Source organism: Arabidopsis lyrata (genome assembly GCF_000004255.2).
Source record: "Arabidopsis lyrata subsp. lyrata unplaced genomic scaffold ARALYscaffold_4, whole genome shotgun sequence".
Classification (NCBI taxonomy): Eukaryota; Viridiplantae; Streptophyta; class Magnoliopsida; order Brassicales; family Brassicaceae; genus Arabidopsis; species Arabidopsis lyrata.
This window is the reverse complement of record NW_003302552.1, coordinates 13,876,365-13,942,440: the sequence shown is the minus strand read 5'-3', so window position 1 is coordinate 13,942,440 and position 66,076 is coordinate 13,876,365. Positions and strand designations below refer to the sequence as shown.

General features: G+C 33.0%; 10 protein-coding genes across 11 annotated transcripts; 4 read left to right on the top strand and 6 right to left on the bottom strand.

Moving 5' to 3' along the window:
* Window positions 1-6,885: 6,885 nt before the first annotated feature.
* On the bottom strand, window positions 6,886-8,932 carry LOC9315314 (ran-binding protein 1 homolog b). The gene is made up of 4 exons (XM_002879201.2): window positions 8,537-8,932; window positions 8,259-8,410; window positions 8,034-8,159; window positions 6,886-7,478 (listed from the first exon to the last, which is right to left on the bottom strand). The coding sequence occupies exons 1-4, from the start codon at window positions 8,695-8,697 to the stop codon at window positions 7,255-7,257; spliced, it is 663 nt and encodes a 220-aa protein (XP_002879247.1). The 5' UTR covers window positions 8,698-8,932; the 3' UTR covers window positions 6,886-7,254.
* A 167-nt stretch (window positions 8,933-9,099) lies between these two features.
* Window positions 9,100-11,554, bottom strand: LOC9315313 (protein transport protein SEC13 homolog B). The gene is made up of 2 exons (XM_002879200.2): window positions 11,335-11,554; window positions 9,100-10,266 (listed from the first exon to the last, which is right to left on the bottom strand). The coding sequence occupies exon 2, from the start codon at window positions 10,245-10,247 to the stop codon at window positions 9,339-9,341; it is 909 nt and encodes a 302-aa protein (XP_002879246.1). The 5' UTR covers window positions 10,248-10,266; window positions 11,335-11,554; the 3' UTR covers window positions 9,100-9,338.
* Window positions 11,555-15,068: 3,514 nt separating this feature from the next.
* LOC9317150 (mitogen-activated protein kinase kinase kinase A) lies at window positions 15,069-16,579 on the bottom strand. Its single transcript, XM_021029389.1, has one exon. The coding sequence runs from the start codon at window positions 16,494-16,496 to the stop codon at window positions 15,084-15,086; it is 1,413 nt and encodes a 470-aa protein (XP_020885048.1). The 5' UTR covers window positions 16,497-16,579; the 3' UTR covers window positions 15,069-15,083.
* Window positions 16,580-21,862: 5,283 nt separating this feature from the next.
* LOC9315311 (probable protein phosphatase 2C 25) lies at window positions 21,863-23,629 on the bottom strand. Its single transcript, XM_002879198.2, has 2 exons — window positions 23,049-23,629; window positions 21,863-22,758 (listed from the first exon to the last, which is right to left on the bottom strand). The coding sequence occupies exons 1-2, from the start codon at window positions 23,553-23,555 to the stop codon at window positions 22,072-22,074; spliced, it is 1,194 nt and encodes a 397-aa protein (XP_002879244.1). The 5' UTR covers window positions 23,556-23,629; the 3' UTR covers window positions 21,863-22,071.
* A 2,771-nt stretch (window positions 23,630-26,400) lies between these two features.
* Window positions 26,401-30,120, bottom strand: LOC9317149 (protein trichome birefringence-like 45). Its single transcript, XM_002879197.2, has 5 exons — window positions 29,651-30,120; window positions 28,830-29,001; window positions 28,057-28,238; window positions 27,767-27,925; window positions 26,401-26,864 (listed from the first exon to the last, which is right to left on the bottom strand). Exons 1-5 carry the CDS (start codon window positions 29,974-29,976, stop codon window positions 26,516-26,518), a joined length of 1,188 nt encoding a protein of 395 aa, XP_002879243.1. The 5' UTR covers window positions 29,977-30,120; the 3' UTR covers window positions 26,401-26,515.
* Window positions 30,121-30,809: 689 nt separating this feature from the next.
* On the top strand, window positions 30,810-31,809 carry LOC9315310 (PHD finger-like domain-containing protein 5B). The gene is made up of 2 exons (XM_002881035.2): window positions 30,810-30,914; window positions 31,328-31,809. The coding sequence occupies exon 2, from the start codon at window positions 31,350-31,352 to the stop codon at window positions 31,680-31,682; it is 333 nt and encodes a 110-aa protein (XP_002881081.1). The 5' UTR covers window positions 30,810-30,914; window positions 31,328-31,349; the 3' UTR covers window positions 31,683-31,809.
* A 3,051-nt stretch (window positions 31,810-34,860) lies between these two features.
* Window positions 34,861-37,807, top strand: LOC9317147 (protein PSY3). The gene is made up of 2 exons (XM_021027120.1): window positions 34,861-34,985; window positions 37,573-37,807. Exons 1-2 carry the CDS (start codon window positions 34,892-34,894, stop codon window positions 37,689-37,691), a joined length of 213 nt encoding a protein of 70 aa, XP_020882779.1. The 5' UTR covers window positions 34,861-34,891; the 3' UTR covers window positions 37,692-37,807.
* A 1,096-nt stretch (window positions 37,808-38,903) lies between these two features.
* On the top strand, window positions 38,904-41,573 carry LOC9317146 (internal alternative NAD(P)H-ubiquinone oxidoreductase A2, mitochondrial). 2 transcript variants are annotated; one of them, XM_002881033.2, is made up of 8 exons: window positions 38,907-39,465; window positions 39,759-39,972; window positions 40,056-40,216; window positions 40,299-40,364; window positions 40,459-40,622; window positions 40,712-40,826; window positions 40,901-41,080; window positions 41,157-41,573. In XM_002881033.2, the coding sequence occupies exons 1-8, from the start codon at window positions 39,004-39,006 to the stop codon at window positions 41,307-41,309; spliced, it is 1,515 nt and encodes a 504-aa protein (XP_002881079.1). In that variant the 5' UTR covers window positions 38,907-39,003; the 3' UTR covers window positions 41,310-41,573. The 2 variants fall into 2 exon arrangements, with proteins under 2 accessions (XP_020885102.1, XP_002881079.1); XM_021029443.1 differs by lacking the exon at window positions 41,157-41,573 and having other exon boundaries at window positions 38,904-39,465; window positions 40,905-41,040.
* An 8,994-nt stretch (window positions 41,574-50,567) lies between these two features.
* LOC9315309 (acyl-lipid omega-3 desaturase (cytochrome b5), endoplasmic reticulum) lies at window positions 50,568-54,252 on the top strand. Its single transcript, XM_021028891.1, has 8 exons — window positions 50,568-51,094; window positions 51,745-51,834; window positions 52,406-52,472; window positions 53,000-53,092; window positions 53,176-53,361; window positions 53,453-53,533; window positions 53,613-53,750; window positions 53,847-54,252. Exons 1-8 carry the CDS (start codon window positions 50,787-50,789, stop codon window positions 54,042-54,044), a joined length of 1,161 nt encoding a protein of 386 aa, XP_020884550.1. The 5' UTR covers window positions 50,568-50,786; the 3' UTR covers window positions 54,045-54,252.
* Window positions 54,253-57,090: 2,838 nt separating this feature from the next.
* LOC9317145 (protein SMAX1-LIKE 7) lies at window positions 57,091-60,794 on the bottom strand. Its single transcript, XM_021028339.1, has 3 exons — window positions 59,310-60,794; window positions 58,978-59,218; window positions 57,091-58,889 (listed from the first exon to the last, which is right to left on the bottom strand). The coding sequence occupies exons 1-3, from the start codon at window positions 60,485-60,487 to the stop codon at window positions 57,285-57,287; spliced, it is 3,024 nt and encodes a 1,007-aa protein (XP_020883998.1). The 5' UTR covers window positions 60,488-60,794; the 3' UTR covers window positions 57,091-57,284.
* Between the last annotated feature and the right edge of the window lie 5,282 nt (window positions 60,795-66,076).

Here is a 66,076-nt window from a genome sequence, read left to right as displayed (position 1 = left end):
GGGGTATTTAAAAATGGACATCCAAAAGGGGCATTTTTGAAAAGGGGTATTGAAAAAGGGGCATTTTTGTGAGTCTCCCATATATATATAGTTTAAAACTTAAATAATATCGATTTGAATAGTCAAATAGATGAGAAGAAGGAAAGCGATAGATTTGAGATTTTGGCCCAACTCTTTTATGTTTAGAGATAACTTATCTATCACTTCACTGCATTCTTTAATCAAACTAATAGTTTATCATTCTTTTTCAAAAAAAAAAAAAACTAATAGTTTATCATCGTCGTATTGATATTTGCATATATAGTACATGCGAAAATTAGTTTAAATTATGTTAAGAGCTCTTATAAAGCTAAGCACTTATTAAAGATATAAAATGTTCAAATATTTATGTTTCTTCATATTATAAATTAGAATATGTTAATTCAGACGTTTAAAAAATAAGAATATTTGAATATGTTAAATTGGAATTGATGTTGTGTGGCTTTATTTAGCTACTTTACTCTTTGCTTTTACCGTAATGGCATCGATGCCTCGAGATACAATACAACCATTTGTGCAGTAGATCTTGGGACCATTATGATAAGAACCAAACAAATGAATATATATTTTTTCTTTATATGAAAATTTCACTGAAGTTACAATTAATTAAAGATATCTTTATCAATACTTTAATGGTAACACCAATAATTCTTTTCTTTCGGGTTCCTCATCCAGCTGACAATAATGTCTGCTCAAAATACATAAAATTTTGAAAAAAAAATTTGTATAGACAAGTGAAGATATTATCGGCATCTTGCCATTATTTGCATACCACGTACTCAACAAAATATTTCCACAATAAACATATATATATATAAGCAAAAGTATTGTTTTAAATAAGCAGAGTTTGATATCCGAGGATGGTTAAATAAAAGAGAATAGTAATCTTGCTTTTCTTCTAACATTTTTCTCATCAAAATTCAACACGCACACATAAAGTGTTTGGATTGTTTAGTAAGAAAATCTCACGATATGTTCGTGTGAAATCAGAAAGCAGACCTAACTCTGTCTTAACTCTCACAAATGCAGCTTGTTTTTCAAGGTTAAAGCCTTAAACGTGTGGTTAAACATGTATTAACAACCAATTTGAATGATGAACCTAATTAAGCCACGTCCCTCTTTGATTAGATCAATATTAATTACCTTTCAATTTTCATTTACCCTTAGTTTTAATTTGTTTCAAGAACAATCAAAAAGCAAAACAGATTTGATTTTTTCTCATCCGAAGAATATTATAATTTATAAGTCAGAGTTTTGACTGATAATTAGCGCATGTCTCTTATTACGTGATGTATTTTATTATAAGGGCTTTTGCAAAAATGCCCCTTTTTCAATGCCACTTTTCAAAAATGTCTCTTCTTTAAAATCTTATAAAAAATGCTCTTAAAAATATAAAATTTACCCAAATATGTTATTAAAACATACACAAACTACATTTCTATGTATCTAAAATCTTATAAATACTTTATAAATACCTTATAAATGTATTTTAAAAACCTTTAAAATATCTTGTAAAACCTTTGAAAAACCTTAAAAATCCTTTAAAATAACTTGTAAAACCTTTAAAAACACCTTATAAAATCTTATAAATACTTGGATCGAGTCTTCAAGTAGTAGTTACAATCCATAAGTACCTTATAAACCTAATAAAACTTTGTAAAAAATTTAGATTTATAAAGGTGCATTTTTGAAAATGGACATCTAAAAGAGGCATTTTTGAAAAGGGGCACACCAAAAAGGACATTTTTAACCATTTTCTTTTATTATAATACAGAAAAGTCGTGGAAACATATGCTCAGAAAGATTTTTCCTCGACAATAAATTTTAAGAACGTCACGTAATGTCAAACTAGTAGAAAATTTTTACGATACGTGTTTGTGTGTTAAAAACGATGTTTCTTTTATTGGAGCATGAATCGTGTTGTTAAACTATGCAAAGTATTTTAATCCGGAAAATAAGTAGAGAAAAGATAGTTTATCTATCAAATGATCAAGTTGTTAGATAACGAAACCCGCATAAATAAAATGAAGGAAAAAACTTGTGAAAAACTATATTGTCACGCACGCACGCTACATGCATAAATTATAAATGTGTTGATGTTAAACAAAATTCATGAATGTGTCAATTGTCATGTATGTAGCTGCTCCTTATAAATTGCAATTGTTAATTAAACATTGTTTGTTACTCATGCAACGACAATACTTAATACCTTCATTCTTTGGTTTGAAATTGTTGTTTACTTTTTTTACACATTCAAAACCTTTAATGTTTTACGTAAAAAATATTCCCGCAGTTACTTCTTTAATTCGTTTCTTTTTAAGTTTAATGTTTGATGTCATTATTTTGTTTCACAAAAACAAGTTAATTTTCAATATGAAATTAATGTTTACTGTTCCATTTTACACATACCATGCAAATTAATAATTTTAATTAATAAAAGGGGTATCAAAAAATAATATACAGAAAAGTGTTTCAAAAATAAGGAAGCGTTTCTTAAATCGTGAGTTGTATGAATGTTTCCTGTTTTAGAAGGGTTCTTTTAAGCGTTTTCCTACAAATATTTGTAGTAGTTTTAGATAACAAAGTTTCTCGTAGGTATCTTTTGGTACTACATAATATTTATACAAACGACAGTCTAATATATTTAGATTTTAAGATTACATATTTAATTTTAGATATTTGTTATTGTATAAGAGTATCACCAAAAAAAAAAAACTGAAAAAAAAAAATACTGCATGAAATAAAAGTTCTGATTTTGAAATTAATAAGTTTAGATTTAGTGGTTTGGGTTACATTATTATTTTAATTAGTATAGATTTAAAAGTGGTCGTGTGCTTGTGTAAGTTGACTAGAGAAAAAATAATTAAATGTAAGATGAATGAGGAGAAAAGTGGGAGGCCCATTTGGGGATCCACCAAACTTCCTCATTAAATGAATTTGCCATTTTCTCATTTATCAATTATCTCATTTTCTTTAATCTATATATACATTTTTGGATAACTTTTAGCAAATAAATCCTGGAGTTGGAATGTATTTACGAATGAATGCCATTGGCATTAATTATTTAAATTTGAAAAATATTAATTAAAGATATTACCAACACGATTTCGAGAATCATAAATTCATATCTTCCTTAATTTTCTGAGTCATTAATGTGATAATCTTTAGGAAATATTTCTCTGTAAAAAAAAAAATCCACATTAATGAAGGCATTAAAATCGACACTAACAATTAAATTATTTAGATATTCAATTATTTTAAGATTCTTATATCTTATTTGATATTTTTTTTTTATATCTCATTCTTTAATTACTGCGTTTAGAATTTATTGGTTGTTACCTATTTTTTGGTGAAATTTATTGGTTGTTACTTAATAAGTAATTATGGTGCGTTTATTTTAGTTAATATCTAATTTAAAGGATTTGTTTTCTTTTATTATTAATAAACGAATAACATGTATAGAAATAAAAGATTTTTCTTGCGACTCCATAATAAAAATATTAAACTCTTATTTTCTACATTTCTTACACATAATATCCTCTTATTCAATAACAAAAAATATATATTGCATATTTTTAAAAATATTTATAATATTTAAATTATATAAAAAGTTTGTAATATTAATATTATTTCAACTCTATACAAATTTAATTTATATGTATATATATCTTATGGGAACCATTTAAAAGAAATTTTTAAATTGACTTGAATTATATAGCTTTTAAATAAAAGTATTATTAAAAAGAAAAATAACTAAATGATGTTTAATTTCACAGGACGGGTAATATGATGGGACGGGTTTGGGTTGATATTTATAAAAGATAGTATACCACGGGTGAAATCCTAAAATTAACAATCAAAATAATCTATCAAACAAATTACATTTTAATTTTTTTTAAGAAAATATAGCCCCGCGATGTACCGCGGGTTAAAATCTAGTTTCTAATTATTTTCCCCATATTATTTTGAATATGTCTATTTCAATTGTCTTATTTGTTGTTATTAGTAGCCTATATAATAATAGATGGTTTGGTCCATCTCCGATTTTGATAGGTACTGAATTTGATACCGAGACATCAATGTTTTATAATAATTTGAAATTCAATTTTTAATAAAAAGGCATAAGTAAAAAAATAAAATTATATTAATAAAGACGAAAGACAAAAATCTAAAAAAAATTTACTGTGCCACAGGCCCACAGCCGACAGGAGGCCTAATGCATGGCCAATTGATAGAGCGTGGCCAATACTGATAGAATTATATAGCCCGAGGATGTTAATTTTTTTTAAAAATAACTACTATATATATATTCGACATAACCCTAACTTTATATTTAATGAAACTAATCAATCTCTTTTTTTTTTTAACTAATCAATCTCTTGTATCTTTACTAAAAAAAAATAATCAATATCTTGTATCTATTAATGCTTAGATTGATTAGAAATAAATATATTAGATATTTTTTGGTATTACTATAGCAGTATTATCTATGAAAATGTTAGGGAGATATATATAAATCACTTCTTCCTCTCCAAAATTGTGTAAACAAAGACATTGCCCATAAAAACAGTAGTAACATTTGCATCAACGCAAGATTAAAACCGAGGACAAGAATTTTAACCATACCATCTAACCAATCCATTTTCATCTTTCAGTACCCACCCACATGGGTAATTGGTTTAGAGAGTGTGATTTGTGAATGTTATGTAATCTAGTCGTAGCTAGTTTTATCAAGTTGATAAATAAGTGTGTGATATATCGATTCCCTTATTGAGTTTACACGTAGCTACTGTAGTATTCACATCGCGAGAGAGAGAAAGCGAATAGTAGTAATTCAGTACGTTTTTTTGTCATGCATGTAGATGTAAAATGTTTGTGAATGATTCATGCGAAGTCAAAGTGTACATTTTGCTACTGTCGTATTCGCATAGCTGGTACAAACAAACGTCAATAATTCAGATTTCACATCAAAGAAACGTAAAGGACATATGCATGCACACGGTTGGGAATAATTTAAGACCATGTAAGTATTATAATATCAGACACTCGTCCCTCTAAAAGCCTCAACAACCAAATCTTTTGAGTGTCTTGTCATCTTGTAGGGTCCATCCGTACCATATTTTTAAAATATATCTCAAAGTACATTGCATGTAAAAGTGGATCGGAATAATACAACCCAAAACAAACGAAAGGCTGGCAGCTGGCTACTGGAAAATAGAAACAAATGGGCAAGAAATTAGAAAGAAGAAACACAAGAAAAAAAAGAAACACAAGAAAAAGTAAGATTGCGAGAGTAAAAAGGAATATGAAATTATTAAATTTTGTAAAGTAAAGTAGACAGGAAAGAAAAAGCAGCAACGCGTCCCTTTGATTGATCGTGTTGAAAGTTGTAAGTATGATGTTTTTTTGGTTTAAAAAGTTGTGTATGGTGTTTCGATGAAGTTTCTAGCTATAGCTAGGTCTTATAACTTAATTAATGCACATGCATGGATCTTGTAAACTTCATTAGGAAGGTTCTTTGAACTCCTTAACAATTACTAGATTTGAGCTTAATACAGAAAGTTTAGACAAACAAGGTAGTGACTCAATTGGTTTCTTTTAAAAGTAAATACCCAAGTATTGTTTCTAGTCATTGATAAATCGAAGTAACTATTACACATTTGAAATACAAAATATCGTACATAAAGAATCTCCAAAGAATTATGTTTCTTTAGTTCTTTTAAAACTAATCGCCTAGGCTCCGATTAGGCAATTAGATGTATATATATGATATTTTATCTATTGACAAAGGTACTATATTATAAATTTATAATATAGGGTTTACGTTTTACTTTTAAGTATTGGACGTGTCATATTTACTTAGAGAACGCAGAAAATAAACCTTTGTGAATTCTTTTTTTTTTTTTTTGGGTAAACACACCTGATCTCATAAAAACAGCCATCAACAGTTCAACACTGGCCATTATTCTATAGCCTAATTCAAGAACTTAAAAGAGAATTCAAGAACACAAGATAAGAAATAACTCTTCTTTATTTCTTTAGAAAATCTCTCAAAACTAAAGCTTTCTCTCAAATCTCTTCTCTCAAATTCTTAATGTTTGCCACAACTCAACAAACATATTTATAGGATTAGATGACTCCTAAACCTACTAGGATTAGAACCTAGATAACTCCTAGACCTAATCACAAAGCCCAATAACTCAACCGACTTGTATCTTGGGCTTCAAGTAACCGACAAGCTTAATGCAACACTAATGTGTTTTATATCTATTGTAATTTTTTTTTTTTTTTTAATACAAGGTTTGTTCACTGAATCGTGTTGATCGTCTATATGTTAGTGCTGATTGTTTTGGTAAATACTACTAATTTTTTTAACTCGAATCTTTGTAATCGCATTGACAAATCAGTCTTTACTCTTGATGACTCAATATCACTTTTCATATGTACTATCAAGTGATTTGTGAGTATATCATATATGATATTTTTCCCCAAATGTGAGGGATGTCCTACAAGTGTGACAAAGTCACCATCATGAATTAATTAATGGGTTCTTAATTTCGGGATCCAGTTTAGTGAAAATCCAAGAAAACCAAGTGGGTCCGGTCAACTATTGTGACACATGACCCAACCTGAATCGTAATTTGTCCATTTGTAATACAACGAATTACGAAAGACCACCAGAGAGAGAGAGAGAGAGAGACTTGATCAACAATATATCGAAGGCTCTGCATAGAGTCTTATCCAAATCAGTAGAACATAAACTGAACTGCAATGGTCGCTTAATTTAATTCCAACTTTACCCATTTTATTTACTAGCCAATAATTTTGGAAACCTAGAATTCTGAGTGATGCAAAGTAAGACGACTTGTTTTGAAATAAAAAAAAACACACGAATCATCCACTCTGCATACAAATTTTTGTAAAATCAAAATGGAACCACCTCTTGACTCCACACTGTTTTCAACAAAATCATAAGATAACTCAAAATATACTCTTTTTCCAGATAATGAAAAAACCCAAACAACCCCGAAAATCAATCTCGCAATATGCAAATGTCACCTGTGACACTTTTGTGACACTAACATATAGACTCTAAACACGACTCAAAACATGTATCAATTTAAAATAAAAGCCAAGTCTTCCTTCGATGGATTTAAAACACATCATCATGCTATCGATTACCTGGCCGTATGTGTGTGTATCCATGCATGCATCTTAAGTTGAGGTAACAGACTCCTCTGTTTTCTTTTCGTCAACAGCTTCACTCTTCTTGTTTTCCTCCTTTTCCTCTGCTTTCTCCGCTGGTTTCTCCTCGGTTTTCTTCTCTTCCACTGTTAACTTCTCAAGAAGACTAGCGGTATCAGAGGCGTCTTTGCTCTCTTCTTTCTCTTCTTCAGATTCAGCTACTTCTTTGAACTTTTGCATAAAAGCTTTGCAGTCTGATCATGTAAACAAGACTTGATTATTTATGCAACTCTTCTATGACTAACATTTTATCAACAGAAAAAGTGTTACAAAAACACAAAACACTTTCCAATACTACACACAGCAGATCATACACTTGAAGCTGTATAGTTAACTTCTCTAGTCTGATTGCCACCATTAAATGGTTATATCATCAAGCAAACTCTTCAGCTTTCTGATTACTATGAGGTGCATATGAAATCTACCAGAGAAACTAAACCAAATATGTGAATTGGCCAAAGACACTATATCAAAAACTTCCAAAACATACTGTCAAACGGCGATATCACTAAGTTCAAGATCCTCCAATGATCTAAGCCATAAATTGACAGTATCTATGCAAAAACAGTATGCAGAAAGAAAATGAAGCAAGCATGTAATCATAACGTTGAAGCTAGCTACTATAAAGTATGACACAATGACCATAATCACATAAGAACGAGACAGGTCAGTGATACTATAAGCAATAATCAGGTAATGAGATCCAATCAACTGAGCAAAAAAATACAAAATATAAGATTCACACTCACTCTCAACTGAAGCAAAACGGATACAGAATAGCTCATCTTTCAATTCTCCATCGGAGAAATCACGAGCGTGCCAAACACAAGACTTATCATTCCCAGCATGTTCCTGAACACTCATACCCGATCCAACTGCATAAAATTCCAAAAGGAAACGATCAAAAATGAGTGAAAAGAGACTACTACAAACACAGATCCAGAACCATAAAACCAAACGTAGACGAATCATACCAAGATGATTAGCACAGATCTTCAAAGTTTTCGATTGCCTCATAACAAGACGAATCTTCCCAGAAACTCTATGTTTTAAGAACTTAACAGTACCAGCACCTCTCTCCTTCCACTGACTTCCATCTTTATCGAATCGATACAACTTCGATTTCCTACAGATTTCGCCAAAACAACAATCAAGCTCCTAATCGAAAACTAAAACCCTAGAACTTGAGGAACTACTACGGAAAACGATCAGATCCAGTACGATTTAGATCATACGATAGGGAGATACATACAGATCGAGGATGGTGTCTTCGTCTTCTTCACCGGTGGTGACGGCGACTTCTTCAAGCCTGACGATTGGAGCAACCTGAGCACCGGTGTCTTCATCTTCGTTGGCTCCAGTCTCTTCTTCGTCTCTGTGCTCACGCTCTGGCTCGTTGCTAATGCTCGCCATCGTATCAAAATCAAATCAAGCTTTTGCTCTGAGTTAGTTTCAGTTGTTGGATTTGTAGTGTGTAGAAGAGATTCAAGGGAGAGATTTTTGGGAGTGTTTTTGTAGAAAGCAAATGAGATTTTTTTATACGAGACGCCGAGAGAGACGGTGCTTATCATCTTTGATATAGAACTAAATGGGTCTAGGGCCTAGGCCCACGTTTACCCTGTACGCTTTCTAATGGGCCCTTTTGGGCCTATTTATATATTTCTTTTTTGGTCAACAAGGCCTTTTATTATCACAAGAACATCGAATCAAATACAGACAACACGTATCTAATGTTATGCAATAAGATCGATGAAAGACTCGTGTTATATGTCAAAGTTCTTTAAAACTAAAATCTTTACCATACAGAAAGAAGAAAATCAAATGAAGAGACAAACTATATATCATGAAGATCTCGGTTTCTCGAATTTTAAAATGGTCTCTATGAAAAGAAAAAGAAAAAGAAAAAAAATCCAAAAGTGAATTTTAAGAAAACCAATTCAACATTCCCTCAAAAAGACCCACCAAACCGGACTAAGAAAAGATTAAAGAAAAAAGTGTTTAATTGAGTTCCTTAAAGGTAAGAGCAGAGAGATAGATAGCAAAGCATCAAAAACCTAAGGCTCCACAGCAGTAACTTGTTCCCACTCTCCATCAACAGCCTCTTTCCACACCGTCACGTTGTTGTTTCCATCGGACACAGCCAACAAGTTACCGGTCAACGACCACGAGACCCGCCACACGGGAGTCATAAAGTCCTTGAGAACCTTACCTTCCCATTGCTCACCTTCTTTTCCCACTGTCCATATGATAACTTTCCCATCTTGAGAACCACTAGCTATGGTGGACTTGGGGAGGCCCAAATTTGGTGCCCAAGCCACATCACGGACCCAATCAGTGTGCTTTTGAAGAGCTGGAAAGCAATCCATCTTCCACGACCCGTTTGAGAGCTTCCACACTTTCACGGTATTATCACATCCACCAGAAGCTAGCTTGTAAACCGGATCGAGCAGACCAGAGCTCACAAGAGCACCAGGCGCTGTGGCTGGGGCCCATGAGACTGAAGTGACTCCAACGGGATGCGCTTGGTCAATCCTTGTTGTGTCCCAGCCACCATCAGCACGGCTTGTCAAAACCGAAATGTTGCCATCAGATGACCCGCAAGCCAAGGATAGTCCGAGATCATGAGGAGCCCATGCAATGGAGTTGACTGAAGATTTGTGGTCTGTGAAGACATGAGCTTGGGTCCATTGGTTCTGGTTGGCTTCTTCCCAGAGTATGACTTGACCATCATATGAACATGAAGCTAGCATTGATCCAAATTTAGGGTGTGCCCACGCGACCTCCCAGACTGGACCACGGTGCCCAGTTAATGTAGCTAGTGGCTGCGATCCACCGTTGTTGCTAACGCCAGTTATCTTGATGGTGCAGTCAGATGAGGCAGTTGCAATTCGCTTTCCATAGTAATCCATTTGGACATCATGGACAATGTCCTCATGACCCGTTTCAATCTTCTGGCCTGGCATGTTTCCAAAATGAGTGTCCCTGCAAATAGAAGTAAAATTGCAAAACTATAGAATGAGAACATCTGTGTGGAACAACACACACATCAAAATAGCCTGTAAAACACAGCTCATGGAAAAAAAGCAGAGATCATTAACTACAGGTTCACAAATATCTCACTGCAAATAGTTGAAACAATGTAAAAGCTCATATGCTATATGTCACAACATCTTCGATACTCATACATCACACGTATGTATAGGATACAATCACACCAAAAGCAAGATCAATTATAATTAAAAAAAAAAAAACCGCATCTGCCACAGGAAAACTCAACTAAGTGACTCTCCGCTAGTTCCACCAGGAAACTATATAAACAATTAGACATAAGCTACGCAATGCAAGCTGAAAAGGAACACATGAAACGAATTTGTTGATCAGTAGTGAGTAATTCACATGTCTTCCAATGGATTTCAATCTCAGTGAAGTACATCTTTCTTATTTTCACTTTGCTTGCTCAAACAATGAGCAGAATATCTCACCAGACAAATGTAAGCACATTATATATAAAATAAAGAAAAGATCTAACACGAATAGAAGAACGAAGATTTAGTCGAGACGGATCACCATGTAACAGTCAATTCTGAGAGATCAAATTAAACCTCAAGCAACAATCACCACAGATAATCAAACATTGCAGTGGCAAATCACACATGAATCCACGAGTAACAGAGATTCAATATCGAAATTCGAGTCGATGCAGATCCTAAGGGAAGAAACTATCTAATCGAAACGATTCAAATACAAAAATCGAAGCTACGGTTTCGAATCCGAAGCGAAATGTACATAAAGGAGACTTCTGTATAACGCGATTCAAAAATCGAGAGCTAATTATGGAAACGCGATTCAAAAATCGAGAGCTAATTATGGAAACGCGATTCAATTATACGAATCACGAGATCGGAATCACAATACAAAACAGATCAAACGAAGGAAGTTCCCGATCAATTACTCTGCGAGAACCCTAGCTTAGATTTGTCGATACAGCTAAAAAACAGAGAAGAGGAAGATCAAACTGCACAGAAAAATCTCAGGGAAGAGATAACGAACCTGAAAGCACGACGGATCGAGTGAGAGACGATGCAATGTGAGTCGAAGAAGAAGAAGATCGCCGGAGAAGGAAACGCTAAGAGAAAGCAATCGGGAGTTTTTATTTTTTTCTGTTTCTAGAGTTTTTGTATATGCTGGTTTAAAATAAAATTAGATCTGGCTCAAAGTTGTCTAAACCCGAGTTCACATACTAAACCGGGTGGGTCAAATTGAAAACCGGAGGGAGATGAGAGATCTATAAGTTCAGATCCATCATGACTCATGAGCCATGGCTAGTGGCTACTGCAATATGGGCTTTATGGGCCTACTATATTTTCTCAAACAATATGTTGAATTTTTGTATGTTTTTATCAAATTTTAGAAATTCAAAGTAAAAAAAAAAATGTTAAAAGTTTCTTTGTTCGCTACCTATAATACCAATTCATTGATTATTTAACAAACATATTTTAAAATTTTATAAGGAGCCTCAATCCAGTCTTATTAGTAATACATGCAGGTTACTAGAAAAAACTATCGATTTTCTTTTTCGATCAAGAGTTCATTCATATCTGAAGTTCTATTGAGTGCATTTTGAATCCTTTTTCATTTTTGTTTTATATTTCTAATTGGATGTTGATTTGTAGTGAGATAAGTTGAATAAGGAAATGCGACAAGTAATAAGATGAAATTTTTTACTCAAGTACTAGATTTTAACCCGCGGTATACCGCGGGATGATTTAATTTTAAAGTTAGTATAAAAATATTTTGTAAATTGTATCTACTTATAACATATTTATTTATATTATAGTTTACAATTGTTATTAAGTAACGGTATACCACGAGTCCACGAGATAATTATTAATAAACTGAGGATTTAACCCGTATTAAAGCGGTATATAAATATTGATTCAAATTCGTCCGCCATATAAATCATTTCCGAAATATAACCCGTTCCGTAATTTCTTAACCCGTCATGTGATTTGTATTAAAAAAATAAGGATTAAATCCGTATTGAAGCGGCGGATTAATGATATTTTAATCTTTTTATTATTGTTGATTCAAAAACCCGTCCCGCCAAACCCATCCCGCCAAAAAACTCATTTATTTTATTAATGTTCTTATTTATGATATGATTCTGAATCATTGTCTAAATATTTTAATCGATGTAGAACGTTGAACACACATTTTCGTCAATTGGATAATATATGTCCGTTTTTAAAATTTCGAATCACAGTATATGCAGAAAAAAAATTGATTTTTTTTTTTACTTTATGTATGATGATTCAAAACAGTTAAAAACAAATCAAACAAAGATGATAGGAGAATCATAATTATAAATCTTAATCAAATCTTCTAAAAATCTAAATTATTAAATATGGAATATCCGGTGTATGAGTTGGGTTAAATATAACCCGACCCAACAGATTTTTTGTGAAGGAATTTTTAAAATGGGTCGGATATCCGATATACCCGAAAGCTTTTTTACCCATCCGTCACAAAAAGTGCTGCGATTATACTAGTATAGATTTGGGTCATAACATAATTCATTTCCTCAATCGATTCATTCATATTATTTGTTCTTAAGTTGGATGCGTTAAAGTCTTAAAGACATTGGTATACTAGTGTATCAAAACAAATGTAGACACGCTTGTCATTTTACTTGTATACAGGGTGTAGAATATGTTTAGTTTTTTTTTTTTTTAATGTGTGTGAGTTATTTTATTCTTTGTATAAAAAAATCAGGTTAATATTAGATAGTAAATTAAAATTTAATTTCATATGATTTTATATAATTGTAAATTTAAATTTGGAGTATGTATTAACTAAACGAAACTTCTCTTTATTTTTAAAAAGAACTAATTGGGTTCAATCGTAAAAGTGAACGTGAACCCTTTTATTCAACCCCTATTTTCTAATCAATCAGAATTTGATATATAATAACAATAACCAAAATAAAAAATTAATAAGTTATATATCGGTTTAAATTTATAAGTGAAGATTAGAGTTCAAATTTTACAATTAAGCAAAGTTAAATGTCAGGTTTGGGTTTATATGAAGAATTTGGATTTACATTTTACAATTAAACGAGGTTATATATCGGTTTGGATTTATAAGAAACGATTAGGTTTATATTTTATAATTAAACGTGGTTATATATATGTCGGTTTGGGTTTATAGAAGAGGATAAAGATTTAGATTTTATAGCTAAAAGAGATTATATGTCGGTTTGGGTTTATAAAAAAGTGGTTAGCGTTTAGATTTTGCAATTAAATGTAGTTAAATGATTGTTTCGATTTTATAAAAGATTGATTAGGGATTTGATTTTAAAATTAAATATTTTTAATTTTATTTTTTGTGTTAGGTGTTAGGTTATCATTGGTTAAAAAAATAGGGAGTGAATAAAAAGGTTCACCCCTAAAAGTTCTCATTTGATATTTGAGAAAATATTTGAATTAAATTTCTATGTTAGAATTTGAATATAAAATAAATGAACAAAACATATTATACCAAATTCAATATAATTCGCTATCTTTGAGGGTTGGTTTTTTCGGTTATATTCGCAAATAACAGGAATAAATTTGATTGATCACAGCACTACAGATTTAAATGTGTGTCTCTCATGGCTCACTTGGTACGGAGACTCCAATAGAAATGTTATTGTGTTATTGGTTGTATAGACTATGTAGATTAGAGCAGATGAACTAAAATTCAGACTGCTGCTTATGAAAGATTGTAAGTTTCAAGTTCTGTTCCTTTTACTCATTTATTTATTCGTTTATTTGAAAATTGCATGGTAAAGATCTCAAATAGCCTCAATTCAGTTAAAAATAAAAACGATATATTTTTTTCGAAAAAAAATCAACAAAAATGCAAAATAACAAACCAGCATAATTTCTAACCAACTGCAAATTCCTTGATTTAACCATCTAGCAGATCTCGCAAACTCATCCCAAACATATATGCGCATTATTGGTTCTCTTTAATCTTTATTAGTAGATGATCTTCTTCAACTACAAAGCCTTTTCAAATTTACATGTCTCTTTTTGATATATGGATACGGGATACCAATAAATCGTAAAAGAGGAAAAAGGTTGCTCGGCCACACTAGCTATCTAGGTACTGGCTAAGTTGGCCAAGTATTGAACTTTCTTAAAAACATAAAGTACGTAATTAGGTGACAATAAAGATGATTGTCATAAAATCGTAAAAATATACATACGGAATAACCAAGTGAATCAATCATACTATCACAATTATCCATTGAAAAAAGTGTTGCAAAAAAAACAAAGAAAAAGTTTAGAAGAAGAGATAAGCGATGAAGAGTGGAATATTCTTTAATTTAAACGTATATTATCTATGTTGATACTTTTTTCTAAATTGAAAAACTTATGGAGTTGTGGTAAGCCAACTCAATGTTGCCCACCACTTCATCGTCATCTTCCATTTTCTCTTCCTTATTACCATATATATTGTCTGCCTTTTTAAACATTGAACAAAGTTTTATAGTTCACATCGACTATTTGACCTAACAATATTATCCAACGCCGACAAAAAAACTTAAGGAGAGGCTGACAATTTCACGTTGACCCTAACCATATATACTTTATTAGCCTAACTATACTTAATTACATGGTCTTAGTTCCTCTCTAACGAACTTCAATATTTTACTCTATAACATATGGTCCAAGAAAAGCTACCAAACCAAAAATTGGGTGTGTTAAATGAGAGTTATCAACAAAAAAGAGGTAACAATTGAGAGTTAAGGACACTCACGTAAAAGAGTTTTTATGATGATAGAAAGACCGATCCGAATCACATGCAATACCAAACAAAAAGTTAAGGCTGAGAATGAAAGATGTAGATTTCGCAAATTTATTCTTCTTATTATTATTTTGATAATGATAATGATAATGATAATGATAACAACAACAACAATAACAATAACAATATAGAATACGAATAATAATACTACTGGTGTAAAACGTGGCATATATCTGAATATTCTCTACCACCAATACAATTACTTCACACGTCATTGCCGACGCCAAATCCGTCGCCGACTCTTCATTTTCCGGCTGTCTTACGAAATCATCGCTCGACGACTCCGATGATGTGTTAAATCCCAATTCTACCCTTGTTGAAACAGGAACTTCCTTTATTACCCATGACTCTTCGTAAGTGTCTCTAACCTCAGTCCAACCATTAGATTCCCAATTTGCCCCTTCAGTCATCGCTAATTTACTTATCCTTGCCATTGCTGAAACCAAAGATTCTGGTCTCCACTCGTTGCTCTCTTCTTCTTCGTCGAACTCCGAGTTGACCCAGTCAAGAACGCAACGCGGAGACGACTCGGTCAAGAACGAGTCATGATGATCTTGAAACAGAAACGGATGCTGCAAAAGCTGATCACAACTCCACCGCTGACTCCGATCACGTTTCAAGCATTTCTCTAAAAAATCTCTCCCGAGTTCCGATAACCCCGCCGGAATAAAAGGCAACTCGTTAGAAAACCCGATCCGACTCAGCGAGTCGAAACCGTGATCTTCCCAGCCTGGTTTTCCGGTGAGCATCTCTATGACCGTACATCCTAAAGACCACACGTCACTCTCCGGTCCTTGGTACTCACGTCTAATCACCTCCGGAGCCATCCAAAGCGGACTTCCACGTGGCGAAACCTGAACCGTCGATTTCTCAAACACAACCGCCGATCCAAAATCCGCCAGCTTAACGGAGCTACTACCGTTAAACACAAGAACGTTCTTAGATTTAACGTCGCAGTGAACAATTCCGTTAGCATGAACGTGACTCAAAGCAGAGACAAGACACCACACGTAACGCCGGAGAAGCGTTTCGTTAACAATTCCACCGTTTGCCACGTCACCTTCCGGTGAATACTCTAAATGAAGATTACGAAACGACGTCGTTCCTTCTTTAGACACGTCATCACCGAGAAACCTCACTATGTATGGATGAGACTTCATCGACCGGAGAATAACGATTTCATTCTCTAACGACTCGGCTTGAGAAGGAAGACACGTGGCGAGATCTATAGACTTCACGGCGAAAACTCCACCGTCGATTTTACTCAAAGCTTTGCTAACGGAACCAAAACAACCTCGTCCAATACAAGAACCACGAATCCAAGAAGAAGAAGTGTTTGTGATAATGTTCTGTTTCTCCATTTTTTTTTTCTTAACTAACTTTTCGTGTGTAAATTTCCAAGGACACACGACGATATTTATACCGTGTGATGAACTGTCAAATGTGAACGAGAAATAAAGTTGGAATTTTAATTAATTATCCGACGTGGATGTTTCTTTTCTACTTGTCTTTCTGGATTTTGAAATCGTGAAGCCATAAAGACTTCCCACTTGGGGAAATTCAAAACAGTATTAAGTAGTATTAACTTCTTAATTAAATTAGCGTTTAACTTTTTTTTTAATTAGACAAATGGATAATTAGGAAGAAAGGTTTTGATACTTTGATGATGTCAGTAACGACACTTGGAGAAGTTCTTGGGATGTTGTAAGAAAGAAAACTTGAGTACTTTAACTTTTATCCTTATCAACAAAGAATTCAAGTTGCGATTTGATTAGGTCTCGTTGAAAAGGATAAAAATGGATAAGTCAACGGTTTCATAAATTGGTTCGTTTAACTTCAACAAAGAAAACGGTTTGTGTTATAATTTTACTGTTAAGGACATTAAGTTAGGACCGACAAGTGCTGAGAGATCTGCCCGACGAGTCGTGCTGTCGTGGGAACGGTAAACTAACAAAACGTGTCGATTGATTTTCGGACCTTTGTTTGTTCGGTTGACTTTTGTTGTTGTTGTGCGTTATAGTTTTTTTTTTTCTTTTTCTTTGTTGACTCTCGTGTTATAGGAAATCAGAGACATGGAATATTCGGTTGTAATCTACGAATGAAGTATTATTATTCTTGTAAATTGTAATCGTGATAACAAATTACGTAATAGCCAATCATATGAAGAGATTTGGGCTATAATTATTTTTTGCCAGTATTTAGACTACGTTCAATGAATATAATTTATTAATCTAATCCAATCAATCATTCTCCTAAACTTTGTGATCTTCCTACTTTCCACATCTTGTAGATTTTTTTAAAAAAAATCGTAAACATTATGTTATTTTGCATTTCTGAAAAACATTACCAAAGCAAACATGCCTAAGTATTGTATCTCGAAAAGCATGCGTGTATATTAACATCCAAAGCCGGTCATGAACCCAAACTGGAAAAGTTTGAGTTTGCGGTTCGCCGATAGAATTTTACAATGTATATGTACAGTAGTGTTAGAGATCTCGAGTTGTGTATAAATGTGAGGAGTTGGAATTCTTTTTTTTCCTATTTTAGTTTAAAAGTTCTTAACAGAATCTTACTAATTGATGATGGCCATAAATTTATTTTTTCTTTTTTTTTTGTTTGCTTTCGGTCTTCAAATTTCCAGGGCCGACCCTTGTTATATAGTATATAACATCTCACACTAGTGTTCCGTCAAAAGGTGTTGAACGCTATTGAAACAATATTAGACGCTCTTAATAATATGCATCGTCCAACTAACTTTTAGTGCATAAAAAGTGTCAACAATCGATGTCGACGAGGGTGCATCGGTGTATGTACACGAAGCACGGGCAGGACCTTATAAAAATTAACGAACCAAACAAATATTGGAAGCGAGTAAGTAACGTGTAGCGACTGAGTTAGTTGTCCAAAAGGGGGTTGAGAGAGAGGTTTATCACTTGGGCACCTAAAAAACTAGAGATCTTTGGAGGGGTCTACTTTGGAAGCTTACGTGTCACTAACTTGTTGGTCCACGTTCTCCAACAGAGAACCAAAGACTCCAGTTGTCCGAACTCACTAATGTTTTGCTAGAAGATCGCACCATTGACGTGCACTCACCACCTCCACCTCTACTTTTAAATAATATTGTTTTTCTTGTCTTTGTTGGGTAATAAAACAGATAATTTACTCAACGTGATCCTTGAGGATATGCAAAAAAGAAAAGAAAAATGTAGTTTTAATTTTGAAATGCTTATTCCCCAATAATGTTGACCAACAAATAAAGTTCATCAATATCATATTCAAATACTCGTAAGTTAACTAATTCATGAGTTGACACAAAACACAAGTTACTAATTAATTAATTTATTAAGAATTTAAAAATACTTTTGCTGCGTCGATACACTTGCCATCTAAATACCTATGGAATTTACTTAATAAAAAAACGTCGCTTTATGAAAAAAAAAATCCGCCGCAGCTTACCTATGGAGTATAAAGGTAGATATATATTAATGTTACAAAATTTTATTTTATTTGTTTGCTTCTGGGAAGATCTCTGCCCTTCCGTGAACGTGAAGTACTATATTAACGGTCTACCACTTGTATGGATATCCTTTAGATTAGAGTCCAAAAAATAAGATATTATTTATAAGATTTAATGGACCCATACCATATTACCAAGTTACAGATCGAAACAATCCACTTGTAAAACATATTAGACATTGCAAGTGCAACATGTCATTCATTGGTACTAAACTTTAATGTTCTTTTCTAATCGAAATTGACTTCTATATATGTATAATTACTCAGAAAGAGAGAAAAAATCTACACAAAATAAAAGCAAAGGTAATCAAGAAACTGTGTTTGACATTAAGGCGCGTGGTTTTAAAGACTTTATAAAAATATATTTTGAATAATGGAAAGAGAGTCATTTGATTTAAGATTATGTGATTTGCTTTAAAATAATATTTTTGAGGTACTAATTAAGGATCAAAACATAGTAGAGACATAAGTTGCTGTTTATGTTGATAAGTGTCGTGAGAGAAGAAGACAACGACGAAGCAGAAAAAACTCGATATTAAGGTGGCCGACAATACAACATGGTTATGTTATTGCAACTCCGAAGAAAGCTCTAACAACATCATCATCTTTAGCTTTCTTTTATAGGATTGATTCAAGATCATGCACACTTGATCTTCGTATCACCAAGATAATGATCTAAATGGTTAGTAAAAGTGGCAGCAATACAAATCGAGTAATATCTGCATGTTCGAAGTATTATAAGCACAGTTGAGGCGGTATATATGGGTTGTCAAAATGTTATGTGAACGGTTTCTCCCGGCTAGTTTCAGGCCGAAGGAGATTATGGGTCAAAGATTCAGAATTTCGTTGTTAACAAAAATGTTATGTGAATTTTATTGCAGTTTAAAAGTTAAAATGCAAAATTATATTTTAACTAAACTTTTATCATGTAACATATTAATATTTGAAATTTTGTGTCGTCTTTTTTTTTTTTTTTTGTGCAACTTCTGAAAGGGATGCAACAGTTTTGTGTCGTCTTTAACAATTTGAATTATATATCTATATTTTTTAGAAAAAGTTGTAAGCAAATTTGTGAAGTTTTGATCGATTTAAATGCTATAACACTTCTGTAATTTCATCAGTCAATTAAACCATGTTTTTTATTCCAAAACCTCAGCAAAATTACGCTCTCATTTAATACTTGTACTGCATATTACTACAACATATTACTTTGGTGAGGTTGTTACTCGACTTGTAGTTGTAAGAGAGTTAAAGAATCTCAAGTCTCTGAGAGACTCTGACAGAGATAAAGGGTTTGGAAGACACCATGTTAAATAGAGGATTCGACTTAAAACTTTTTTGGGATTTCAAATCGTCGATTAGAGGTATAAACATACCTCTCGATGAAAATTTTATAACAAATGCATATTCCATTAAGACAAAAGACCAATGCTTAGAATCAAATAATGCCAGTGAATTGTTTGCACGTATCTACGATTCACTTCCATTTCATGAAATCCTGAATTCTTTTTTGTTGCCTAACATTAATTTCTGAATTACATTGCTAAACAAATTACAAAAAAAAAAGTAAATGACTTGAACTATAGTTTAATAAATTAAGAAAACGAGGGACCACACGCAAAAACACCGATTCTAAATTTTAAAGAATAGTAAATGCCAACCAATGGCCAGTTGTAGTGGACGAACTCTGTCTTAATTACATCGTGAATATTTAATTGCATGCGAGTGTGATTTATATTATTGATATTGTCTTTGCGTATTTAGTTAATGATTATGGGTTTGTTAACAAGTCTAATTCAACAACTTCTTTTCAAGCCTTATTCCTCTTGAAAACAATATAATTATTTTTTGCTCAAAAGATAAAATAGACATTGACTTGCAAAATAAAATAAAATAAACATTGACTTGTAAATTGTAATGAGATGAAAAATAAAGGTAAAAACCATGATTTTCACATGGAAATAAAAATACAGGTAAAGTTAGGTTTTAGCGATTAACTCAATGTCGATATTGTAGGTCATGGTGTTATTTGTTAGGCTTTCAACATTTGTGATGAATTTGAATGTTGGAAGCAATGTTACATTGAATTGGTAGAACACATGATGTGTGTGGGACTGAAATGCTAAATTGCCGGAGATTTGGTTTGGTAAAGTTAAATAAGAAGTTTAGAAGGAAAGAATTAGAGTCGGAAAAAAAAAAACAACAAAGGAGAAAAAGCCGAACAACGTGCCGTTTTCGGGGTCCATTGAAAGACAAAAAACAACAACGTGTTCTCCGCCTACAACACAAAAACATGTGTTTGTAATTCACGTGTTGTTTTTACGTTCTTTCTTTGACCATTGTCTTCTTCCTCTTTTCACAAACTCAATCCTTTGTTTTTATTTTCTTATCCTTTTATCGACTTTATCCATGTCGGTAATCGTATCACCGCACAGATTTGTTTTTGCTTATTTTCTTATAGGTATATAAAATTTATGTTTTCAATCTATGTGGCATTTCACAATTTGTATATCATTTCACTTTTATTGATATGTAATGCATAGAAAATTTAAGGGGGTTAAACTATGTCAACATTGTTAGGGTATCTGTCTACCATAGACCAGATTTCTTAAGTGATTTGTATTAGTCTCAATGTCTAACAAGACTGACTGTAAAAAAATGTGAAAATGAATTAGATTTAACGGGATTTTAACTAGTAGACAAAATCAGAACATATCTTAGAGATACAAGACAAAAAATAATTAAACTACATGTGAGCAAACAATATATTTTGGGCTATTCGGGTTTGTGTCCGGCCCAATGTTTTATGTCAGAGTGGAATTTGGTTCTTCATTTTAAGAAAACTCTCTTTATGGTATAACTTATTTTCTCGATCAAATTCTCTTGTACCTTAGTTCCCCCTTCGAAACAATAGTGGCAGAGTGATTCTTTGACCAGGATCACATGTCATGTCGATTTCACGTTGCATCTCAAAATGGACTCATATATATATGTTGGAGTTGTGGATTGAAATTAATCAAATTAAGGAGTTTCTTATTCTTATTCAATGACTTCAAAAGTTTTTGTTCAATAGTGTTTAACACACTGCATCAAATCGCACATCTAGACCACTATCTTGCTCTAAATTTCGGACACGAGTCGATCTCTTCCAAGCTCATTTCGTTAGCATCAACAAGCACAATCACTTTGTGTTGAAATATATAACAAGATAAAATAAGAACTGATTATTAGATTAATTTCGACAAATGCTCGAATCATACAAGTAATCATAAGCCACATTTAAGTTTAGCTTTTTTTCACTAAGTTAGAAAGAATAAATAAATTAATGAATCAAAGTTAAAAAAAGAACTAAATCACAGAAAACCTCCAAAGTTCTAACGTTATCATATATCTAAAATCTTCTAAGATGCCACTCCTCTTCTATATGAACTGGCGTAAAGGGATCAACATCACACTGATATCATCCGACGAGCCTCGTGAAGCCGAGAGATCGACAAGCTTCTTACATGCTGCTAACAACAATGGCTTCTCAGTTCCTAAGCAGAAGGGACGAGCAATATCTACTGCTTCTTGGTTACTCACCTTATCCCATAAACCATCTGATGCCAAGATCAAGAACTCATGGTCCTGTTCAATTCTCGAGATCTTTGTCTCTGGTTCAGCTATAACCCATTGCTTAAGTTGAGCATCTCCAATCCCTCTCGACACAGCTAAAGATCCCTGGATTCTCCAAACACCGTGAAACGTATCAACATATCCTCCCGTGGTTTCAATTCTTTTCCTTTCGTCGTCTCTAGACGGACGGTGATCAGAAGATAGAGCCTTAGCCACACCTCCTACACTCATAACAGCGCGACAGTCACCGGCATTAGACACAACAAGGTTCCCTTCGCTAACCATAGCTGTGACACAGCACGAACCACCCTTAACATCTTTCTCATTAAGAAACGCTGCGTCTGTTGTCAAGTAACCGTGTTTCACCGCGTCAGCTATCTCAGACTCGTCTCTTAAACCAACTACCTCTTCTACAATGTTCTTATCTAAGTTCTTAGCCGCAAACTCAGCCGCTTTAACTCCTCCATGACCATCATAGACTCCAAATATCGCCTGCAAATTAACACAAAGTAAAACAACGTTTAGAATACACAATTCATCGAGATTCATCAATAATTACAGTGAAACTTCGAATTCGATTCAGAATTTCAATTTTTCCCTAACAATTTGACTCAAACAACATCATCAAGAACCCTAATTCTAGAGGTTACTGCTTATTAATCGAATCAACGTAGATCTGGCATGAATAAACCCTAATTTAAGCTGTTATTATTAATCAATCGAATCAAAATCTCCAATTCGATTCAATTCTAAACCAAAAGGAAATTGAAAATTGAAATTACCTGTTTACGATCTCCATGAAGATTGGTGATAGCAGAGAAACGATCCTCCATAGCTTCTCTTCTTCCTCTCTTACAATAAACAGAATAACCATCACCTTCTCTTTCAACCTCTCTACTCTCCTCCCTCGGCGTCGCAGCCACAGCCGCCGCCGCCGACGAAATCGGACCTACAAATCCAGCAACACCAATCGGTATATCAAGCCTTGTAGGTCGTTTCCTCTTCAAAACACCTCCCGGAGGAGACGATGCAGAAACAGACTCAGATCCAAACGATAACGGAGCAGGAGCGAATCCGGACGGAGGTTTCTGGAAACGGAGACGAAACGGCGATTTAGGAGAAGAAACGGTGGTGGAAGGAGAGGAAGGAGAAGAGGTTTGAGATTTGCGATGAGAAAGAGTAAGAGAAAGAGATTCTTGCGGTGAAGAGAGAATCGAAGCTTTGTTGCAGAAAAGAGACGACGAAGGTGAAAACACCGGAGAATTACAAACGGCGACGGAGCAAGACATCGTTTCTAGATTTTGATTTTGATTTTTTTTTTTTCTTCTCTGGTTTTTGTGACGATGGAGAGAGAGAGAAGAAGAAGAAGGTTTAAATATAAACAAGGAAGAGAGGTAATGAATATTGAATTGAATAGAGTCCGTGTTTATCGAGCTTTATTCAAAGTTTTTGAGTTTTTAGTCTTTCTCTTTGACTTTGTTAATGACGTTTATACCCTTGCAACTTCCATTTCCTTTATTTACGGATTTGTCCTTTACTTTCTACAAAAAGGATATTATTTTGTGGAAAACAAAAATAGCTTCAATACTACTCTTATTGACCAGAAAAGAAAAAGATTTTTTAAAAGAAAAAGATTTTTTAAAAGAATTGCTCTTTTTTATACAAGTTGAAATTGGAAAATATATATTTTTCTGTCTTCTTTTTTAATAATGGTAAATATCATTTTTAGTGGAAAACCATTATTTTCTTAATAATGAAAAATGCATATATCCATGTGATTTTTTTAAGTACAATATACTTGTTTATGTGTAAAATAAGAATCGTTCAATTAAAAACAGTTTTTACAATTTTTTTATGTAACAGGTATGTAAAATTTTATACGAAAAGTAAATTACGTCATTGTCTAGTGGACCATGTTCTATTGTAAAAAAGGATCGTTGCAATTTGCAAATAAGAAGAAAAGCCCTTGTCTAAAAATAAAATAAAATTCAAGGAGAAACAACAAAACCAAAGGAGATAGTCGAGGATAAAACAGTAATTCACACTCCAAAAATAGCTAAAACGATGAAGTAAGCAATTTTTTGTTTTAATTTATGAGGGCAAAACAGACATTCATATTAAGTCAAAAACACGTCTAAAAGGCAACGAATAATAATAATTGAGCATATGGATGATTTACTTGGTAACGTATCTGTGTTAAAGAAGTGTTTCATTGATGACTCACTCTTTTTTTCCTTTTTAAATTAAATGAAAACAGAATCTTAAAAGAATTAAAACGACCGTTGTGGCTCCTACAAGAGATAACACGTCGTCGTTATTGGATGAGTATTTTTGTTGGTCGTAGTCGCAGCTTCTTGGCAAGTGGCCGTTGAGAGTCTGAGAGGAGCCTTCGTTTGTTTGTTTCCATTTGATGACCGTTGTGGTGGATATGTCACATTGTTTACATTATATTATGACAAATAAAAATTATATTATGAGAAAGACAAATATAAAGTTTTAATTGATCTTTGCACAAAAAAAAAAAAGAAAGTTTTAATTGATCTCGTTTCACACGAGGACTTCTTATTATAAAATTCAAGTCCTTAAGAGAGTGTTAACTTTTTTTTTTTTGGTAAAAGAGAGTGTTAACTTTTGATTTTATATATTGTGACATCATTAACGGAAGTTTTTTTCTTTGAAACGGTATTTGTTGAAATAATAGTACCGTCTTAATTTTTGAATATCCATAAATATGAATACAAAATCGTAATATATAATGATAGTTGAAAATAAAATAGATTATGATCAAACATTAAGATATATACGTATATATTCTTATTTATAAATATTAAATCTTTGTTTATCCCTATCACAATTCATAACTTTAGCACAAATTTATAGTGGATTTTTCTTCAACTCTAGAAAGTTGCAAAAAATATATTCCGTTTTAAACTTACGTCTTTGTAATTAATTAAAGAATAGTTAACAAAGAAAATCAGTATTTGCGGTATTATAAGACCAAAAATTCTTTACTAATAAGTATTTGCAATATGATTAGACATAAAAAAATAATTAATTCCGAATAAAACTATTACTTTCCACATGTGATGCATTTCCGAGGGGTTAGGCAACATACTTTTAAAATTGCAATCATATTAATGAATTGAAAAATCATTACTTAGAATCATTACAATATTCAGTCATAATATGATTATTAGTTATGATTTAATGCTGTTTATGTTCAACAGAAGACTGAGTCATATATAAGACTCCTACTTGAACGATTGGACTTGGTTTAAGATGAGTATATATTTTTTGACCGAATGAAATGATTAATCAAGCAAAGTAGGTTTCTACTCCCTAATTAGGATTTTTATGCGGTCGTCCGTTGTTTCTCGTTGAAATTGTCTTCAATCAACTTTTCTTTCTTTCTAAGATAAAAAAATTGCAACCTAATGTAGTTTTTTTCTAGCAACTTAAAAGTAATAAATATGTTATATCCACGATGGATTATTCCGTAAAGACAAAACAAGTAGAACATCGGCGTCCTTTAACTAGATCAACAGTTTGCATTTCTCAAACTAAAATTTGTTTTTCTTTCGAAACTAAAATAGTAACATTCGTATGAGAAAAAAATACAAATATTCGCATCAACAAAAAGTAATGACCAACATAAAAGATTCGTTGCTCTACATTGAAAAGATGTCTATTTGTTTTCTTTTTTTTTTTGGCATTTGAGGATACTAATTACCCCAATACAAATATACAAACACAGTTACTATATATATATATATATATATTTAATATCTTGTTTAAGAGAATATGATCTCCTATTTATTCACGATGATGATACAAAGATAGTAGACGGCTAAACCTAAACTTTTCGATCAAAAATTTCAAAGTTACAGTTAAAAATAATTGTTGTTAAAAAAATAAATTATTATCCACCCAGAAATCAGAAGAGTAGTACTACTACTATACTAAGCGTATTTAATCAGGATAATTGGGATTTAAACTATAATTGAGATGGGCCTAAATTGAGGAGCTTCAAGCCCAATGTATAGGCCTTTTTATTTTAAAGTGTTCGAAGAATGTTGTTATCAACGAATGCTTTTTTCCTTTATTCGATTTCGACTTATCTTTAACAACAAATTATTTCACCAATCACAATTATATGTTTGATTAAACGTAACAAACTTAGTGAACTTACAAATAAAAATTAGGAAACTATATATTTGCTTGATCTTGCTTGATCTTGGTTAATCAAATATTAATACAACAAAGCAGCATAAAACAATTGGTTCCAAGTATCAGGGAGACCAGGAAGACACCAATGGCTACAATCAGAAGAACGGTCAGGATTTCTTTTTAGAGAAGGGTTGAGATCTCCACTATATATGGAAGGATGACCGTCGACGCGAAGAGCAGAGAGCATAGTTATATCCATCAATGAGACATGAGACTTCATCTCTTTAACAACGTCGTCAATAACTTTCTTTTGGTTTACGTAAGAACTTGTTGGATACGATGTTCCGCTAAACGGTGTCGTTTGCCCGTAGCAGCTTTTGGCTCCCTGAGTTATCGTTGAAGTTTTTGATCTTGAGGTCCACTCGTTTGGGCTAACATCACAAATATAAGCTTATTGTTTTATAGAAAAACAGTAGCAGGGAACAGTTTTATTAAAGATTATAGGAATGGTAGGATACAACATTAATTGTTATGTTGGTGGCTATGTTTATACTTTATAGTATAATCTTTTTGCAAGTTGCAAGGAAGAGAAGCTTTCTCATTGGCAAAACTAAAACAATTGGACTATTATTTTTGGGACCCTATTCAAAAACACAGCTCATATGTGGACCTCTATGTATAAAAAAAACTATTCTTATCCTTTTGTTTCTTTCTTTTTTCTGCACTAATGCAATATTTAAATCTCTTTTCGACGGCAAATAATACACCATGCCAAATTGCCATTAGCCATCTTCATTTTTTTGACAGGGATAAAATGGATTTTCGTTTTGAAATGACATATAATAACTCATAAGCAACTACTTTTTGATGGAACGTTATTTACATTTAAAGAAAAACTACTACAATTATATATATACACACGTATTTTTATCACGTCTACACTTTCTAGCTATAGCTAGCAAAGGCCATGCACAATGGTGGGTACTAGAGAGTGGTTTGGGAGCAACTAGCAAGCCAATTTATTTAATATAGTTTGGCAACATCTAGCAAAAAAACCTCTATCCAACGCATTTGTTTAGATGTGTTTTCTATCTATAAATTTCCGTCGTTAATATCAAGATAACTTATTTATCAAATACTAACGTACACTACACGTGCTTATATGAGTCTCGAGTAGTGTTAATTATCAACATCATCACATAGCTCCAAGTCCCAAAGTCTCGTGTAGTGAATTAAAAACAAAGAAAAACTAATTTATGAAAGTTTAGTGGTTGAATAATTCATTTTACTATTTTAGTTTTAGGATTAAGAGAAAGAAAGAGAGTGTACATACTTGTAGTGTGTGGGTGAGACGGAGAGGAAGAAAACTCTAGTGAGAGGCGAATTGATATAACGAAGGACCCAACCAGACCATGTTCTTAGTCCTTTTCTCAACGCCACTAACCTATCCATGTCGCCGTAATATCTCCCTCCTGTCTCCATCTGCTCCCACCTGTCTCATCCCAAAAACTTTCACTATTCACTCAATATTTTACACCATTACTTTGGAATAACGATCTATTTTACACTCCTAGTTATAGGTATGTGAAAAATTCACATATAGAGGTTATAATGTTAGCTTACCCTCGTAAAGACCCTGTGTGGCTCCACCAGTGACCAGTGTTGAACAATAGAACGTCGGCTGTGCGCCAAGCGGTCGATGCATCGACAGAGATTTCGTCGAGTTTAAGAGTTGTCTTTCCGTGAATTTTGTCTATGTCTACAAGATAAGGAGCTCTATAGAATGACACTTTCACGTTGTAGTCCTGTCATTGCATATACACATTAGCAAAGAATTGGACGTGATTTGAGGTATAACTTAAAGTTTGCATGGTAACTAACAATAGAGAAACAAAAGAAAGAGAGATTATAAAAGAGTGAATAGAGCGAAAATGAGCATTAGCATAAAAGAGAATGAAGAAAAGAGAATTACCATAAAAGAGATTATAATTAACGTTATAGCAAGAAAATTAATAATTCAGATTAGTTAAGAGAACTTGTTTCTTTCTAGTGGATCCTATTCTAATCCGAAGTGCTTAGATCTAATTAGTACCTGAAAATAAAATAATATTCCATATTCATGCATTATGCATAGAAGTATTAGAATTCTTAAAACTAAAAAGTAAAAACCAATAACAAGTACTCCAAGTAACTGATAGATTAGTAATTGATGTTGTTTAATTGGACCAGTGAAACTGTCACCGACGACGTCAAGTTGCCTAGCTAATAACAGTTTGAAAACGACGTTCAAAATTACAACTTTTGACCTCAATTTTCACGAGGTTATTCTAGAAAATTGAACCAAGAAAAAAAAAGTTTCATTTACCGACAATAGAAGAATTGTGTTGGGAACTTACAAGGATCATGAAGGTAGAGAGAGGATCTTCATGAATGATGTGTGTATTAATGGACGGTGCTGATGAAGAGATCATACAGATCAACGACTCCCATTGGTTTCTACCCAACGAATCACCAACGAACATTATCGTTTTGTCCCTCATTTCTTGTAGAAACTTCACCCCATTGAATCTGCTTTCCAAATAAAATCAGAAATTTTCAATAAATAACTCATTGCGTCAACATTACAATAATAAGTACTAGTATTATATTAACCGCACCAAACTCCACCTAATCAACAGTAAAATCAATTCGTTTTTTGATAAAAGCGAATCTTCTAAACTTGTACTTATTATAACTAGAAAAGGCGAATCTCTTATAACATAACTAATACTAGATAAAAATATTATATAGATGTATGTATGTAATAATACCCCTAATTATGAAAAAATGTTACGAAAGAATGTCCATAACTATTAAAAAAAATTAATATAAACAATTTTTTTGGGATCATTGTATGATCCAAATACTATGTATATGACATTTTTGGTATAACCCAGCTAGAATTTGTTTTTGTCTTTTTCATAAAGTAATCAAATTTAAAAATCTTGGTTGGTGTAGTGGCCCTACTAAAAATTCATTTGCTAAAACATACATCTTAGATTGGATGCCAGATACTCAGATTATTGGATGCCAGATACTCAGATTATAACATATCAATAAAACGAATACTTCTTCCTAAAAAAACAGGATAATGAAAGTAAACAATGACCAAAATAATTTAACTAAATCGATGTATCGGTCTAATAAAGTAGAGACAGTGACAGTGAGTTTATATAACCTAGGGACATTGCAGTTGAATGGTTTCCACCGGAACTTGAGGTAGTCGGAGTCCGGTCTGCCGTACGTCTGACAGTCAAATCCCGGATCTATGATTCCTCCACCGCATTCTTTAGCCCGGTAAAGTGGGTATGTCTCGTCCCGCACCCACTCTCCGGCGAACAGATCACAACTACTGTGATTCACCGGCAGAACCACCGGATTCCGGCGAGGATGCTTGGCGAAGTTGCTTTGGTTCGGCCGCCGGAAGAAAGGGAGAGGTGAAGCTGACGTGGCGTTTTGGAGAAGAAACAAGAAGAGGAAAGTGAGACATTGAACAGCCGCCATTAAAGAAGCTTGAGAAAAAGAAAGAGAGAGAAGAAGAGAAGTTGTTATTATATAATGTTCGTCCTTTGCATGGAACTTACTAATACGTAATGTTTTGATCTGAGGACTCCATCTTTTTAAAGGACGAAAAATATGGGGTCGGGTTTTAATTTATTTTCTTATAATAATTTAATTATTTATAGTATACCCATAAATAGCAACATTTATTAGTATTAGTGAATTTCGATTTACTGTTTAACGTTTTTGGGGAATACATCAAAGCAATGTGTAATATTAAAAGTTAAAACAAACGTATCACGCTCTAAATGTTTTTTTCAAGAAATAAGTACATATTAGTATAAATAAGCAAGCTTCTTTATGTTCTCACAAGTCACAAGGTATCAAATATTTTGTATTTGTTAGAGCAAATACAAATATTTAGATTCTTTGCTTTACTTTACCTCCATGTCTAGAATATAATCATTTCCTTTATAATTGTGGAAAAAGCCACGTCACTATGTTGTTACCATTTGCCAAAGTATAATAAAGCCACGTCACGCTGGTCAAAACAAGTCAAAGCTAACGGTCAATGAAATTACCAATTTGGCACTGACAGTGGCAGTCGCGCAGTCGCACACTCATAAACGGGACCGTTTTTGACCTGGTCTAAATTGGGTACTATTGATTAGGACATGGTTTAATAAATTGTCTACCGGTTTGGTTTGGACGGACTTAACTAATCTGGTCCATTCATAATGGGCTTTTTACTTTGGGCTTTACAGGCCATGATTGGACCGACTTTACTAATCTGGATACTTCGTCATTGGTGTAGAAGTAGAATCCGACCCGATTCGTTTTATTTCTCCTGCTTCGTCGTCTCCTTCGTTGCTCTTTGCGCTCTGGAAATTTCTCGTCGCTACTTTCTTCTTGATTGGCTCGAGCTAGATCTCCCTTTACTTGTGAGTACTATTTTACCATTTTTCTGGGTTTTCGTTTCTGTGTTTATTGGTTTCGTTGCTCTGAATTTTTAGGGTTTGTAATGTCTATGCTTATTGATGGAGCTTTAGGTAGTTTAATCAGATTTCAATTTGCTTATCGATAGTTTCTCTTCCACAGTTTTGTTGGGTAGTAGAGTAGGCCTCTGAAATTGGAAGTTAGAAAAGAGTAATGTTTGATTTGGAACTTATGCCTGTAAGGTGTTCGACGAAATTCCTCTGAGAAACTATTTGTAGACAATCTTCTTTTGGAAGTGTTACTTTCTTTTCTCCTTCTTTAACAGTTTGTTACAAGCTCTCTGAATCTATCTCTTGGTCTTTGTGAAGGAGTTTATAGACACATGACCTCTCTTCCTTTTTTTTTTTTTGGTTTGCAGATTGAGCACTGTTTTGGTAGCTATGGCGAAGCATCACCCTGATTTGATCATGTGCCGGAAACAACCCGGAATTGCCATAGGAAGACTGTGTGAGAAATGCGACGGGAAATGCGTGATATGTGATTCTTACGTGCGTCCGTGTACTCTGGTACGTATTTGTGATGAATGCAACTACGGGTCATTCCAAGGTCGGTGTGTTATATGCGGAGGGGTTGGAATCTCAGATGCTTATTACTGCAAAGAGTGTACGCAACAAGAGAAAGACAGAGATGGTTGTCCCAAGATTGTTAACCTTGGGAGTGCGAAAACCGATCTGTTCTATGAACGGAAGAAATACGGATTCAAAAAACGATGATATTTGGTACTATCCTTTTGAATACTTGAACTATTTGGATCTCTTATGTTATGTGTAAACTTGTTTGTTGCATAAAATTTGAAGATATTGGATACAAAACCAGAAGTTATGCTTTGTTTTATGAGTTTTTAAGTTACACATTAAAAAAAAAAACAATGGAGCCAATTTTTCTCTCGATTCTTTCTTAATATTTATAATATATCATCTTACAAAGCAAAAGGAATATATTTATAACCAGTCTCGATCAAACACGACAAGACCCGATATACATATTCGAGAAATGATGTTGTGAAGTCCGGTTCATCAATCAAGCACTCGATAGTAGTTCAAAATTAAGTCTATCATAAAATTTATCCCACCAAAATCCAATGATATCACCAGTCTTGAACTTCCTTTGATCGAGAATGTTATTCCATCCGTAAAATTTGAAATTTCCATCTTTCTCTTTTTTCATAGTAAGAGTTGTTGTTATTTTAGAATCGTATTCGAATAAATCCACCAATTGTACCGAATCGTGTTGTGACAATTTTACACAACGATGTTTACTAAACCATGGAAATAAGTTTTTCTCTACTAACTCTTTAGGCATTGTTAACGTATTACTCAAACCTGTGTCTGATGCTTTCAACTTTACCCGGATGTTCAATGGATGGCTTGGATCAAACGGCTTATCTCGACACAACTCAGTTCTTGCCATATGATTTAGCACCGAAGATATGTGAATATTAGGTTTCTGTTGAAGAATTTGTTATGGGTTAAGAATACATATAGATAACAATAAAATTGTGTTGCGTGGGTGATTGTAATTAAGAGTTTGTAACTAAAAATATCAGATTTTTTTTTTGCATGAATATCATAAGATTCACTATTAATTGAACATTTGAATTACAATTTATTTTAATCAAAGTTTACAACAATTTTGTTTGGTGTTTCGTAATATTTTGACATATATTTAGATTTTCTTATTAAATCAGTCCTAACATGTGTTAAAGTTAAGAAAAAGATTAATTTTCTTTGATTTACCATAACATAAATTATTAATTACATGAGTCTTTATATATATATCTCATTAAACTAAAAAAGTAAAATATTTTTCTACTTGACATCTGTTCTGGTGACTGTTATTATCTTCTTACAAAAAGACATGTTTTTTAACCTTACCTTAAAACATTAAAATTTAAATAATAATTGTATAATTTGTTTGTCAGAAAATCGAAAATTGTATTAGAAACATAATAATAAAACTTTATTTTCTTTGATTCACTCTAACTAAGAGTAGATTTTTATTAACTCACTGAAATCAATAATTAATGTATGATCATCAATCACATCACATATCTTTAAAATCTAAATTCGTGATCCAAGTAGTTAATCTTTAAACATAATTATTTACTTGTCATGTCGAAAATATATGTCAACCCAATACTTGAGCTCGAGTACTGTTAAATTCCAAAAGCTTGCAGAAACGGGTTCGATCGCATGAAGTAGGCTACTGTGAAACTATGGAAGTAGGCTACTGTAAAAAGTGGTACATGTTTTCAACAAAAAAATGATATGTGATTAATCATAATTTATCAGATTACACAATTGTCATAAGCTTGTTCGATTTTGATATGTATATAAAAATCAATTGTTTTCTACTTAACAAGCTATTTAATTTAGTTATATAATGTGAAGTGAATATTTTCTATCTAATTCCTATATTTTGATTTAAGTTTCCATTAAGATTAATGTTTTCGATTCAATAATCTTTTTCCCCCACTTTCTTTAGCTAGCTGCAAAATAATAAGAAATATAAAAAAAAATTCTCCAAATGTCAACTTTCTATGAGTGTGTGTATGTGTTGTATTATAGATACGTCTCCAAAAGTCAACTTTCATTATCATGAGCAGAAACATGGCAAGATAGGGTTTGAAGCCTTGTAATATCTTTATTAGTTTTAGAGGCCAATTCTTTAGAAGAAAAATCCATTAGCTCTAGTGGTAAGTGGTAACAAAGCTCGTCAAACTTTTCAGAGCACTATCTACAATATCTGGCTGGAGATAACAGAGTCGTAGTGTTTTTCAACCTAAGTCACTATTAGATACAAGACGATCCTCATCTCAAAAAGATTAAAGCTATCCATATTTTTCAAGTCGAGTAAGAGCTATCAAAGCGAATATATGTGATGAACTAATATAAAAAAATGTGATAAACTAATTATATTTACGTTAGTATATAAAAAAAATATTTTTGAATTTAATTCTAATTTTATTTGGGGGAGGGGAGGAGGGGATCCACGTCAATCTTATCATACCTACCAAATGTAAATGCAATCATGTTTAAAAGGCAAAATATGTTTTAAAATGGTTTTAAAATTAGGGAAAATTAGATTGGGTACCACTTTTCCACAAAAGTTATCACTTCTACCACATTTGAATCTCAATTATCATTTATACTACATTGTGTTTGTAAATTGACCATTTTACCCTCCAACTGGTGAGATAAGGAACTGCGATTGATGTGACCTTCCGAAATTTCTGCCGTCCTTTTTCTCTCTCCTGGCGCATTGGTAACCGTTTTCGTCCCTCTGGCTGGTAAAACAAAGTTGTCCCCGAATAAATCCAGATCTTCGTCTTCGGTTCTTTGGCAGAATAAAATAAAGATCAAGTTGTCCCCGAGTTATCTACAGAGCTGGCTGGTAAAACCACATCATCTGCAATGGATAATTAAGATCTCTGCGGGCTGGTAAAACCATATCATATGGGATTCATGATAAAAGAGCAAGCTGATGAAATCGGGGACAAGATCTAGACGCAACAGAGAATTTTCAATCGGGGACAAGATCTGGAGACATCCATTTAATGCAGCCGCTCCCCGTTTCCCAACCGGCGTCTGACTGTAGCTCCTTCCCCTGACACATTCCTGACGCAGGCAGAAGGGTAAAATCGTCCAACCTCTACCATACAAACACCAAAAATGGTATAGATGCTAAATTGATTTGCAATGTGGTATATTTGCTAGAATTTTCTAAAATTGTGACACATTTGACAAAATGCTCTTAAAATTATTGGTTTGAAGCAAGTATAATAAATCTAAAAAGTGTATATAATATAATTTAACAAAGTCTTCCAAAACTGAGGGCCGGTGTGAGACTTTTTGTGGCGTCTACAAATATAAAAAGAGGTGAACGAGAGAGAGAGAAATACAAAAGAAAAGAAAAGAGAGAAATGGGTTCTTCATCGTCGAGATTTTGGTTATGTATGTTCCTCTTCTTCACATTTGCTTTCCTCTCTTCTGCTCGCATCAGTGTTTCATTTCCAGGTACCTTTTTATTTCTCTGTTTCCTCAGTAATTAATCCAACTAATTTTACTTTTATATGATAATATGGTTTTGATTATCCAATCTCCAAGCACTATATTTATAACCTCACCATAATCTGTATCCGTTTAATATCTCATAAGATTTTTGTTTTTTTGGTCTCAAAATAATTTTTTTAGAACATGGTTCATCTCATATATAAGCTTTGTTTTTTCCGTTATGTATATTTAAAACTTTCTAAGTTAGTGGGTGAGAGATCTCATTCAGGTATTTTGTGCCCGGTGATGCCGTGCATGATCCGTATGTAGAAAAGTGTATGTCTTAAAAGAATGCTCCAGAAAATCACCAAAAGAAAAGAAAAAACTTAATTCGTCAAAAACAAAGAAAAAGAAAAACTTAATTACATAAACAAAAGATTAATGATATATCCCTAAATGCATACACAGAATCTTTTACGACCTATATATATGTAATATATATGTTTCGATAGACAAATGAAGTGCAGTGAATAACATATGAACCCGGGTTAGTACGTAATAGTCGGTGTTAGCTCTGCAGGCGAACTATATTTAAAAGACATTTCAATTTTTTCTTGCCTAATTTATCGTTTTTGAAGTTATTTTTTCGAAATTATATGAACGTTACTATGTAATTCTTTTTTTTGTCATCAGAAATTAATTAGAACGTTACCAAATTTATATATATATATATATATATATAGATATTAATAAAAAGCCTTTATTCACCTTGTGTTTTTCAAAAGAGACAACATTTGAAAATTACAAAGCAAATAAAAGAGATAAAAACGCTGAAAAAGATACAAGTAGTGAACTAGAGACTCGAGTGGAACAATATAAAACATTTGGTAAATTACAAAGCAAAATTACCAATTCTATTTACATGCCAAGTATTCTCACATTTTTAGATTAGTGCATGCCATTGTCTAGAGCCGTGCCCAAGATTACGGAGATCAGAGGTGGTGTTAAAAAAAAACATCAACTCATATAAAACATAGATAAATTTTAGTAATCTGTTAGATTAAAGAGGGTTAATAACTCTCCTTTGAAGAATAGTTCCTTTACAAATGGGAAATCGATCTACGGGTGCATATACAACATTTGTTTTGGAAGGATTTGAGATTTTTCCCAAGACCAAACTCTACTTGAATACATATAAAATAACGTTTATAAAATACTAATCATCATAAATTATACTAACTCTTTTACAATTTATAATTTAGTTTGTAAATTATAACTCATAATTAATAATTCAAAACGTAATCTCATTTACTTTATCTTTGTTTGTAAAATCTTGTGTTAATAAACAAAAGCTTTAAACCACTATGTTTGCATGTTATTATAAAAACAAAAGTTCAAAGGGTTAATAATTTTTTTTTATAAAAAGGTCGTAGGCCAATGTTTCTATTTTCTTTACATAGCTACGGCCCTGCCATCGACATTATACCATGCAAACAAAATCACGAGATTTCACATCTATATATAATAGTCAATTTTAAAACTATAAAACTGAAGTAAATTGACAATAAAATGATAAATATGAGGATGCGTATTTTTGCTGAAAATACTTGTTAAATAAGAGTTGATTTTTTAAACAAGTTATAGTTTTATGTCCTCTGTTTCCAGCTTGTATGCATCCAATTTCTCTTTATATTCAAATCAAGTGAACATGAAACACGACGCTCGAGATTGTCTTCCCCCTTTCGCCGATGAGTTTTCCACACGACCAACTCTTATATATTTTATATCTTTTCTTATGCCGACGAATCCAGTAAGAAAGTATGTCACATCAAAGCTATTAACTATGAAATCTGGTGATAAAAACAATATAGTATTAAGGCTTCTTATTGTAAAGTAAAATATAACGTAATATGATAGCCTATAATGAGTAATTTAATTTATGTTCACACTTCAAAAGCGTTGACATTACGACAAAAGAACAAGGACAGATCATACTACGACTATTTAATCAACCTGACATATCTTTTTTAATTGCATAAATTAGCAACTTGAACTGGAACTTAATTAAGTCCCTCGTATTTGTTAAAATCCAAGCAAAGATTTCGATTTTAAGAACCTCCAAACAGAAGAAAAAGGTCTATTTTGTTTTACCCGAGCTTGTGTGTTTTAAATCTACAGTATTAACATTAATTGCACATGAAAATATATCAAAGAAACAGAATAGCAATTGTGTTATGGATTGGTCTTCATATGTTTGTCAGTTTATACAAATACTAGCATATCTCTTAAAATAATACATCTTATGTTAATTTTTATTAGATGTTTAAGGTATTTCAATTCTAAATAATATAATTTCTACAGAAATAACAAAACATAAAAAAAAAATGGTTTAATAAAAACATAAATTTTGAATGAGTTTCGACATAGTTCAAAAACAAATTGGAAATGAGGGTATCGAGATTCGAGGTTTGTTTTTAGATACTCTGGACTCTAGTTGTTAATATTTAATTACATAGTTTTTATATACAAAAGTTGTTATTGTTAATTATTGTTCATCATTATATTTTAGTACGCTTAAATGTATATAAACAACAAAATATGCATATGACAGAAAATGAAATGACGGTGGTGCCAGAACGGTCATTGATGGTGAGCACCAACGACTACGGTGAGCCTTCAGCTAACGGTAGACACGATCCACCGCATGGCGGCAGAAGCCGCAGACGTTGAGAGAGGATAACAATCTTATTTTCTTAAAATTTCCCAGCTCCTCTTGCAAAGTGGCAAATAATCTATATATATAGAAAGCAATAAAAGTATTTAAAAAAAAAACGTGTTATATATGTAATATCAGACTGTTTTTTTTTTTTTGACTTTGTAATATATATATATATATATATATATATAACACCTCGTTTGCATTTGTGTTCTTTCTACATCGACTTGAACTTGTTATTTTTACCAAGATTGATTTCAGAAAATACCATATTATTGTTGTGATTCTTAAGTGCATCATGAGGTTTCTTAGCTAGTGTTCTTGCATGCTGGTTCGGTTGGACTTCTAGTAGCTTGAGAATCTTCAAATACGAGAAGAAAAACACAAAAAAAAAAAAAATTGAAAGGTATTTCTCAACTTAATCAACTAACTAATTAAGCTTGTTTTCTTTGCTTATATTAGTTGTATATATCAACACTGTATAGTAAAAAATCAGAAAATGGTATAAAATTAACCTTTTACCAAAAAAAAAAAACTAACTAATTAATCTTACTTACATGCGATGCAATAAAGGAAAGTTGTCGGTGATAAAAAGAACATGGCTAATTGGCTAAAATAGACTAGAAATATTTTTTTATTGAGTTCGAATGGTTGCGGCGGTTAGGATGGACAAATCCGTTTACGGTTTAGACAGCTTTTTGTTTACCATTAGTAAACTACAATTCGTAGTAATATGGATTAAATAATTTAGAACAAATCCACGGTAGACTAGCTACATACTACTTTTATATAGAGATAAACTTGGTCCAAAATGATTTGTTGTCCGTTCCAAAAATAAAGTAATTTAGTTCATTAACGGTTTAGTCAGCTTTTTCTACATATCCATTCAAAATATAATGAATTATGATGATTATGGCTTTCACATTAAACATGGTTCCGTCCAAGGCTAGTCCTCCCAATAATCAAATTTTCTTTTTCCAATATTAAAACTTAAATGAATTTAAAGTTTTACAATAATATTAGAACAAAAAAAAGGTAAGGCTAATAAAATAAATAACATTTTAATATGACTGGAAGAATTAAAAAAAATGGTCCAATTTGATTCACATGAGTTAATTTGTTTATGGGCCATCTCTATATTCAATAAATCCAACAATCAATAAACAGATAGGCCCAAAGACTTTTAGAGAATCTTCTTCGTCGAGAAAATTTCAAATGCTTGCTCCCCAAAGCTCAGGAAGCCAATTCCTAAACGGAATCCATCACTTTGACTGAAGAAGCTTCTTCAACGAAGAAGACGACGAAGAAGAAGAAGAAGAAGAAACGATGTTCTTGATCAAAAACCTCACACGAATCTCACCAACTTCATCATCAATCGTTACCAGATTCAGAAGCACCGGATCATACACTCTCGCTTCCCGTTTCTGCACAGCTTCAGAGACTCAGATTCAATCTCCGGCTAAAATTCCAAATGGTGTGGATCGGAGTCAATATGCAGGTTTAGCACCGACGAGAGAAGGAGAGAAACCGAGAGTGGTGGTTCTCGGGTCGGGTTGGGCGGGTTGTCGATTGATGAAAGGAATCGATACGAATCTCTACGACGTCGTTTGTGTTTCTCCGAGAAACCATATGGTTTTCACTCCTCTTCTTGCTTCTACTTGTGTTGGTACTCTCGAATTTAGGTCTGTCGCTGAGCCAATTTCGCGTATTCAACCTGCGATTTCTAGAGAGCCTGGCTCTTATTTCTTCCTCGCTAATTGCTCTCGTCTTGATGCTGAGGCTCATGAGGTATTGCTTCTGTTTCTCGGTGTTGTTGATTTCTGAGATTAGGTGTTTAAATTTGGTCATTGATGATGCAGGAACCATGTTTAAGTTTAAGATGCAAATCTATGGCTTTTAGGTTGGTGTTAATGTATGTATCTCTTAGTTTTAGAGAAATTAGCTTGATTTTTGAGAGTTGTTGATGGTAGAAGAAGATAGAGGGAGAAGTAATGGAGTTTCTTAACGGTACTGAAGTGTGAGATACAGTTTTGTTTTTTGTGAAGTTCATGAGGTTTAATATGTTGTTATATTGGTAACAGGTTCACTGTGAGACTTTAACTGATGGCTTGAATACATTAAAGCCATGGAAGTTCAAGATTGCTTATGATAAGCTTGTGGTAGCTAGCGGTGCAGAGGCGTCCACGTTTGGAATCCATGGTGTCATGGAAAACGCGATCTTCCTACGTGAAGTTCACCATGCTCAGGAGATTCGTAGGAAGCTACTTTTAAACCTGATGCTCTCTGATACTCCTGGTAAACAGAATTCATCCCCTGAAGGATAATAATCAGACTCGGAATTAGAACGTAACAGTCTTTGCATAATTGCTTTTAATTAGGCATATCGAAAGAGGAGAAAAAGAGGCTGTTACATTGCGTTGTGGTTGGTGGTGGACCAACTGGTGTTGAGTTTAGCGGTGAACTGAGTGACTTTATTATGAAAGATGTTCGTCAACGATATTCCCATGTGAAGGACGACATTCATGTTACTTTGATAGAGGTTTGTTTCTGCTCTTTCAAATCCTCTTTATGCGTGTTTTATCACCTTACGAATTGTTTTTGAGCTGAGTAATTTTTTACAGGCCAGGGATATACTTTCATCCTTCGATGATCGTCTCAGACGATATGCTATCAAGCAGTTGAACAAGGTGAACTCATTTTGAAGTTAGAACATGTAAAGGTTTTGAGCTAACTTTTATGGAGCATTTCTTCTTAAAAACTACTGGTTTTCATTTACATTAGTCTGGAGTGCGGTTTGTGCGTGGGATTGTGAAAGATGTGCAGTCTCAGAAGCTAATACTTGACGATGGCACAGAAGTTCCCTATGGACTCTTAGTTTGGTCCACTGGTGTTGGTCCTTCCTCTTTCGTTAGGTCTCTTGGTCTTCCAAAAGATCCTACTGGAAGGTTAGTTCATCAAGATCACTCCATTAAACCCTTTTTTGCTAAAAAAATATTCAACAGCAACTCGACTTTTTGGATGTTTACCTCGATAGGATTGGCATTGACGAATGGATGCGTGTACCTTCTGTACAAGACGTGTTTGCCATTGGTGACTGCAGCGGATATCTGGAGACCACCGGAAAACCAACCCTTCCTGCTCTCGCTCAGGTAGATAAATTGCATACTTTTTTTTACCTCTCATCTCTTCTTATACCTTTCTCCTATGTCACTGATCAATTAAGGTAGCTGAGAGAGAAGGCAAATACTTGGCGAATCTACTAAATGAGATCGGGAAAGCCAATGGAGGACGGGCCAACAGCGCAAAGGAGATAGAACTTGGAGCTCCATTTGTGTATAAGCACCTTGGAAGCATGGCTACGATCGGTAGATACAAAGCACTAGTCGACCTTCGCGAGAGCAAGGTAACATAATTTGACTCACTCGTCTTTGAAATTTCACTCATAAACTTGTGTTTGAAGGGAAGATTTACTTGGGCAGGACGCAAAAGGGATATCAATGACTGGTTTCGTGAGCTGGTTCATATGGAGGTCGGCGTATCTGACTCGAGTCGTAAGCTGGAGAAACCGATTCTATGTCGCCATCAACTGGTTCACCACTTTCGTCTTCGGTCGTGACATCAGCCGTATCTGAGTTTTGTCCAAAGTTTCATCTCGGCCTACGGACTACGGTAAACGGCGTCGTTGTACAGAAACACATCAATAACATAACCTCAAGCTGAAGAGAAGGTTTTAAACTTTTTTTTTTTTTTTTTTTTTTTTGTGGCTGATTGAGCAACATCTTTTTTTTTGTTCTTTTAAATATACGGTATTTTGGTTGTTGAGTTTTCATTTGAAGGAAAAATAATGTTTCAAAAAGAGTTTTAATAGTCTTTTTGTAATAATAACTTTCTTTTCATATGGTTGACAAAAAAAAAAAAAAAAAATTCATGATGAACGATTTAATGGATGATTCACGGTTCTACAATTATAATTTCCAACCCAAAAATGGTTTTGGGGGGGGGGGGGGGGGGGAGGCAATGCCTTGGTAGGGGGATCATGATGAACGATTTTTAAAACTCTATTATATGTTTGTTATTAGTAATAATTGAAATGATCCCAACCAAAAACAATTTTTGGAACATGAAACAAAAAATAGTTCAAATACTTGAAATTTAGTCTTCCAATAAAATTTTAGACTCATATTTTATCTTAAATAAAATAAATATTTACCTAATATTATTTAACTGTTTACAAAAAACACAAAAAAAAAATCAAATATTTAATGTATTTTCTTTATATTAAAAAAAAAATTTGACTCCAATAAAATAAGATTCTAGCTCCGCCACTAGTTTTACATGTACCATTTTCATAGTAGGTTGTTTTTACATTGAACAACTGTTTTTATACCACGCTAGATATCTTTGGTAAAAATAACATAGCTTTCATGATTTTGCATTTTACAAAAAAAAACTGCCCCTGTAGTTAGTGTACAAACACTAAATCTTTGGTCAGTATATATAGTAAGAGGATCTCAACGAATTTAATAGTTAAAGACATTAAGCATACTAAAAACTAATAATCATTTGGTGCTACGTTTGTGGATTTTGTGGACAGACCCTGAAGAAGTTAATAAAGTTTCATTAAAATATTGAAGTTTTTGGATCTTATGTTCACATGTTCATGTCAGTTGTCACGCATGCTCGTATATTCTCTCCAAGTGTATGCATCTCCATAGTATACTTGTAATGAAATTCAATACATATTATGTCGCCGTATTGATTTTAAAAAGACCTTGTAGTTATTTGTAGTTATTTGTTTATTTTTAACCTTTTTGTATGGATCGTTCGTCGTCCTACTTTTATTATCTTAATCGGTTTACACAGAAACATAATGCAAAACAATTATATTTTAAGATAAGGTAATGTCATGTACAATTAGCGAAAGGACAAGAGAGGGAACAATGTGAAGTGAGAAAATAAAATAATTGACAAGTGATAGTGTCGTGGTTATGTCTTTAAAATCATTTGATCTCTCTTCGTTTGGCTTTATGTCCGATTCCGATCTCTTTGTCTATGTGTGGAAAGTGCTATGTATTGCTACTAACTCTAAATAACCAAAAAGTATATGAAGCGCATATGTAACCATAACTAATAATTGTCTCTACAAATATCTTCTGATTTCCTCATTATAAAATTATAAATATATAAATTAAAGTACACTTTGCTGGCCGGATATTTCGTTTAGATCCGATATCAGAAGGTTTTTTTTTTTGATCAATTATTTATGGAACAACAACATATTTTTTTCCGTTATCAGAAAGCCAACTATATATATGAAGTTATGAACTATAAAGACGTGATAATGCATACATCGTAATAATTATATCTAACATCTATACATTATCGAATTGGAATCGGGTTATGATACGATGGAGACACTAGTACAAAACACTATGTTATACAAACATCTATATATTCCGCAATAACTATTTTGATATGATAACTTAAAACCGCCCTGTGGCTTTTTTCGATTATTTCTAGAAGAAAAAAAGATACGAATTTCAAAACTCCCAACTCATAATTTTATTTGAGAAAACAAATACCTCTTGTTGAACATATAGAGTGTATATACATGAACATGACTAAATGTATGAAATAAGTATGTCAACAAAAAGCAGAACTATGACTTTACCTTTGAGCGCTATTTACCTTTGCTTATGTTTTCCCCCAACCAACTGAGAAACCTTTGTCTAGTTTACTCATGAGTGAGTGTTTCTTACTCCGGGAAACAAAATCATTACTAAAAAATGTTACTGGACCCACTAATCCGGTAAAGTTATATTTAAGTGTTCGACAACTAAAAAACTTCTATAGCCGAAAATTCCAAACCGAAACATGGATGCTCTAGCTCTCGAATCTCCAAAACATGCACCGTCATTTAAACTTCATAGTGATCATTGAGAATACCTCTAGTTGTAACCAGTAATCCACTTAATCATTTACTAACAAAAACCTTTTTTTTCGTATGAAAAGTTTGGTGAACCGAACAAAAAAGAGAGAAACCAAGAATTTGTTGGGGGTCGAACGAAATGTCATGGTTAAGGGTCAAGAAATTCATTGGATGTTTGGATACTTTTAAAAAGTAGAGAACCAATGCTTCCCAATGAACAGAAAACAACGGTGTACTTTCGTCGGTTCACACGTGCATATGGACGGCCCATCTTTAATTGTCCAAAGCATCTATTTAAACACTCTTGTTGGTAGACAAACCTAACCTTTAATTAATCATTACGTTTTATTTTTCATCTTTTTCTCAACAAGTAGCTTGATTTCCGGCTAATAGAGTAATAGTATCTTTGAAAAATATAGCTTTGTTAGATATTAAACCATCCATATGCATGGTTTGCACTTTGTGAAGTTGAAGAGACGTGTATATATACATGATAGATCGTGATCTTTAACCGTTTTTCTTATTTATCGTTGTATGCTTCTATATAAATTAAAGGGAATTAAAAATTAGTTTACTATTTATGTATAGACGTAGCTACGTGTTTTATGTTTTATACACACACAGATTCTGTCGATTATAATGACTTTTGACTTTTCTACAACTACAAGTCTTTCTATTGGAAATGAAACTCGTGTGTGCGCCTTTGATTTATTTCGATATGTACATATTTTGATACATGTATAGCGAATAGCGTATCTCTTCCTCTAAATACTTATCTATATAGATCATGATACATATTAATCTACTGTATAACAATTGTCTAGTATAAGTTGTTTTTCATCTTATAATATTCTTTAACATGGCATAAAAACAACAAAACTAGATATTTCAAACTTTTTCGTTTGACATCACTCGTCATGAAGGAAACTAGCTAGTACTTGGCTACTGGCTTTAATATCTAATTATAATGCGCTTAGCTTGTACTCGAAAGATGGGGCCATACATGCAATGACATTTCGGCGAATGAAAATCCAAGAATCCTTACATCACAAGATCAGACCGTCTCTACCCCTAGACAAGGTAGGCAAATGCTATGAGTCCAATATTAGTTTCAAAAAAAATCTTTAAGGAAAAAGGGCTAAATTGTTCAAAAATATAATGCTAGATTGACAATTGATGGACCATTAATTCTCTGTTGGTTATATTGAGTACGAACAAGATCAATCTACTTTTTAACGTGTTATATATCTTTCAGTTTTGAGATTGTTAAAGATCTTTGGAATGATATAACCGTACAATCTAAGATTATTAATGGCTACTCGCATACAACAACTGAATTACGAATTGGTAAACTACAGACAGATGATCGTTAGTCATTAGTATGAAGATGTAATATTAATAAATGAGAATTAATTTAGTTTATGATTAGTTATGAAGAGTAGATATATACAACTCATCTGTGACATATATAAGGTTTGTGAATCGTCGTCGTGATAATAACAATGAGCCTAGATAATATTGTCTCTAAGGCTATGAATTCGAACATTCTGACCTAGTTACACATATGATCTATACTAGACTACTACATGACCTGAATGCAACGTACTCTACGGTTCATAGCAAGATAAGCTTGCACCACTTAGTTGTGGTCCAGCCCTTCTTTTGGTGCTTGTGATGATGACTAAAAATGTGGTCGTAAGTTTCATGCACACTGCAGGAAATATTTCTTTTAGCAAGCGTCATGCAGTAGATCCTTGTGCTAAATTTGTGACTATGCATGAGCCACGTGAATGCATATCGAATCGTGAAAAACGTAGATTTTTGCTAGGTCGTTTTGCTTATTTAATATATATATGCACATCGATGAGAACTTAAAATTCTCATCATTTCAGTGATATCCACAACATCTCTGTATTAGTAAAAGATAAAGAATTAAATTAAAATTGGGATATGTCCGTGTTGCAAATTTATGCGCATCTTCTCGAATAAGGGTTTAATCGGATCGTAGAAAAAAAATGTGAAAATTCGAAATTGAAGTGGTAAAGTGTTGTGGGGTTGTTTACAAAAAACGCAAGGTGCATGCTTGATACACGAAAAGACATCATTTCTTTACGACGTGTTCTATACCAACTCCATTCCCTCAACACTTGTATTATTTTTGACTTCTGTACGTTTTAGTTTTGTCTCAATCAAAAGTTGTGTGTAAATGTGTATGCTTTTTTCATTAGTTGTAACGAGGCAAATTTTTGGTGAAAAGCTTCACCAATCTTTAACCAAAAAAAAAAAAGAAGCTTTACCAAATGTCTTAGAATTTCTTGATCTTTTTATTGAGTTCAATTGTTTTCATACATAACGTTAGTTTTTTCTTATCTTATAACCCCGCATGTTAGACATATATCTTCGGTTTAAATACAAAAGCTATTATTTGTTACTATAAAATTATACAAAACCTACGGGAAGCATATTCCCACGGGCCCACCCTTTGATATTATTTTAATATTTTTGGTAATTAACGTAACGTATTAATTAATATATGGTTTCTTAAGAAAATAATTTTCTAACTTGGGTAACATAGTGGGTATCTACGAAATGATTCCTTTATCGTACACGACTTTTTCATGAAATACGGATGGTTAAATACAAATTAATATAAGATGTATAAAACACGTAGAGACGTGTTTGATAAGCGCAGTTAGTCGTACGTAGATAGAGAAATATACGAATCATATACTACATTAATAGACTATCAAAATGGCAAAAAATAATCATCAAGTCGTGTTTATAATTATAAATCTATATTATAACGACAGCACAAAGGATTCCTGAAATGCACAAGTGAACACTATTTTCTTAAGACAGTCTTGTATTTTTATTGATTTCTATTAGCTATAGTAATATATGATGATGGTAACTTAATATGTAAACAAAAAATGAAATGAAATTGTTGAATCACTCTATGTGGTAATTGACTTGGTAGTAGGAATCAACGATGGTTGACTCCGGACAGAAGAGAGTATGGGCTTTGTTCTAGAATTTTTCTTCTTCTTTTAGATAAAAAAAAAAATAAGAAGAAAAAATTATGTAATTAGTAAATAGAAAATTTTAATGCAAAACACTAGATAGCAATTTCTTTTCTCTTTGTAATTAAAACAAAGTTAAAATTTCAAAAAATATATAATTCGTAATCTATACAAGTATTTTTGCAACACTTTGGTGACGGGTGGGTAAAAATGCTTTCGGGTATATCGGATACCCGACCCGTTTTTAAAATTCCTTCACAAAAAATTTGTTGGGTCGGGTTATATTTAACCCAACTCATACACCAGATATTCCATATTTAATAATTTAGATATTTAGAAGATTTGATTAAGATTTATAATTATGATTCTCCTATCAACTTTGTTTGATTTGTTTTTAACTGTTTTGAATCATAATATAATACATAAAGTAAAAAAAAAAAATCAATTTTTTTTCTCCATATATTGTGATTCGAAATTTAAAAAACGGACATATATTATCCAATTGACGAAAATGTGTGTTCAACGTTCTACATCGATTAAAATATTTAGAGAATGATTCAAAATCATATCATAAATAAGAATATTAATAAAATAAATGAGTTTTTTGGCGGGACGGGTTTGACGGGATTGGTTTTCGAATCAACAATAATAAAAAGATTAAAATATCATTAATCCGCCGCTTCAATACGGATTAAATCCTTTTTTTTAATACCACAAATATTAGACACATTAAATCAGTCTCATTTAGAAAAGATTGTATAAAACCAAAAATTGTCTCGTGGGATAATGTTATTTAATAACAATATTTATAAAATTTTAAAATATCATTAATATGCCGCTTTAATACATATTAAATCTTTAGTTTATTAAAATATAAATGTCTTAGAGAATGATATGATTTGTAAACTTTTATATATAATAAGTAATCATTAAATTTTAAAATAAAAACAAATCACGGGACGGGTTAAGAAATTATGGAACGGGTTATATTTCGGAAGGGATTTATATGGCAGACGAATTTGAATCAATATTTATATACCGCTTTAATACGGGTTAAATCTTTAGTTTATTAATAATTGTCTCGTGGACTCGTGGTATACGTTACTTAATAACAATTGTAAACTATAATATAAATAAATATGTTATAAGGAGATACAATTTACAAAATATTTTTATACTAACTTTCAAATTAAATCATCCCGCGGTGTACCGCAAGTTAAAATCTACTTACCAAATTAAAAATAGTAAAATCATTTTCATTTGACTATCAATTCAACGGATTACTACGTACCAGTCATAACTGCATTAACCAATTAGTGAAAGGCTATGTAAGTAAGATTGTTCAAATAATGGTAGAATAATGTAATCATTTGTCGACGGGCATATCGATTAAAAGATGTTAACAAAAAAAAAAATGTAATTAATGAGCTTTGAATTGTATAATAGGAAAAAAGAATGGCCCTTCGGAAATCACGAGGAAATCGAAGGATGTCCTCCACCATGTGCGTCTGCTAAATAACAAACACATACTTCTCTTTGCATTTTGGGGTTTATTCTCAATTATTATCCTCATATCTCAACACATATATCTATTATATAAAGTAGAAATGGTACGTAGCAAGTAGCCCACAGTAGTAAACATTTGTCAAATAGCAAGGACTGTCACGTGCAAACTCATGTCTTCGCACAAACATACACACACACACTATACTTGAGTCCTAACTCCTTTGCTTTTTTGTCCTAACTCCGTTTTGGGGTCTTAATCATGAGATAAACTTCTTTTTTCTTCTATGTTTAACTTCAAAAGACCTAAGAAAACCAAATGTATGTAAAAATTCATAGAAATGCTTAAATGCAAAGATAAAAAGATCAAATAGTGGAAAAAAAACACGAAAATTTGATCAAAAAGGGGATACATCAAAGCTCTTTTTAGAGTGAGATATGTGAGATTTATTGTTTGGTTTTCCATGAGAAGCGAGTTCTTAATTAGACAGATATCGAGTCATAGCATCTATAGACTCGTCTTTGTATCTACAAAAACATTTTATCTCGTCAACAACAATTTCACGTGTCGATTATTAAAAATAGGAAAAATATTCCTGTTTTGAAGATATGTGATGAACCTGAATCGAAATGCGTATTTGTAATAAACATTAATGTATATATAAATACACAAATAGTTTATACAATTGTACCATAATAAGAAAGTAGTGTAACGGCCACTCAAATATTTCCACAATGAACAAGAAATAAGGATAGTCTCTCTTGTCTAGGTGAGCCTATGCAATTTAGGCTTAGATACTATTACCCGGCAGGAGTACATGACTAATTAAAGCCTTTCCTATGTTTCTGATTACTATAAAACGTGCGTTTAGGTTGCCAACTCCGGTCATTGACAATCATGCATGTGAAAATGTTTTTTTCCAAATAAAGGGAAGTTGTTTCAAGTAATTTGCATGAGTAATAGCATAATGTGAAATGTATTCAAATTTGTACTATATAATTGGAGAAAATAGTTAATGCTTAAATCGTAAATGCGTGTTGGCAAAACAGTTAAGAGAAAAGGTAGAGGAAACGCCTCAATTATGCTTTTGTATAATTCAATGCCTCCTCTACTAACCATACATGTCTTGATTCTTTAATTGCGTTGTATTTTTGTTATGAAAAATAGTTCACTATTCAAAATATTTTAGGTGCTCATTAAAATATCGTTGAAATTACTCTTTTATGCTATTTTTATATCACCATTCAAAGCATTTCGGCCGCACAATTTGCTCGATTTGTGTTGTTTTTTCCGCACCAAATGCTTTTGTGCAATCCAACTAATTTGCCTACAAATAATAAGGGTTCTAGCAGGTATAATTAATGTAATGAACAAACATAGATTTTATTTCCACCAACTACTTCTTTTGACAAAAAAAATGGAAAAAAAAAATCAACTAATTACGTTGTATAAATCGGCGAAGGTGGACTATTTAAGTGGTTTAAATTAATTAAAACAGCTACAAACCGGTTATTTAGGTCAAATAAATCAGTGTGATGTGCCAGTTATATTTTAAATTTTCCTCTAATTAATCAGCTAACTAATTTTTACTACTCCCTATATATTAATACTAGCCATTAGATTTTTTTTTTTTTTTTTTTTTTTTTTTTTTTTTTTTTTTTTTTTTCCACGTCTTGATTTATTATTTATTGCAAATTATGAAAACTGTTACATAGACGATTCTACAACGGACAATTCCTTCCGACCCTTATTAGATTTCCTGCACACTTGCCTCCAATAATCAAAGACGACACCTTCTTCTTCATACTCACCTCCTTCACCTCCTTCTTTATGCTCTTGATAGACACTTCCTCTCTGCGTAGAATCCTGGCGAACGGCTATAATTGTACATCGCTGGAGATCTCCTGCACACTTGCCTCCAATAATCTGCAAATTTATTAATAAATCGCAGTATCTGAGACTCGAACCCCAGACCTCTGGGTGTAGAAGCATTAATTAACCCTTGTTCAACCAATGGGCTAAGGGGGTTTCCATAATTTTTTTTTCTTTTGTTGCAAGTTTTGTTTCTGCTATTTAGTTTTGAGGATAACTAAAATTTAAGGAAATATTAGATTTGTCGTTGTTTTAATTCATAAATATATTGGGGGTTGGTAGTTTCTCCAAAGAAAGAAACGAATATAATTTGATGGTATACTTGGTACGTGCAAGGAAAAACCAAGAAATATTCATCTTCTGATCAGAATTGGCAACTTATATAAAGAAATAAATCAGACAAAGAGATATTTTTAACTTACACGAATCGAAATGGTGAAACAATTATGGTAAAGTTTTGTTCTTCTTAAAATTTTATAACTTACTTTAGCGTGTCACATTTCTCCGATTTGGTTTTCACTAAACAACGTAACAAAGTATTAAACAGCAATTTTAACCCAAAAAACAGCAAAATTACCCATTTCATCCTTCAAATAAATAAATTTATTTAAAAAAACAAAAAACAAAAACAAAAGTTGTCGACACATCTTCTCTCTTTATATAAACAAATCTCACAAACCCCAAAAATTCATCAAACCCTTTCTTCACCACATTTTTCCACTGAGCCTATAAACGAGATTAGAGATTCTCTCTCTTCTCTCTTTCTATCTCTCTTTCTCCGGCGATGGTTGTTGCTATGGACCAACGCACCAATGTGAACGGAGATTCCGGCGCCGGAGACCGGAAGAAAGAAGAAAGGTTTGATCCGAGTGCACAACCACCGTTTAAGATCGGAGATATAAGGGCGGCGATTCCTAAGCACTGTTGGGTAAAGAGTCCTTTGAGATCAATGAGTTACGTCGTCAGAGACATTATCGCCGTCGCGGCTCTGGCCATCGCCGCCGTGTATTTTGATAGCTGGATCCTTTGGCCTCTTTATTGGGCCGCACAAGGAACACTTTTCTGGGCCATCTTCGTTCTCGGCCACGACTGGTAATTTTTTAATCTTACGTTTAACATTTTAATTTTGATTTTAATTTTATTAATCATTGTTTATCAAATTTTTACAAAAAAAGAAGAAGTTGGTTTGTGTTACTTTTTGCTTTTTAATTGCCTCGAATTCTTAAATTACTTTGAATGCACGTTCGATGAGTATTGTCGCTAACTTCAATATTTGTTCTTTTGAGGTTACTTTAAAAAATTTAATATAAAATAAACAAAAACAAAAACAAAACAGGAAAAGAGGATCCAAGATTTCTGTTTTTAGATATTTTTCTTCAATAACGTTCCCACCATGATGATTAGTTTAGTCGTAAGACTCGTAACAAAATATCTTTTATATTATTATTAATAATTCCGCATTTCATGGATCTACCTTCCATGTTTCCAAATTATTTCTCCTCTAGATCTCCGGAACTTTTTATTAGAAATTAAATATTTAATATTACAATGTTTTTATTAACTCCTTTTATGTGTGTACCAATGTACTTTCGAGATTTATACACGTCATATATAGATGTTCTTACCTTCTTGAGTTGTTTTTAAATTGAAACAAACATGGGAACTCAATATTTTGTAGTAAATGTGATATACTACTATGAATAATAATTGATGTGAAATTGAATGTGTAAATAATGATACAGTGGACATGGGAGTTTCTCAGACATTCCTCTGCTGAATAGTGTGGTTGGTCACATTCTTCATTCTTTCATCCTCGTTCCTTACCATGGTTGGTAAGTTATTTATTTTTATTCTTTTCTACTATTTTTTTTTGTCAATTTTACTGTTTATTTTGTTATTTATGGTGAATGTTAGTAAGTTAATATGATCATCTGTTTGATTTTTGTGTCCATCTTTTTTGGGTATTGGCAAAATTTGTAATTAATTTAATGCATGTGACTGTGAGGTGGCTTTTATTTTTCCACTCCAAAAGCATCAAATCTTTAGTAACCAAAGAAAAAGAATCCAAACTTTTATTAAATGTTGTGGGCCTATTTATGGCCCAGTAGCCAACCTGAACTTGAAGAAATTAATGTACCTTTGTCTAATTAAATTTTTTTTTTCTGAAAGCCAAATGATTTTGATTTTATGGTTTCAATTTTTAAATGTATTCATCAGTTGATATCATTAAAAAGTAGATTTTTTTATGTATCATTTTTACGAAACATTATAGTCTTTGTTTGTTACTTGCTTATCCCTAGCTATAATTTTAAGATTGTTAGAATCTGCCCCGAAAACGACATTTATAGACGGTTGTATTTATAAGTTAAGAATTAATTGTGTGAATATTAATTGGCTTTGCAGGAGAATAAGCCACCGGACACACCACCAGAACCATGGCCATGTTGAAAACGACGAGTCATGGGTTCCGGTAATCTTTCCCTCTCTCATCTGTACTCTTGTCTTTTTCATTTTATATTTATTTTCACATATTCGAATAATTTATATGCTTAACACTTAGAAAATTCGATGTTTTTTTGGATGTTTTAGTTTAGGCAAGTTGAATCCTAACAACGACCACTTGTCAGTTTTTGTATTTTTGCTGTAGTAAAAAAAGATTTGCAAGTGTCGTAGTTCAGTCAGTAATTAATTTTCTTATAGGACCAACTCTATCGTAATACATAGCTTTAATAATGGACCACTTATATTCGAGTCCTTCGCATAGAACGATTCTCCTCGAAATGCGACTACTTTTCTTCATTTCTTTTTGAGTGTTTTTTCTTTCTCGTTTTGGCGTTTTCGATATTTTGTCTAGATCTTCTGAAAACAAAACTAAAAATAACAAAAGAAAAAAACTTAGAATGCACATGCAATGTATTGATGAACACGATTATAGAAGCATAATGTAAATTTCTACGGTTGTTAATAATAATAGTCATTTTAATTAAAACGTTTCAGTTACCAGAAAGGGTGTACAAGAAATTGCCCCACAGTACTCGGATGCTCAGATACACTGTCCCTCTCCCCATGCTTGCTTATCCTCTCTATTTGGTAAATTTTTAATTCCCAAATTTTTATTACATTTATAACTGATTTTAGATTGTTAAATTTATATTGGGGGATTGATTTTACAGTGCTACAGAAGTCCTGGAAAAGAAGGATCACATTTTAACCCATACAGTAGTTTATTTGCTCCAAGCGAGAGAAAGCTTATTGCAACTTCAACTACTTGTTGGTCCATAATGTTTGTCACTCTTATCGCTCTATCATTCATCTTCGGTCCACTCGCGGTTCTTAAAGTATACGGCGTACCGTACATCGTAAGTCATACAAAAATTCGTATCTTATATAAGCAATTTTAGATATTTATATGTTTTGACATAAATTTGGATTTTTTTTTTGGTTTTTCAGATCTTTGTGATGTGGTTGGACGCTGTCACGTATTTACATCACCATGGTCACGATGAGAAGTTGCCTTGGTATAGAGGCAAGGTAAGTATAATCAAATATATATGTTTTTGTAATAGAAAATTAGCGATGTTATGGATTAATTGATTATTTTGATGAATAGGAATGGAGTTATCTACGTGGAGGATTAACAACAATTGATAGAGATTACGGAATCTTCAACAACATTCATCACGACATTGGAACTCACGTGATCCATCATCTCTTCCCACAAATCCCTCACTATCACTTGGTCGATGCCGTGAGTGACCATTTCATTATTTTGAGACTAATTAATACATAATACTGATAAAGGAGTGGTTGATTAATTAGTGATTGTTTAATTGATTAATGACAGACGAAAGCAGCTAAACATGTGTTGGGAAGATACTACAGAGAACCAAAGACGTCAGGAGCAATACCAATCCACTTGGTGGAGAGTTTGGTCGCAAGTATTAAGAAAGATCATTACGTCAGTGACACTGGTGATATTGTCTTCTACGAGACAGATCCAGATCTCTACGTTTACGCTTCTGACAAATCTAAAATCAATTAATCTCTTCCATTTTCATTTGTTTAGCTCTATTAGGAATAAACTAGCCCTTTTTTTTTTTTTTCTTTTTTTTTTTGTCTTGTTGTTTTTAAGTTAAAAGTGTTCTCGTGAAACTCTCTCTTTTTTTTTTTATAATGTATTTACATTACAAGACGTAAAGTTTTGTTCCTTTTCTTTTCTTTTTTTAGTTACCATCAAAAAGATTTCAATACTTTTGGTTCAGACAAAAGAAAAAGACAGTTCCACTGAAAGTACTACAAAATGCACGCCGTTTGTGGGTCCTTTCGTAACAACAATGTGTCACGGAGTAGTCGCTGTTTTTTAAAGTAATGGGCTTACTTCAGGGCCCAAATATTATTTAAAGCCTCTTAAATGCATATCTAATATTTGTATTAATGCATACTCTAGTTTTGTTTTAGCTATCAACTAAATAAATGTTTTCGGTGAAGCCACCGAAACTAAACCATTTTTCAACCTAATTTATGAACTACATAAAACTAAAAATTCGTCAAACAAATTCTACAAACAATTAGAATTAAAACTTTGTCTAAATTTTGTGCATCATTAAAACCAAGCAGTATAGCGTGATTTCAATCAATCTCATCCGCACTTGATTCGTCGTTCTTAATCTAACTTGATAAATTCTCTTGTGAGTCTGAACAACAACAGCGAAAATGATGAATACGAAACTATACTCAAAATTGAAAACTCAACTAAAAATCTAATTTAAATTTTCAAGATTCCACTTAAAATGATAGTGATAAACCAAATGAATATTAATAAAAAAAATTAGATGTAGACATATTAAATATTAATGTGTTAGCCTGTATTGAAACCTTCACTATCTTTGCAGCATCATGCTTGCTCAAGTTTAATATTTTTTTCAAAAACTAATTAATCTAACAGTAATATTCATATAAATCTACTCTTAACCGTGAGATTTCAAAAACAATGATATATCAGAAGAAACTTAATATTATTTGGCACACATCATCAATCAAGCGTCATGAATCTATAGAAACTTCATCAATCTAACATCATTAATCATCATCTTTCATATTCTTCAGCTCTCATCATGAATATATAGAAACTAATCTTTTTCAAATCATAAATTGTTATTGATATATGAGATAATTTGCCTTTAGATTCTTCTGTTTCTTGTCTTTTTGTCATTTTTGTGAGCCATAGCTTATAGAGTTCAACCAAATGTTTAACATATCAAATGAGTTAATCAAATCCATGTATATCAAATCAGTTCATCAAACAAAAAGGATTTAAACAAATGTATCAATTGCTTCAGACGATTAGAAACACATAGATTATAAACATATGTTCATGTAGATTCCAAATCCTCCAAAGTTTTCAGAATCTAAATGGATTATCATAATATATCTTAAAAAAATGAATCGATCACTAGAAACTATCAATTTCTCCGCCTGAAAATCAATTGATCACCAAAAACAACATATAAACGTTGGAGAGAATACATAATTCATGAAAACGCGAGAAAATGTAATGGATTATCAGAAATTGCTAAGCATAAATGGAACCTATAAAATCATAAATCAAAACCAGTTCAAGTATGACTCATACTAAACTTTTTATATAATTTTGTTTACATCTAAACGCTATATCAAATATTAGTTTTTTTTTATTTTTAGTTCACTAAATAAATTAATGCTTTTATCCTTCCACTTCCATTTTGAGAGTATATCATTTGGTAAGATTTCTTTGTATTGTATTCACATTGTATTATATATATACAAAGACATATATTATTTTATTGAATGAACTTTTCTATTTATGCATAGCAATTTATATTACTTAGAAAAAAACAAAATGAAATGGATAGTCATAACAAAAGACATCAAAAACAAAAAATCTAATGAACGATATGAAATGAATAGTGATAATGTTCTTTTTTAAAAAATTTTTTTAATCTAATGGATGGAATTCAAGACATATACACAAGTTTTTAAGCTAAATTTTCATACTTTGTGTTTGTTGATTAACTTTGTCAGTTTGTGTGGTTATTACTTATTAGAAATTGTGGTAGTTTATGGTTGTTATTCCTATATTTTTTTTTCTCAAGTTTAATGATATGATTGAAGACTTAAAAAGATATATAAAAACAAAATGTTTGGTTTTGATATCGCGCAAGTTATAAGTCGAGATTTAGTAGTTTTGATAGTGGTGGACTGAGTTTATTAGTTTGCATAATTCGTACAAAAAGTTAAAAATTTGAATGGTTCGAGTGCATCAATAAAATGATATAGGTTACAGCTATTAGCCCAAAAGCAAAGATTTATACTCCCTCCGTTTTAAATTAGTTGTCGATTTAGAAGTTAAATTTTATTTCAAATTAGTTGTCATTTTCTGTTTTCAATGCAGATATTTGACAGATTTTCAAATTTTAATCATATTCTTTAAGCTTATTTATTGACAATATCAAACAGAATAATACATTAATTAGCGGTAAAACAAAAAAAAATGAATGTTTTTTAATACGCGTGAAAAAATCTTAAACGACAACAAATTTAAAACGGAGAGCGTATTTCTTTGCCGAAAAGATGAAAGCAAGCAAATGAATAGATACTAAAATAGTAAAGAGTTTTTATGTTTTCTCAACAAATTTTTTGTCAGTTTAGCAAAATGGAAAACAAAATCATCCCAAAGCTTATATGGTAATGCAAATCCTCATGTTAATTTGTAGACATTAACCGTCTAAAATATTTCCAACCATTGACATCATGAACCACTAAAAATAGAATTCGAAAGTCAGAGTCTAAATAATGCTATCAACATCCATGGAAAATTTCATGCACCACCTAAATCATGATCTCATAATCCACTTTTCTCACTACACTAGAATACAAAAATTGATCGAAACTCATGTACGGAAAATTAGAGCTATTAATTTTAAATAACTACCATATTGGTTAATTCCTAAAATCTATCCATAATTTTTTAGTAATTGTAAAAGAGTAGCACAATGGGGTTTTTATATACAAAATTTCACACTGAAACATATTGGAAATTAAGGAACCTAAAACCAAAATCTGTGGCAATTTTGGCCCTTCTTTAAAAGCTATGTACCACACTTAATCTTTTAGTAGCTCAGCTTTAAGCCTATATAATATACATTTAGTGACAAAGCACAAACTCAAACCAAGCCGATTACAAAACTCTGGGAAAATCTATATAACTATCATCACTTATATATGAAATTACAATCACAAATAATCAGATCACTTCGACTCTCGCAGGAAACTGTTGTATTCCGGTAGTTTCCTCTTCAGCCGAAGAATCTCTAGAGGCAACAAGTTTTACAGCAAAAGGAGTAGCGGGAACATACTTTTGTCTCGCTTTAGCAAAGCTTGGAGCAAGAACATTTTGCAGCCATTGATCAAATGTTTTCTCTTCATCTGAAGACCATCTTAAGGCACCAAGAATCTTAAGGATCGCATCGTTTTCGATCTCTAGATGTGTTTCAGGTCCAAAAGACCGATGAAATAGCGAAATGATGTTCCTTTTTATGTTCTTCGCTAACTCATCAAAGTCAATAAGTTTGAAAGTCACTTTCCCGTCTACTTGTTCCACAAAATCCTCAAGCCAAGCTTCCGTGTTCTCGGACATTGTATACGCTTCGTCTTCGTTTGCTTCTATCTCATCCACAGGAAGATTCAGATCAAGAAACGAACGTTGAGACTTAAGGGCTCGAAGCTCTGTCATCTCTGTTTCTGCCTCCTCTTGTCTTCTTTTATTCAGACCATTCTTGTTAACATTTGAAGTGTCGGCTAGTTTTATCTGAAGTTTCCAGTTTTTGGCACTGAGAACTCTTTCCTCGGAATATTTGACCGGTTCTTCAAGAACATGACAATCGCTGTCTTTATCACTTCCAGAAATAGTAGCAACAACTATAACATTTTTCATACTGATCTCTCTCCCATGCGAATCACGGAGTTTTCCAGTTCTCATAGCATCAGACAATCTGATCTGATCAGGGAACTCGGCTTTTTCCACGTTTTCGATGAACACAACAGAATCCGCCCGCGTCGCCACTTCGCTAGCAATGTAATCAACAACTGTTTTTCCTCTGAATCTATCGTCAAGATTGTCCTGTGACTTGAAATCCACACAGATGAAGTTGTCTTGGCCACTGCAAAAGACATCAGCAAGAGCTGATGCTACTTTCTTCTTCCCAGCTTTATCAGGTCCAAGAAGAGCAAGCCAAACATTACTTGTGGTTGCTATGTTGTTTCTTCTCCTGGACTCATCTCTATATCCACAAACGATTTCGCTAATGGCGTTCACAGCTTCGTTCTGAAAACCGACTTTTCGAGAGAGTAATTCCCTGAGAGACTTGAAATCTTTGCAATACCTTGGAGCCACCAACGATTGTTTTTCTTTGATCACCTCAAAGTCTTTTCTTTCAAGCGATACAGGTGTGTTTGAATCCTGGTTTTTCGATGCATAGATTGTTCCCAACCCTAAATCTGTTGTAACACAGCTCAAAGGCGAGTTCGTTGTACGACTTGTGAGATCCTCTGTATGTGTTGGCTTTGAGATCTTAAGTGATAAACCGGGTTGGTGTGGTGGATTCTGCACTTGAGCCGTCCCCTGAAAGCTTTCAGACGTCCTAATGCTGCGAACACTTTGCTCAGTTGAGCTTCCGAGACTCATCTTGGACTGGCTAGAAGAAACCAGCTGAAGCGGGAACTGCGGTCTAACGGGCTGAAAACTGAGTTTAGGAAACGCGGGAGTTTGATGGATTCTTTGACAAATGTCGTCCCATTTCTTCTGCAGAGCCGGAATCCGAGAGACTAATACGTTTGGATCATCTTTAACCTGCACTGAATGAGAAGCAAATACTCTCAAGATATTGTATTATAAGCAAAAACATAAATGAAAACAAGTTTGTTCACAAAAGCTGCACCTTTCCGAGACTTCCTTTGTCTTGTTCATGCTCCACATTTCGTAACCAAGAAGGTAACTTCTCTGAACACTGATCATCGAGACTCGACCCGGACTTAGCAAAGGCGGTGACTTCTTGCTCATACTTCTCGTTACAAAGATGACACCGAGGCAAACTCTGATTCATCGAGTTACTAAACGGTACTCTAAAATCCGATGTCGATGAGAAAAACCCTCCAAATGGAACAAAAGATCCCATCAAACTGTATATAACCACATAACATCATTGTTTCAGCAAAAAAAGATTCAACATTAGATACAAAAACAATCAAACAAAGAAAAAAAAACACAAACCTAGATTTTGGATAAACCCCTTGACTTGAAGATGTAATAGGAAGAAGATGAAGATTCCAATCTTTATCAATCATCGGAAACTTCTCAATCAGCTTCAAATACGTCTCATTACTCGAAACACTTCCAATAAACCAAAGCTTCTCACTGTGAAGCTTCAACAAATCAGAGAGCTTCAACACAAACTTCTCAACCACACTAACAGAGAAAACATCACTAGTTAAAACCTTTAACTCTCCAAGATTCAAAACCATCCCTGACTTCAATCTTCCTAAATCATCAAACTTTATATCGATTCTTGATCCATCAACTAAAACTTCACTAATCTCTATACTAACTACACTTAACCCACTAATCTCCAGAGGTAAAAAACCGAACTTTCCTCTGTTTATAGAATCAGTAAACGTTTTAAGAGCTTCACCACCACAAACACCAACTAGTAATGGATTCTTCTTATCTTTCCTTCCTAAAACTTCTCCGATTCTTCTACAGTTCTCGTCGAGATCACCCAACGGAAACCCGAATCTAACCCGACCCGGATCAGATTCCGGTAGGTTACATAAAAACAGAGGAGGAATACGAGAACGTGAAGAAAACCGTGAAGAGAACTGAGACGTCACCGGAGGATGAAGCACGTCGAGTTTAATGTCGGTGCTTCTAAACCCGGCTTCACCAAAAACCCGACTCACAATCGGGTCATCTAAAATGGATAGTATAAAATACTTTAACTCAACTTTCAAAACCGACGTCGTTTGAGTGTTGTTGTTGTTTCCATGGATTTGATGAAGATGATAAGTCTCTGGATGACGTCGTTGAGTGGCTTGAGATCTTTTGATCGCCGCCATGAGTGAGTTTGACACCGGAGGATCTTCTTCCACCGTCGTTGTTGTTGTTGTTGGTGGTGGTGGTGATTTCGAAGAAGGTAATCTGTCTAGAGAAACGCCGACGCAGAGCTCAAGCGCGCGAAATTGGAGACATGAAGAGTACGGTGTGTTATGAGCGGCGCGTGAGATACACACTTCTCGGAGAATTGAGGAAGGCATCGTTAAAAGACCTGAAACGGCGTGAAGTGACGTCGTTTGTGCGTGGCTTCGTCGACGCGCGACGGAGACTGCGTCGTCTAATGCACGTGCTGTTTCTTCCGTTAAACATTGTCTCGCTGTGGTTACCGGTGTCGGCATCGTCGCCGGTTTAGTGGAAAATTCGAAATTAAAACTAAACCAAACCACACCAACCAATCAAATTCATAGAAAACAAGAAAATCAAGAAACTATAAACAAAACAAAGAGTGAAAATTTTGCTGGAAATGAGATTTTTACGACAAAGAAATGAAAACCGTGTAGTCGCTTTTATGAAAAAGAAATATATTTATTTATAATATATAGTTTTTATGTTATATGTTTGTATGTTTTCTTTCTTTGGTTTCAATCCTCAGAAGCTTGTGAAGATATGTAAGAAAGAATAGTCGCTGTTTGGTGGTCTATTGGCGAGGGAACCCACTAATATATTTTTATTTATATTTGAATTATTATTTGATTTTGTTTGTGTAATTTTTGTTGTTGTTATGTGTTACCCCAAATCCTCGTGTAATATTGAAGGAGGAAAGGAAAAGAAAGGCACATGTGGTGAGCATAGATTCTCTATGGCCCAACTCAAAGATCTTCCTTTGCTTCCATTCGCTTAAACTCTTCAAATTTTCAATTAAGTTTGGATTTTGACAATCCACATTGTTATTCACAATTATTCTTCTTTTTATTATTTTAACAAAATGTTTTTTTGATATTCTTTCTTCTCTAAAGTAGCTAGACAGAAAAATATCTAAGTATGAGTGAGTGAGTATCTATGCCAAATCTTCTTCTTTCCGTTTTTTTTCCAACTTGTATTTGTATTAACCAACTAAATTCCAAAAGGTAATAGTTCGATTCAGAGGAAGTAATTCATTTTAAATATGTCGCGTTTTTGTTAGTTATGTTCCTCATTTTTTCTACCAACTTTTGATAGTTTTTTTCTTAGTCAATAGTTGGAAAGAAATTTTCTGTAATTTGGTAAATTAATCAAAATTTGTCTCACGGTTATTAAGTTTCTAACCGAAAAACAGATTAATTATCCACATTTGAAAACATTGATTATATAACAAACCAGAATCATGATACCTCTTTTAGTATATTATGAAGAAATGTTTTGGATAAGAGATGATCCCTAAGAGGAAATGTCAAAGACTTTGTTCGTAGATCAACAATATGAAGAATACTTGGAGCATAAACGATGAATCTATTTCGATGTGTTAAGTTTCTTTTATCGATGGTTAAATGTTTGACAATATAAATTGAGGACTATTACAAAACACTGAAGATGGAGATGAATTAAACAGTGTAACAATCATCTAGAAAGGTTATTCAACGAAATATAAAACTAAGATAAGCAATATTGGCCATTGCACTGTATTAAACCAATAAAGATGCATAGTGATAGAATTGTTTTAGATTCAACAAGTTATCCTAGTAAAAGTCAGTAAAAATGCAAGAGTTCACAGAGATAATCTTTGTATACTTATCGGTTTTAAAATGTTGAATATCTATTTACATATGGCGATGTTAAAAAAAATTTAGAACTATACAAAGATTGTAATCGAGTGTTTTGGAAAAAAAATTAAACATAATGATCATGGTAGAAATATTGTTGTTCAAGAAAAAGTTGAAATGATTTAATTTGCATAATAACTGATACTTTATACAAATAAGATTAAAAAAGTTCGATTATTTAAAATTTGAAACGTATAATTTGAAGATAATACGAATGATTAACTAAGACAAGTCAACTTAATAATAAGTAAGCATATATTCAGTGGTAGACAGTGATATAATTTTACTTTTAAGAGATTAGATGGATGTGATATGGTAAAGAATAAAAGCATGAGTAAGTGATTTAGGCCCCAACTCCTTTATAAATTCCACCACCACCATTTATATGCCTTTTTCTGTGTCATTGTCATTCAAAAAGTCTTTTATTAATAACTAGATATGGACCCGTGCAACGTACGGATTGCCGGTCAAAATTATTATTCTTAAATTTTTATTTTATTTTTAAGCTTAACTAAAATTGTATAAACATATATGTTTAAATTTTAGAATATATAGTATTTTAATTATTTTTAAATATAAATTTATTATGCATACTGCACAATATAAAATACTATTTGTAATTATATATGTTACACTAATTATTAAATCTTCTAATATAAATATTGACCTATTTATAAAATTATATAATTTTTTGTTTATTGTAAGTTATGATATTCATAAAATGTTTATATGTTGTATCATTGAATTTTGATAAATTATTATTATTATTTTTTTCTTCATTTTAGTAAATTATTTACATCCATCGGAAGAGTGTTACACCTTATAATTTCAATTTGGGCAATTTAGAAACAAAAATATGACACTAAATAACTTAAGACTAAAACAAAAATAAAAAATTAACATTTGACTAAATAATGTCTATTTGCTACATGGCTTTTGTTAATTTTTGCCACATATTACCCATTTATTTTTCGTTCTCTCTTTTTTTCTTCCTCTCGCCGGCGAGAAAGTCTCAAATCTCTCTCCTTCTCTCATTAGATTCTCTTATTTTTGCTCGATCTTCTGTTTCTCCTTCTCTCACTCTTGTCGGATTTTTCATTACCATTTCTTTCGTTTTTTCTCTATCTCCATTTTTCTCCTTCGTCGGGCATCACCACTGAGTCTCACTACTCTGACCCACCACCACAACTGGATCTCATTATTATCACTATCACCACCACCATCAATACCAAATCTCGCTAATTTTGACCTACCACCTTCGTCAATATTTACCGCCAACACCACCATGCTTGAACCACAGTCATCAACATCAATACCACGGTTACCACCTCTTGTCCTCTTTCTCCAACTGCACTTATTTCTCCACATTCTTTAGCTCCTCCGACATCGGGCCGAGCCTTTGCGACAACAACTCTAGTCTATGTCCATCGCCGTTCATAATTCTTAATTTTTCTCCACTGTCATATATTTCTTGGATCTGAATATCACATGCTATTTTTAGAAAACCATTATGATTCAAAGTATTTTTTTTATAAATGACATTATATATTTTCAACAAATGATGAATGCATATAATTTTTACATGATTCATGTTATTTTTTAAAATTGCCCTATCAGCACTTCCGTAACCATCAACCACCACCATCGTCACCTCCATAACAATCATATACTACTTTTATTTTTTTTAGTATGACATGTTATTTTATTAAATTTTCGTTAGATGTCTCTCTTTCGTCTCAGAATTCTAGTATTGATTATCTTTATTTTTAGATTGCGTTTTATTAGTATTTATTTCATGTTTTTTCTCCAAATTACAATATGCTGTCGTATGTTTGTCTTTTGTTTGAGAGCCATTTTTAAATTTCACATCTCTGAAAAATGTTAGTTTCCAAAGCTTTTTCACTCATGTTTATTGCTTTAATTATTTTTGAGTCAAATGTTAGTTACTAATATTATCCTAAAAATAAAGTTTTATCAATAGAAAAGTTAAAGCAATGGTTGTTGGTGTCGGATCCCACACCAGAAGTCCGAGACCAACCAAAGATTGCCACGAAGACAAGATAATGGCCCATAAAGGATAAAGCCCATTGGACCCGTGAGCCGAAGGAACGGTCGAAGTGGTGATAACCACTTCGAGAATCCAAAGTGATTGCGCTTCGACATGAGTTCGGTGTAGAAGACACAGGTAAGTCGGTTCAAGGACACTTGGGCCAAAAGGCGAGGCCCATAAAGACCAGAGTCAACTCAAATTCAAACGTTGAGCATTAAAATCAAAGAATCAAAACGGACACATTTAAGAGAGAATAATTGTACTTAATTAGCCATTTAAATGTCATTTTTCTATGTATAAGTATAGAGGCCAATGGCCATGTAAAAGGGATCTCTCTCTTGAGCAAGAAATACGATAGCAATTTTTGTAGCAATTCATAAGCCTTTTACGTTCTTATTTTTTGTCCCTCAAGAATAATCTTTCCTACTAATAAAAATACATGAGTGTGTGAATCTGACATCCACATTTTGGCGCCGTCTGTGGGGATAGAGGATTCTTGAGTGGTCAGATTTTTCTTTACTACATTCCCGAGATAAGCAGCAATGTCCGGAGGAGACGCCATTGAGACATCATTGGCCGAAACCCTCAAAGCTATGCAGCAAACCATGTCGGACATATCACAAAAGTTCTCGGATGTGGAAAAGGCTGTCGATACGTTGCAAACATCCCAGGTATCTCTTAGTCAAAACGTCAATACTATACAAACTCGTGTTCGCTCTTTAAGTGCAGGAAATCCTGTGGGAATCCGAAGGAGGATACTCAACTCGCCAAGTTCCGTTGCGCGAAATGAAACCAGCGGACAAACAACTCCTGGTACTACTAATAATGTAGTTCAGCCATTGGATGGAGAGGCACAGCTCGAAGATGAAGCTCAACTTGCAGATCAATACGAGCAGGAAAACCTCGACCAGTTCGAGACTATGAGGAAGGTTAGCCAAGAACTAAAAGAAATGAAGTCAAAGTTCCATCAGGCTACAAGTTCGGAGCCGGATATCAATCGAGTCATTGAAGAAGCTAGGAGAACACCTTTCATCTCGCGAATTGCGAGTTTGAGAATCAAAGATTCTCGGAAGCTCAAGTTGGACCCTTACAGCGGATTGGAGGATCCAAAGAGCTATCTCGCAGCTTTTCTGATCGCTGCTGGAAGAGTCGAATTGGATGAAGCTGATGAGGATGCAGGTTACTGCAAGCTTTTTTCGGAAAATCTATGCGGCCAAGCTTTAATGTGGTTCACCCAATTAGAGCCGGGTTCGATCAGCAATTTCGACGAGCTATCAGCTGTATTCTTAAAGCAATATTCCATCCTTATGGATAAAAGCGTTTCGGATGCCGATCTTTGGAACTTATCACAAGGATCAAATGAATCAATTCGAGTTTTCATCACCAAGTTCAAAGGAGTGCTGTCAAAGCTCCCAAGAATCTCACAACAATCAGCTTTATCTGCCTTACGAAAAGGATTGCGACATGATTCAAGATTTAAAGAAGATTTAATACTTCATAAACCAGACACAATTCAGGATGCACTCTTCCGCGCAAACAACTGGATGGAGGTAGAGGACGAAAAAGAAAATTTTGCCAAAAGAAATAAGCAAGAGAAGCCGGCAATCACCGTCCCTACCAAGAAGTTCAAACCCAGGGAAAACAAAGGACCAAAGAAATTTGGGTCGCAACCCTTCAACATTACCGTCGGAAAGCAATTCCAAGGGAAAGGAAGATCAAACACTTGGGTCCGTGATGAAAGTTTATATTGCGACATTCATAAAGTAACCGGACATGTAATCAAGGATTGTAGCGTTCTTAAAAGGCACCTCGCAGAGCTTTGGGCCAGTGGAGATCTTTCCAAATTCGATATAAAAGATTTTGTGAAGGAATACCATGAAGCAAAGGAAAGTTCCAAAGATCAAAATTCCAAAAGACCAAGGTTAACCAACGAGGAAGAACCAAGGAATTCTAAGGGTAAGATCAATGTTATTCTAGGAGGTTCCAAATTTTGCGGAGATTCGATAAGTTCCATCAAGAAACATAGACGAAATGTCCTACTCAAAGCAAGCTTAAGCGAAGAAGTCGATTTTCAAGGTGCATCAATATCATTTAATGAAGAAGAAACGCGGTACCTTGAAAGACCTCATGATGATGCT

Bases quoted from the DNA above. Each gene is read 5' to 3' on its own strand.
- LOC9315311 (XM_002879198.2), bottom strand. From the start codon at position 23,555: ATGTCTTGCTCCGTCGCCGTTTGTAATTCTCCGGTGTTTTCACCTTCG. The intron at 22,759-23,048 runs GTAATTTCAATT...GTTAATTTGCAG, and splicing joins TTCATGGAGATCGTAAACAG to GCGATATTTGGAGTCTATGA.
- LOC9315310 (XM_002881035.2), top strand. From the start codon at position 31,350: ATGGCGAAGCATCACCCTGATTTGATCATGTGCCGGAAACAACCCGGA.
- LOC9317150 (XM_021029389.1), bottom strand. From the start codon at position 16,496: ATGGAGAAACAGAACATTATCACAAACACTTCTTCTTCTTGGATTCGT.
- LOC9315314 (XM_002879201.2), bottom strand. From the start codon at position 8,697: ATGGCGAGCATTAGCAACGAGCCAGAGCGTGAGCACAGAGACGAAGAA. The intron at 8,411-8,536 runs GTATGTATCTCC...CGAAATCTGTAG, and splicing joins GAAGACACCATCCTCGATCT to GAAATCGAAGTTGTATCGAT. The intron at 8,160-8,258 runs GTATGATTCGTC...AATTTTATGCAG, and splicing joins GATCTGTGCTAATCATCTTG to TTGGATCGGGTATGAGTGTT.
- LOC9315309 (XM_021028891.1), top strand. From the start codon at position 50,787: ATGGTTGTTGCTATGGACCAACGCACCAATGTGAACGGAGATTCCGGC. The intron at 51,095-51,744 runs GTAATTTTTTAA...ATAATGATACAG, and splicing joins TTCGTTCTCGGCCACGACTG to TGGACATGGGAGTTTCTCAG. The intron at 53,751-53,846 runs GTGAGTGACCAT...GATTAATGACAG, and splicing joins ACTATCACTTGGTCGATGCC to ACGAAAGCAGCTAAACATGT.
- LOC9317147 (XM_021027120.1), top strand. From the start codon at position 34,892: ATGGGTTCTTCATCGTCGAGATTTTGGTTATGTATGTTCCTCTTCTTC. The intron at 34,986-37,572 runs GTACCTTTTTAT...TGCATATGACAG, and splicing joins CATCAGTGTTTCATTTCCAG to AAAATGAAATGACGGTGGTG.
- LOC9317145 (XM_021028339.1), bottom strand. From the start codon at position 60,487: ATGCCGACACCGGTAACCACAGCGAGACAATGTTTAACGGAAGAAACA. The intron at 59,219-59,309 runs GTTTGTGTTTTT...GGTTATATACAG, and splicing joins GGGGTTTATCCAAAATCTAG to TTTGATGGGATCTTTTGTTC. The intron at 58,890-58,977 runs GTGCAGCTTTTG...CATTCAGTGCAG, and splicing joins ACAAAGGAAGTCTCGGAAAG to GTTAAAGATGATCCAAACGT.
- LOC9317146 (XM_002881033.2), top strand. From the start codon at position 39,004: ATGTTCTTGATCAAAAACCTCACACGAATCTCACCAACTTCATCATCA. The intron at 39,466-39,758 runs GTATTGCTTCTG...TATTGGTAACAG, and splicing joins TTGATGCTGAGGCTCATGAG to GTTCACTGTGAGACTTTAAC. The intron at 40,365-40,458 runs GTGAACTCATTT...CATTTACATTAG, and splicing joins CTATCAAGCAGTTGAACAAG to TCTGGAGTGCGGTTTGTGCG.
- LOC9315313 (XM_002879200.2), bottom strand. From the start codon at position 10,247: ATGCCAGGCCAGAAGATTGAAACGGGTCATGAGGACATTGTCCATGAT.
- LOC9317149 (XM_002879197.2), bottom strand. From the start codon at position 29,976: ATGGCGGCTGTTCAATGTCTCACTTTCCTCTTCTTGTTTCTTCTCCAA. The intron at 29,002-29,650 runs GTTATATAAACT...TTTGGAAAGCAG, and splicing joins TTCAACTGCAATGTCCCTAG to ATTCAATGGGGTGAAGTTTC. The intron at 27,926-28,056 runs GTAAGCTAACAT...GGGATGAGACAG, and splicing joins CACACAGGGTCTTTACGAGG to GTGGGAGCAGATGGAGACAG.